Source organism: Platalea leucorodia, assembly GCF_965183815.1.
Source record: "Platalea leucorodia genome assembly, chromosome: W".
Taxonomy (NCBI): domain Eukaryota; kingdom Metazoa; phylum Chordata; class Aves; order Pelecaniformes; family Threskiornithidae; genus Platalea; species Platalea leucorodia.
Window position 1 is genome coordinate 14,215,054 of NC_138859.1, and position 68,017 is coordinate 14,283,070.

At 41.8% G+C, this 68,017-nt stretch overlaps 1 protein-coding gene across 1 annotated transcript; it reads left to right on the forward strand.

Annotated features, from left to right (window-relative positions):
* Nucleotides 1-10,388: 10,388 nt before the first annotated feature.
* On the forward strand, nucleotides 10,389-40,107 carry LOC309601768 (angiogenic factor with G patch and FHA domains 1-like; the record flags this gene model as incomplete). Its single annotated transcript, XM_082334903.1, has 15 exons — nucleotides 10,389-10,559; nucleotides 11,371-11,467; nucleotides 11,924-12,129; nucleotides 12,985-13,131; nucleotides 16,378-16,566; nucleotides 28,786-29,131; nucleotides 30,334-30,445; nucleotides 32,786-32,837; nucleotides 35,146-35,247; nucleotides 35,617-35,782; nucleotides 36,025-36,107; nucleotides 37,123-37,250; nucleotides 38,262-38,361; nucleotides 39,200-39,416; nucleotides 40,088-40,107. 15 exons carry the CDS (start codon nucleotides 10,389-10,391, stop codon nucleotides 40,105-40,107), a joined length of 2,136 nt encoding a protein of 711 aa, XP_082191029.1.
* Between the last annotated feature and the right edge of the window lie 27,910 nt (nucleotides 40,108-68,017).

Consider the following 68,017-nt stretch of genomic DNA (forward strand, 5'->3'; position numbering starts at 1 on the left):
ACCTTCTTGGTACAAGTACTAAGAGAACCAACCAGGAAAGGTGCCTTCCTCTATTTGTTGCTTACTAACAGAGAGGGCCTCATGGGTGAAGTGGCGATTGGTGGCTGCCTTGGCCACAACGACCACAAAGCGGTCAAGTTTAAAATCTATGGTAACAGGAGGAAAACTGCCAGCAAGACCTCAACTCTGGACATGAGGAGAGCTGACTTCAGGCTGCTCAGGGAACTACTTAGTGAGGTCCCCTGGGAAAAAGCTTTTGAAGGTGCTGGAGTCCATCAGTGCTGGTCACTTTTTAAGTACCACCTCCTAAGAGCACAGGAGCAGGCAATTCCAAAATGTCGGAAGTCAAGCAGGCGAGGTAGAAGGCCGGCTTGGCTGAGTAGGGATCTTCTTCTAGAACTAAGGCGAAAAAAGAAAATGTATGGCCAGTGGAAGCAAGGTCAGGCGACATGGGAGGACTACAGAGATGCTGTTCACCACTGTAGGGAGGAAATACATGCAGCCAAAGCTCAATTAGAGCTGAAGCTGGCCAGTACTATGAAGGACAATAAAAAGGGCTTTTTAAAATATGTAAACAGCAAAAGGCAGGCGAGAAATAACATTGGCCCATTACTTGATGAGCATGGTCACCTCACAAACAGGGATATAGACAAAGCAGAGACGTTTAATGCTTTCTTTGCCTCGGTCTTCAACACTGGGCTAGAGAACCATGACTGTGAGAAGGATAAACTCCCAACCAACCCTGAACTTGTGCGGGATTTGCCGCTCCAGATGGATCCCTATAAGTCAATGGGGCCTGACAGGATTCATCTGAGGGTACTTAAAGAGCTGGCTGATGTCATAGCGAGACCTCTCTCAATGATTTTTCAATGCTCTTGGGAATCTGGGGAGGTCCCAGTTAACTGGAAGCTGGCAAACATTGTCCCAATCTTCAAGAAGGGCAACAGGGATGACCCTGGTAACTACAGGCCTGTCAGTCTCACCTCCGTGCCTGGTAAAATTATGGAGAAGATTATCCTGGGAGCTATTGAAAAACACCTGAAAGACAATGCAGTCGTTGGTCCCAGCCAGCATGGGTTCATGAGGGGAAAGTCCTGCTTGACAAACTTGATTTCCTTCTATGACAAGGTTACCCACCTAGTTGACCAAGGGAAGCCAGTCGATGTAATCTTTTTGGACTTCAGTAAAGCCTTCGATACTGTCTCTCACAGTATCCTCCTGGACAAAATGTCCAGCACACAGCTGGATAAACACATCATGCAATGGGTGAGCAATTGGCTGACGGGTCGGGCTCAAAGGGTTACAGTAAATGGGGTTACATCAGGCTGGCGACCAGTCACTAGCGGGGTTCCGCAGGGATCCATCTTGGGGCCAGTGCTCTTCAATATCTTCATAAATGACTTGGATGCAGGACTTGAAGGCTTGTTATCAAAGTTTGCCGATGACACAAAATTGGGAGGAGCCGTGGACACTCTCGAGGGCAGAGAGGCCCTGCAGAGGGATCTGGACAAATTAGAGAGCTGGGCAATCACCAACCGTATGAAGTTTAACAAGGGCGAGTGCCGGATTTTGCACCTGGGACAGGGCAACCCTGGACGTACATACAGACTGGGGAACGAGAGGCTGGAGAGCAGCCCCGCGGAGAGGGATCTGGGGGTTCTGGTCGACGGCAAGTTGAACATGAGCCAACAGTGTGCCCTGGCTGCCAGGAGGGCCAACCGTGTCCTGGGGTGCATCAAGCACTGTATTGCTAGCCGGTCGAGGGAGGCGATTGTCCCACTCTACTCTGCACTGGTGCGGCCTCATCTTGAGTACTGTGTGCAGCCTTTGATACCGTTTCCTACAGCATTCTCCTGGAGAAACTGGCTGCTCATGACTTGGACGGGCGTACTCTTCGCTGGGTAAAAATCTGGCTGGATGGTCGGGCCCAAAGAATTGTGGTGAATGCAGTTAAATCCAGTTGGTGGCCAGTCACAAGTGATGTTGCCCAGGGGCCAATTCTGTTTAATATCTTTATCAATGATCTGGACGAGGGGATCGAGTGCACCCTCAGTAAGTTTGCAGATGACAACAAGTTGGGTGGAAGTGTTGATCTGCTGGAGGGTAGGAAGGCTCTACAGAGGGATCTGGACAGGCTGGATCGATGGGCCGAGGCCAATTGTATGAGGTTCAACAAGGCTAAGTGCCAGGTCCTGCACTTGGGTCACAACAACCCCATGCAACGCTACAGGCTTGGGGAAGAGTGGCTGGAAAGCTGCCCGGCGGAAAAGGACCTGGGAGTGCTGGTCGACAGCTGGCTGAATATGAGCCAACAATGTGCCCAGGTGGCCACGAAGGCCAGTAGCATCCTGGCTTGTATCAGGAATAGTGTGGCCAGCAGGACTAGGGAAGTGATCTCCCCAGTACCAAGTGATAGGTCAAGAGGAAACAGCCTCTAGTTGCGCCAGGGGAGGTTTAGGTTAGATATTAGGAAAAATTTCTTCACTGAAAGGGTTGTCGAGCATTGGAACAGGCTGCCCAGGGAAGTGGTTGAGTCCCCATCCCTGGAGGTATTTAAAAGACGTGTTGATGTGGTGCTTAGGGACATGGTTTAGTGGTGGACTTGGCAGTGTCAGGTTAACGGTTGGACTTGATCTTAAAGGTCTTTTCCAACCTAAATGATTTTATGATGCCACACATAAAGTGACAGATACTGCAGGCAAGCAAGCTGCACCTGCATGAGTGAACAGAATGTGTGGAGGGACAGAAAGCTGAGCAAAGCAGCCGAGCTGCGAGGGAGCAGTGGAAGGTCCATGGTTCATTGGCAAAGGCAGATTGTATGAGACGTGCAGTGGCAGACAGCAAGAGAGGACCAAGCAGGTCCGTTTTTACAGCTCACTTTAGAGGAAGATGAAAAGGCCTTAATAATTCGCTGCTGTAGAAGGACTGTGGTTTGACCAGACCATGAAGACTGTGACGGCAAAGATGGCTTTAAGCACTCCTCCGCCTTGTTTGTCTCCTTGCACTGCCCCTCAGGAGAAGCAGGAACCTGGAAACAGCCGCAGATGAGGACCACATCCTCCACCGGGGTAGGGGAATGAGGAAGCAGGGAGAGCAACCCTGGAGCCATGCATGCTGCGCTGGCACATCTCCCTGCAGCTCTTGGTTGTTCCTGCATGGCATCAGCCTGGGGAAAGAGCAGGCAATGTTATAGCTCTGTGTCTTCACCCTTCCTACCCCTACAGGCCCTCCCCACAGTCTTTGGGCTCCCATATCTTGCTTGTGCAGCATGCACAATGGAGCTTTCTTTCGTGCAGGTTTGGGCTTGAGATAAACGTGTGGGGAGGAGAGCTCTCCTGAACATCTTGCCCTTAGCCAAACAGTCTGTGTTTCTGCAGCCTTGCTGTACATGCCTCCTACAAGCCATTTCACCTTCCTTACACTGTCCCCTGCCTTTTGGTGGCAAACACCCCTGCGACTGAAGTCCTCCCCTCCCTTTAATACAGAAGGTGCGGGAACCAGGCATCTGTTTTCCGTTTAGCTGGATTGAGATGCCACCTATACTTGCAAGTGTAACTACCGCATTCCAGAGGACCAAGGAGGATGGACAGGGGAAGCTGTGACAGCAGCTCATCGGTCCATATCAAGAGCCCACTGAGAACATGGGCAGCAAAGGAGCAGGCACCAATCAGCCAGACTTTAGCTTTGTCATGAGATCAAACAAGAGCAGGACTGAGACCTTATACCTGTGGCTGAACCATTCACCAAGAGGTCTGTCTGGTAGTTGGCTAGTTGTGGTGACAGCTGCCACCTCCTCCTCCTTCAAACTTAATGCCACTGCACATGGATGCAAATTACACTCTGCATATCCCGTTCCTCCACCTGGTCTGCTGCTATTCCCTTCTGCTGCTTCCTGACAGCAGGGCATGGTGGAACAACAGCTTGTGGTGACAGCCAAGGCATTCCAACACATTTCCCCCAGCTGGCAGGGATATATATCTCCTCCACTCCCTCAATCTTCACCTGCTGTAAATCTTTAGGAACACACACTGTTTTAAGTGCTGGCATAATTTTTCATCCTCTTTTCTCTCTGCTTAAACTTTATAATCCATTATTTTTTACAATGAAATATATAACTTGCAGACCAATGGCTTGTGATTAGCCCAATCTTTTAATAAGAAAATAGTGCAATTCTCTGCACTGAATACAATTTAGTACAAGAGAGTGGATGAAATCTCTGCTCTTTCAGAAAGTATCTTCCTCCAACTCAGCTCTCTTGTTTATTTACACACATTAAGTGAAACCATCTGTATACAAGAAGAAGAATTACCTGAAATGAAACAGTTTTTGATACAGACAATACACTAATTCTCAGCTGGTAAGACGCACCTTTCCAATGAGAAACTATGGAGGAGCAAAACTGAGCTCTGAAACTGTGATTTTGGTTTTCACATCTCTTAGGACCTACAGTCCACACTGGAGCATTACCTTCTCTTACAAAAATGCTTTAAAGCAAACAAACTACATATATGTTTTGCCCATTTCCTTTTGGTTAGGATATGAATAGATGCAGATTTTCCTGTTGCCTGTTCATGTAGGCCACTCTCTGGATTTCAAGCATTTGGTTCTGGCAGTTTATGGTCAGAATGGTACTTAATGAGCTGTGCATGACCCAATTGACTTTGCAGTAAAAAGTAGCGTTCATGCTAAAATAACACTGCAACACACTGATTTTCTATCATGCATGTCTTTGGGCTTATTATTTATTGGAAATGGGTCATTTTAACCACTTGCAAGAAGCAAGTGAATGAAGATACCTTTATTCACTACCTCAGCTTCTAACTCACAGACCAGAAGTGTTGTATTATCTGCTCTCCACAAGAGCTACATAAGGTTCAAGCTTGCTTGTGTTGAGTGAGGTCTAACCTGAAACCTATTGTAGTCCCATGTTGCTACCAAGCTTTAGTAAGTAGTGGCATGATGCCAAACTAAAAAAATTTCAGAAGTGCCTAGATAGATTGCAGTGGCAAAAATAATCACTATTTTGATGACAAGCCAAAAGTTTGACAGGCAATAAGCCACCCCTTTGTATACAGCAGCCAAAAAGCAGGCCACAGAAGCATGGCTACAACTTCGTGGCCTGCACCATTACACACTGCAAACTTTAAAGCCCTCATCCCTTTGGAGACTCTTTCAGCACAGCAAGAACCAGCAGTCAATGAAAGGACAAAACAAACAAACAAACAAACAAAGTTATGTCTTGTGTATATATGAAATGTATACATTACTTCAAGTAGCCAGGCAAACACTTCTTCTAAAGGTGGTGCATTATTCAGGACATAGCTGCTAGCAGGACTGGGTATCCACATATGTAATACATTCACTATTGTCAGGTCTAAAAACTATTAGGCTGTGACCTACCATGATGTACTTCTTGTTTCTGGAGCAAGGCACAAAAGTGACAAAGGATACCACGTTTACTGTTTGTTAACAACTGAGAAGCATTGTCCTCATCAAAAGCAAAGCCCAGTTAAGAAACAGAAGCCTGTGAGGTAAAGGTTTGAATATTATTGTTGTCCCAAATGCAGGGTCATTAGCCCGGTGTGCAGATGCCAGTTAACACACAGAGACGGGGTATTTTATTCCCTTCATATTTGCGCAAAGATGGGTGCTAGGTGGCAGTTCCACAAATCTAGCACACCTCCGTACAAAACTACAGCATATTTATCCTGCTACATGATTAGTATAAACCCGCTCAAATTTACGCTTATTGGTTAGTGATTAACAGTTCATACACTATTGGTTTACTGTATTTAAAGTAGCCTCGCTTGCTATGTAAATTAGCACGCATGCTCCTTTCAGGTGTGGGGGGGCAAGTCTTTTCGGTCCTGAATTGAGTCGGTGGTCCCGATCTCCCCTCGCCGCATCTACCTTTCACCCAGTTACTGCAGTTTTATCAGACTTCCTGTTTTTCTGGCCACCATCCAGTTTTTGGTGCCAAGATGTTCCCTTTTATCAGTCTGTTAGCTCTTCTTCAAGGGTATAGTCGTTAGTTTTCCACGGTTCGTTGATTAAACAAATACTTTCTTATCTTTTAGCTCCTTCCCAGATTCCTTTCTCAGAGCACAGGTGGTTCGTAGTTTTGCTCAGTGGGAAAATTCCACTTTCTGCAGGATATCATTTCCCCCCTTTGAGACTATGAGACCCTATCATGAGTCTCATATGTCTCACTTTCTTTTCATCCACAATACATAATTTCCCATGACTTGTCTTACTATCATACTCTTAATGCATCCAAGTAAAATACAAGCAATTATAACTACAATTATAACAATGATTAAATTTTGCAATAAACTCTGCAACCATCCAGTAAGGGAGAATCCAAGTCCATGTAATATTTTGTTTAACCATCCCACTTCCATTGAGGCCCTCAGGTCATGACTTGACTTTGCCACTTGTTTTATTTTGTCCAATTGATCATCTAGATTTTCAGTAATGTTTGGGATGTGAACACAGCAGTCCTTTATTATTTAAATCTAAATATCCGCAAACCCCATGTTCATGTAGCAACATTAGGTCTAACGCTAATCTATTTTGTAAAGCCATTTTGGATGTAGCTTGTAGTTGGGTATTATTCAAATCTTGTAACCCTCTTCTTGTCGCATTAGCTAATATTTCTATTTGTCCTGTTAAATTATATAGCCACATGCGATTTTGAAATGATGTAATTTGAGGACTAAAAATTGCCTCCAATATCTGTCCTACTGTTGTTCCTGTAGAGGGGTATCTCCATGGGTCTGTTTCATCTTGCTTCAATTTTCCCCATAATTGGAACCCTAACGGTCTTTTTCTCCATAGGGGGCACAAGGTTAACATACCTAAAGTATGTTAACACACCTTTCCTTTTAAAGGTAATTGATTAGTCCAAGTTCCATCACTACTAACCCAAACAGTATGGCCCATGGAAGGCATTGTCGTTTTATTACAATTAACAGAACTATTTTGAATCATGGTACCGGTCCAAGTATCATTTATGTGAGTGGTATAATTTCTACAAAGACACCCTAATTGTAAAGCTCTGGCAACTGGACCCAATCGTTGGACTTCATAATCAATCATGGAACAATTAAAAACTCGTGTACAGTTCCATCTAGGATATTGGGGTTCTCTATTATTTGTGTCCTTTGACTTCTCCTCTCCAGTCCATTCAATACACCAGGACACACCTTGCATATAATGCCACTCGCCTTCCTTGGGGTTGATCCATACTTGAGGTAAATCCATTCTCCATGGGAATCTATTACATCCCTCTCCTGGTCTTGGGTGATTTCCCTTTTTTGGAAGGTCTGAAACTTTTAGACAAGTAATATTTTGTCCTCGGCCTATTGCCAGAGCATCATGACCAAGATTTCTTGAGCCGTTGCCAATTATGGTCTCAAATGTTCAGTTTAAATCTATAGTTAGGACTCCCCATTCTAGGGGGTTTGCAGCGGATTTTGGTAGTGGAAGACATGCAGTCAAACTGCTGATATTGTGAATTCTCCCGAATGACTGGATAAGTTGTAAGACTAAATTTCCTTCACAGACAGCAAATACTAAATATACAACTATAATATTTACAATTTTCATCTTAGCAAAGTTAGATTAACAATGCTGCGGGGGATGTTCTATAACTATGGGCACTCAATTTCTACATAGGCCAGTCCTGTTTTCCAGGCGCAATTTATTGAAGGTTTCTAGTCAATCAAAGTCAGTGTGAAAGACTATTTATCTTGATCAGGCCTCGGCGCTCTTTTTACTCGTGTATAATGAATCCAGGAATTAATTCCCTCTACCTTGACTACAGTATGTTTTCAATAGCATGGTATAAGGTCCTTTCCACTTTTCTTTCAACAGTTCGTCTTTCCAGGTTCGTACATAGACCGTGTCTCCTGGCTGGAATGGGTGAACCAGTGCATCCAAGGGAAGAGAAGTCTTTTTTTGGGCTTTTCTACCCCATTTTGGATTCCATATAGAATTAGTTTTTGATACTCTTTCACACTCTCTAATCCTTTGCTTGTATTAGGGTTCCACCCTGGATCTTCCCTTGGGAGATATGTGTCAGCATTGGGTACTCCTCCTTGCTGTTGGGCCAGTCCCTCTCAAGCCCTTTCTAGGACTACCCTCCTTTCCTCATAGGTAAACAAATATTCCAAAAGGGCTTGTATATCTCCCCAATTAGGATTGTGAGTCATCATTACGGTCTTAATATACAACCCCTCAGGATTATTCTGATAAGACCCAACTGCCTGTTTCCAACTTAATAAATCAGAAGTAGTAAATGGTACATGTACATACACCGGTGTTCCTTCAGGTCCTACAGCCTGCCTAAGACGAGCCTGGATTATAGGTCTCCATCCCCTACTTTTTCCAGCTACAGGCCTAGCAGTTTCATTTTCCTCCCCACTCAATTATAATTGTTTCGGAGGGGCTACCAATAGCTGAGTATCTTCCTCCGTGTCTTCTGACCTGGGTTTTTTCATCTTACAGTTGTCACAGCACAAACCCTTCTTCTTTTTTTTTTTTTTTCCTTCAAATCCACCAGACCACATTTCTTTCTAACATCCCAGTCGTTTCTTAAAGCAAAGAACAAATCGACATATGGTACCCCATCCCATTTCTCATTTCTTCGACAAAACAATATTAATTGTAATATAGCGTTGTATTTCAAAGACCCATTTTCAGGCCATATTTCACCATCATCCAATTGATATTGTGGCCACCATTGATTACAATACCGTTTTAATTTATTCCTGCTCATGGGGTCCCCTCCAAATTTACTCCAATTATTTAGGATGCATCCTAAGGGAGAACAAAGAGGAGCCTCCGTGGAAGCAGTGGAACCCATTTCGGTACCGAAAAACCTAAACCAACATTTCATACACACCAAAATTTCAAATACAAAACAAGGGATTTCCTCCCTACGTTACAAAAACCAATGTGTAGAAAAAACCCAACATTTCATACACACCAAAATTCCAAATACAAAACAAGGGATTACCTCCCTACGTTACAAAAACCAATGTGTAGAAACAAACCAACGCTGCTGCTGCTCCTTTCAGGTGGGGGGGGCAAGTCTTTTCAGTCCTGAATTGAGTCGGTGGTCCCGATCTCCCCTCGCTGCATCTACCTTTCACCCAGTTACTGCAGTTTTATCAGACTTCCTGTTTTTCTGGCCACCATCCAGTTTTTGGTGCCAAGATGTTCCCTTTTATCAATCTGTTAGCTCTTCTTCAAGGGTATAGTCGTTAGTTTTCCACGGTTCGTTGATTAAACAAATACTTTCTTATCTTTTAGCTCCTTCCCAGATTCCTTTCTCAGAGCACAGATGGTTCGTAGTTTTGCTCAGTGGGAAAATTCCACTTTCTGTGGGATATCATTATCATACTGAGATGGGGCTGTGGGGAAAAACCCCAAGAATCCTCTACAGCTGCCTCTAGAAATCTCAGTAACATAAATTTATACAGGAGTGCAAAACTGCAATTCTCTGCACAGATTTAACACAGTAGCCTTGAATGCTGCTCAGACCACTATAATTGCAATACTCTCCACATAGTGCCATTTCTAGGCACGACATGAAGCAGTTTGCCATAGTATAAACTGAGAAATCTCAAAAAAAAAAAAAAATCAAAAACCACCCCTCCAAAAAAACAAACAAAACCCCCAAAACCACAAGAAAAAAATATACTGTACTTTTGTAGAATATTGTACATGCTAGAATTATATTTCACTCTATTATGTGTTACAGGTGATACCTTAGAATACAGCAACAAGCTCTCCCTGGCAGGACCAAGTGCAGATACTGGGTTGAGGCCATTAACAGATTTCAAGCACTTCCAGCCCTAAGACTACCCTGTACAGGCCCCGAACTTAACACCCCGGTTCTCTTTAACGGTTTCTAGGCATCCCTCAGCTTCTCTCTAACTCTGCTTCTCTGCCATGAACCACACTGACACCCCAACTAACAATTTACGATTCTTCAAGAGTTTCTCGCCCACAGCTGGTTTTATCGGACGTGGGCCCTGGCTCGCCCCAGCGCGTCGCCTGGCAACCGCAAGCTGGGGCCAGGTGCATGCGCACTCTCTCCCATGGATATCACTTTCTGCTTCTCCCGGTCCCTTCTGGGTTGCGCCGTATTTTCGCCCCGCGGGCAGGTTCTCGCGCGCTGCGGGGAAGCTTTTCCCGCAGCGGTGCCGTTGCGTGAAGCTCGCGTGCGCGCAGCGGGGGGGTGCGCAACCCCGTCGCCACTGTTGCTGTTCTCGCGCACGCCTGGGGCGCCATGACTGGGGCCGGCGGGCGGGGCCACAGCCGCTGCTTTGTCCCATGTGCCGGGTGACGACCGGCGGGCGGGCGCTGAGGAGTGGGCGGGCATGGCCTCCCCGCCCGGCAGCGCGCAGCGGGCTCTGCGGGAGCGGGTGGTGGCACTGGAGGCGGACCTGGGCGCCTGCCGCAGGCAGCTGGAGTGGGCGCAGCGCCGGCTGCGCCGCACCGAGCGCCTCTACCGCGAGGCGCGGGAGGGCAGCGAGGCGTTGAGGAAACAGGTAGGCCCCCGCCCCGGGAACCGGCTTCCCCGCCCCTCTCTTCTCCGGGCCGGGCGGCACCCGGCCCCAGCCCTGTCAGGCATCCCTGCTGCTTCGCCCCCCGATCGGGTACCCCTCGGTCCCTCCACCTAGAGTTTGCCGAGTCCCCTCGCCATGCCCTTCCACACAGGGCTGAGCTTGTGGATCCCGTGCCTCCCAGAGCCCTCCAGGCTCTCCTGTCCTGCGCGACTTCAGGGACCGGAGAAAGCGCTACTGCTGATGGCTCTAGTTTGCTTTCCTGAGTCAACGTTTAACGTTTGGCTCTAGCGGCTTGGCTCGACAGGTGGTGGTGAGAATGATAATTTCTTCTCAGCCGCAAAGTTACTTTTGCAGTCAGAAGGAAAAATTATGTTTAGCAGAAGGAAAGAAGCTTAATAAAAGAAGCGAGGTAAAGGAAGAATGGAAGAACTGTCCCACAGATGCTTATGCAAAATAGGGACGTTTCATAAACGCCACAGTTCGTCACCACGGAACAGTGGTTATTCAACTTTTCAGATTGGGTATCTTAAAAATAACCTTGGTTAAATTTTTCTTTTTCCTCCTAAGTGCTTTCCTTTATTGTTATACCCTTTGTGAGCAGAAATTATGTTTTTCATTATGACAACCATTCACGTAGATAATTGTCTCCTGCAAAATAAAGATTGATTTGAAATAGTTACAATGCAATTATGTTTTGTCTGAATTATAGAATGTAAAATAGGATGGTATTCTTTTCTGACATAGACTGCTAAAATGCAGCTTTGTGTTCTGTAACATGCTGTTTTTCTTTCAGGTTGAAGAGCTCACTAAGGAAACCCATAATAGGAAGGAGAAAGATAAGTCTAGTGTAGAAGTACAGACAGAGGACTATGCTGCATGGTCACAAGCAGGTAGAGAGCATAGAACAGTGATGTTAAATGGTATCTTATTCTGAATCTTTTTTAATATAAAATACCCTTCAAGTCCGTATCCTTAGCTGCATTAAACTCAGTAACCTGACATTGTCTTTTGGACCGTTTCCTATATTTCAAGCTATTCCTTTTAGAACAGGATAAAACGTAGTATGGACTGTAGCGGAATTCGTGCCATAGTAATCTGATACATAGTAATCTCATACGTTACACACATGCATGTTTTAACAATTTTTAAAGTACATTAAAACAAGACATAATTTATTCAGTAAGAGTAGAATAAATTCAAAGTGGAGGCACTACCTAATAATTGATACTTGTTAGACTATTTATATGCATAAATTTCCAGTTTAAGATTTAGGATCCTTAAACTGCGTTGTGTAAAATATTGCTTTGCTAATTTATGCAACTTCAATTTTCCCCCCCCCCCTGCAGATTATTACTGTTATGAAAATTATTACAATCACACTGATACTCAGGATTGTGCATCTGAACTACCAGTGCAGCACAATCATGGGACTGAAGGCACTGAGCATAATTCCACAGAGGAATTGCAGACAGGTGCTAATATTCCTTTAAGGATGGATAGCACTGACGTTGCTGAAGGTGGAGAAGAGGAAAATTTCATCCAGAATTCACAGGTTATAGAACTGTTTGGGGTTTTACCAATTTTGAAGTTAATACTCTATTAATATTTAATTTCATTTAAAATATGTGCTTTTGGTCTTGATGTCATTGTATGAAATGATTTTTTGTGATGGTCTGGTGCTGATGATAGCAGACAAACATTCTTGTGCTTTGAAACTAGTTCTTTTTGTAGTATGTTCTGAGTGTAACATAGTCCTAGATTTGTTGTTGGGTTTGTGTGGTGGGTTTTTTTGTTTGTTTGTTTTTTGTTTTTTTTAAAGTGTGCACATTCTAAAACATATGTCCAACATAGGCTGGAAGAACTGAAAACATGGCATTTTTTTATCAACAGAATGTTTAATATGGCCGTGTACTTTTTTTTCTTCTTCTTTCCCCTCCATTGATATAACATATAAGGAGAAGAAAGTTGTTGGGCTTTTTAATTTGTTTATTTTGTTGTGGTGGTTTTTTTTTTTTTCCCCCCTGCTATCCAGCCTTCTCTTAGATCATCTCACTTGCTTAACTGATTTTGTGCCTTAGCATCTAGCAACTGAAGTGGAATGGAGAGCAGAAATCTATTTTAGGAATGTACTGAAAGACATTCACTGTGTATTTTTGATGTTAACTGCTTTTGAATAAAGGTTGGGGAAAATGAAAGGCACAGGATGAAATCTTGGTCCCACTGAAATCAGCGGGAGTTTATTGGTAAATTACAGCTAGATTTTTGCCGCCTTGTCTAATAGTTCTTGAAATAATCCAAGTCCATAGAGCACTAATTTGTTTTATTTAAAATAGGGCATTGTAAAATGCCAAAGAACCAAGGAGGTTCTTTTTAGAAGAAAATTTAATTTCTTACTTTCTGGTCTCAGGAAGCAGAAGATACTTCAGTACCAGAGAGTTCTTTGGTGGAGAGCTTGAGAGCTGCCGCAGAAGCTGCTGTTTCACAAACTGGATTTATTTACGATGAAAATACAGGATTGTATTATGACCATAGCACTGGATTCTACTATAATTCGGTAAGCATCATTTTCAAAACACTTGGCATTTTTTCTCTATTGCAAAAATTTAAGTAGTAAAAGTTGATGTGATCAGAGAACTAAGATCCAAGCTGACTTTGATTTGAAAAACATGTTACTGAAGACTAATAGTAATGGAAGTTTGTTAATTAGTTATTTTTAATTTGACTGAAATAATTCAATATCAGGCTGAGAAATAAATTTAGATTTTCATTCAGTTCTTTTTGATGTCTCCTGGATCTTTAACTTGCTTGGCATTATAGAAATTTTATACTCTAAAGCTGCTCTGTAACTCTTTCAAAATTAAAAGCTTAAGTTAAAAGATTGTTCAGAACAAGACAGATTGCTGACCCTAAGTCAGTGGCTTCTCCACAGTGAAAAGTGTGTTGAGAGAAAATACAAGAAATAGGTAATTTAGATGAGTACTGCTACCAACTAGTTTGATGTTACAGGAGAGAAAATAATTCTTTAAAAAAAGATGTCAGACAGTGGATCAAAATTCCATAATGGCTAACTTCTGCTATACATTTTTCATAAGAGAGCTGTTGGGGAGTTTCTCTTTTTCCTATGAGGTGTGTGTATATGTACATGCATATATAGATAGATATATACACTGTCACAAATCCCAGTGGAACTACTGTGCTGAAAACAGAGGTTTTGTTTCAGCATTACATTCAAATCAATTTAAAAAAAAAAAAAGTGCATGTGGTGCACAAAACTACTTGTTTTATTTTCAGGGATGCTTCTGGACTTAATTTTTCAACTCTCAAATGATACCATTGCTTTTGAAATAGTTTGTGGATATAGTGTTACAGATGAGTGGTTAGGCCACTTAAAGAATCACCATCAAAGATATTTGCAAATAGTGATTTTAATAGAAATCTATAAAAGTGTGATTTAACAGAATTCAATGGCAAGGTTCACTCTATTACTTATTAAATGAATGGAATATATATATATAAATAAAGAGAAAGAAAGAGGAAATCGAGCCCAAAGAAAATACAAGGAGGAAAAGGGGGCCCTCCCGTTGAGTCACGAGGTTCAGAATGGACCCCCTTGCTTTCTAAACTCCTTCTCAGAGAGGAGCCTAGGTGTGGCTGGATCCAATCCTAGTCCCAGACTTGGTCAATGGTTTATGTCTAAGGATTATATATGTTTAGCAGCAGTTTATGGTTTGTTTGCAGCAAGGAGAAAATCACAAGAATTTAGTAGTAACTAATCATTGACTAATTTGGCATCTACAAAGTGATTAAATGAGGTTTACTACAATATTTGAATCGATTCACACACACACACAATCACACAATAGGCCTAAGTACTCACTATATGCACAGATGAAGGTACCTATTGAAATACGTGCAGATAAAGGCACCTATTGAAAAATCACTCAAGTTTAGTAAAAATGCAACATGCACAGTTAAAGGCACCTATAAAAATTCCCCTTGGGTTTAGTGAAATACTCACTTTAAATGATTGTCTCAACAGGCGAAAGTCTAACCTCAAGGAGCGAAGAGCGCTGGAGATCAGCTCAGGTCCCATTGCCAGGCCTCTGTATGCAAACTTAGAAGTTCGCAAACTCTGAGAGGTGTCCCACTCAGAGGGAGATTCTGGTGCAGCCCGCTGCGGTCCAGGAGAGCTCAAAGGGTCTCACTTGGTACTGCTGTTTATAGGATCGTGAGGTGATTGACTTTAGGCATCAGTAAATTTCCATTCTACTTTCACAGCCTGTGTTGGAAATTACTAAAGTTCTCAAAAATTCCAGTGATGCTGGTACAGATCCTCCCGAGTTACAACCCAGATAAGATAGGCCCCAAGGCTGTCAGGAGGTGACTGGTACAGACACAAAATATGTTCCAAGGTTGTCAGGGCTGCCTCCCTGGTACAGACAGTGCTGCTCCCACCTTAGTCACGTAAGAGTTTCTGATACGGTCAAGGGACGCTTAACCGTCAAACTCGTTACACAAAGGCCAAGTTTTGATGGGAGTTACTGAGATTGTAAAGCAGTCCAGGAAGGGGGGGGATGTCACCACCACAAATAGTTAGATATGTAAATGTTTGTTTAGGGCTATAGATTACAGTTTATGATACAATTACACAAAAGAATAAAGTATATTCTCTTGTTCAGTAAGTGTTCTGAATTACAGGAAACGTTCTTGTATTGGGTTTACGTGGCAAGGTTTTAGTAGTGGGGCAGGGGGCTGCAGGGGTGGCCTCTGTGAGAAGAGGTCAGAGGCTGCCTAGACATAGCTGGTTCCAGCCAGCTCCACAGCAGCTCCACTGCAGGACACAGCTGAGCCCATCAGAGAAGCTGGTGGTGCCTCTCTGAAAGCATGTTTAAGAAAGGGCAAAATGCTGCACAGTGGAGTGTGTGTGGTAGGAGGGCGTGTGAGAAACAACCCTGTGAACACCAATGTCAAAGGAGAGGGAGGAGGTACTCCAAGCACCAGAGCAGGCAGTTCCCCACAGTGTGAGGAAGAGGACCATGGTAAAGCAGGCAATTCCCTGCAGCCCATGCAAGAGGACCATGCCGGAGCAGGTATCAACATTGCAGTCTGTGGAGGACTCTGCACTGGAGCAGACCCCACACCAGAGCAGCTCATTAAGGAGCTGTGGCCTGTGGAGAGCCCATGCTGGAGCAGATTTATCCTGAAGGACTGCAGCCTGTGGAGAGGACCCATGCTGGAGCAGTTCTTGAAGGACTGCATCCCATAGGAAGGACCCATGCTGGGGCAGGGGAAAAGTGTGAGGAGGAAGGAGCAGTAGAAAGGAACTGTTATAAACTGACTGCAACCCCCCATTCCCCCTGTGCCGCTCAGGCAAGGGGGAAGATAGGTAGAGGAGTTGAGAATGAAAGAGTGAAATTGAGCTTGGGGAAAAAGGGTAGGGAGAGGTGTTTTTGTCTTTGTTTCTCACCTTCCAACTCTTTTAACTGGTAATGACTTAAATTAATTTTCACCAAGTTGAATCTGCTTTGCCCATGATGGTAATTGTAAGTGATCTCCCTGTCTTTATCTTGACCCATGAGCTTTTCATCTTATTTTCTCCCTCTGTCCCATTGAGGAGGGGGAGTGAGAGAGCAGCTGGGTGGGGTCTGGCAGCCAGCCAGGGTCAACCCACCACAGTTCTTTAGTACATTTGAGTATTTTTTTAAAAAACTTAGTATGTGGTTCTTTAACTGGGTGTGGTTTTTTTTGAACAATGTATTTATCGAAGTAATGATAGCATTGTTCTTTGTTTCTTATAAAGGAAAATCAACTGTATTATGATCCAGCAACTGGAATTTATTACTACTGTGATGTGGAAAGTGGCCGATACCAGTTTCATTCACGAGTGGATCTGCAGTCTTATCAGGCCTCTGGTACTCAGCACACCAAGGGTAAAAAAGGAAAAAAGAAGAGAAGAGAACCAGAGTGGATGACTGCAAATGAATATAAGGTAACTTTAGAACTAATAGATAGGAAATGCAAAACCTGTTTGGTTGGGTTTTTTTTTCATGATGCAACTTGAGTTGTGGGGTTTGTTTTTTATTTAGAGGATGTATGCTTATTTTCTGAAGGATTCAAACATCTTTAAACTATATACAGCAGGTTGCTAAGATGTAGTTAGTGTTAAAATAACTTTTCCATTGAGTGATTAAGGATGAAACCTTAAACTTGTATTCCCTCAGTTTTTCAGTTTTCTTTTATTACAATACAACTGTATGGATCTCTAAATTTGAGTGTCAGTGAAGCTCTCCGATTAGCAAGCACACTAGAATGAATTTAGGCTACTGTGTGGATTGGATTTACATCAGAAATTGTGTTACCTCAGTGTCTTGGTTTTGGGTTTTGTTGGTTGTTTTTTTTTGTTGTTGTTTATTTTATTTTTTTTAATTTACATGATGAATCTAAAAATGAAGGAAGGTTTTGAAAACTCACACACCACACTACCCCCCTTCTCTGTGACTCTGTATTCCAAAGTTCATTCCATTGACATTTTACTGTATCTCTACCATCATTTGGGATTGATGAAATGTCTGTGAAGTTCTAATTCTTTGCATATTATGCTCTCCTATTGATATTTTATTTGGTCAATACATTTTTGTTGTCAATAGTGTGTGAATACGCTGTACATATTAATAAATGCCTATTGTAATTAACTTGTATTTTAAGTTATAAAAAACATAACTTCCTTTCTGTTGTTTTCCGATTGCTAAGAAAGCATACCGTATAGTACATAGTGAGTGCCTTGAAAAGTGTTACTTGCTCCTAAACACTGGAAGTTCTATTGTAACATAACTATTAAACCTCAAGAAGCATTTTCTTAATGAACACTATTACTGATGTTGAATCAAATTTGTATGGTCCTATTCTGCAAATTTATTTTATTACTTAAGATTTAATTGAATGTAATGATTCCTTTAGTTTGCAGTGCTCCTTAGTTTGCATTTTTAAAGCTATTGCTTTAACCATTGCATAATTTCATTATATAGGCCTCAGCCAAGCTGAATGGTTGAAATCTAAAATACCTGTGTTAGTGTACAAGTACTCTTACCTAATAGTTACATAGCATCAATACACAGTTGAAAAATTTTGTATTGGGAGTGAGGTCTTCTGAAAGATTTAAAAATGGAAACTGAAGGTAGGTTAGATGGATAGGGGTAGTTGATTGATAATGTATTTTATACATAAATTGTGGCTAATATGGGAATTCCTACTCTTTGAGAAAATGTCACGTGAACCATTCCATTTTGAAAGCTTGAGGTGGATACTTAGCAACACTAAGTATAATAATCCTTTAGACTTAAGAGAGGGGAGCTAATACAGTTGAAGCTAGGAGTTTACCATCATCCAAGTTCTGGGCGTGCTGTGTGCAACTACTGAATTAGCATTCTGCCACTCTCAAAAGGTGTTGTTAATACAGAATTTTATTCATCATGTGTCAGGAAAGCAGCATGGAAAACTTGTAGGAATGAGCCTTTATCATATAGTGCAATTAATAAATTTCTTAAATTTAGTTCTGTTGTGAACTGTTACATATTGACCTAATTCTACAAGTGTATTTATAAAAGTTCTGTGGCATATATAGCTCTGACCTAGCATGTTGACTACTTTTTGGGATCCCATTGCCATCTGCTTCTGTCATCTGATTATACTGCAAATAGCTACTTGTCTTTAGCTTATTTTATATTGATAAAATATTTTTATGTAGATGGTCTTGTTAACAAATCTTTTGTGTGAAGCTTGCACAGTCACAAGGTAGGAGGTAAACATCCACTTTTTATGATGTGTTTTATTGTTAGTGAATTAGTTTGATTTATTTGTGAATTAATTTGTTCGACCAACAAGATAACAGGAAAAAAATTTAAAACAGATTCTATAGTGCACAGATCTCTGCATCTGCAAACAGTAAGTGAAGGGTAGTGTCATAGTACGACATGTTTTAAAACAAAAAAGGGAGAATACAAAGTTAAACTTAAAACAATTACTTTCCACTTTAAACTTCAAAAAGGATAGAAAGCCTTTTTGTCAGTGCAATTTTGTGTAAATGCACTGTTAGATTTAGGGGGAAAAAAAAAAAAAGCACCTTACTGTCATATCTTACGTAGTTGAGTTAAAATACCTTATTTTTGTTGTGTGGTTCTTATAAGAAATTCGTTCATTAGTTCAAAAAAATGTTACATTAGAATAAAAGATTATAGATTTTTCTGTTGTAAAACTGAAAAAATAGTTCATTAACTGCACAATCCAGCTCATAGATGCATGGTATTTCTTGGAAGTATTATTGTCCAGTTTTGTCTGGTATTGTTAAAGGCACTAATCAGTTCATGCTAGTTATTGTATTATACATCCTAAAACAAAACCAAAAATGTCTGGTTTTAAGTAGAACTTTGTAGTTGAAGCGTTGTCTATTGAAATGCTTTCCTGCATGCTAATGTCCAGCCTTCTCCCTTTTCCTTCTATTCCCTCTTCCACTCTTGACAAAAAAAAAAAGTTAAAATAAAAACTATCCCTAAATACTGATTAAATTATTAAAGTTGCTACAATTATTTTGAAGATTAGTATTTCATTATTGCTTTTCCCAATGGGTTACTTAAATTGTGCTGCTAGCCTGAAAAATGCCTCCAAACATTATCTAATTTCTTGACCGAAGTAGGTTTTACTCTACTTTCTTTTTCTACATCCAGTACAAGTAGCAGAATGGTTTGGGTTTGTTTTTTTTTTTGTCTGGTCTGCGGACCACTAACAGTGGTAAATAAAGCAATACCAGGGTCTAATTCTGGGAATATGTCACACCCCCAAAAACATTATTATTCCTGGATGAAGATTAGGTGGTTTATAAGAATAGGCATGTGAAGCGAGGGAAGATATTGAGCAGTAGATATAGGACCTCAAGTACATGGGTACCTGTTAAACTTGTTTTCTTTCTTTTTCAATTAAAGGATTAAATGTAAACAAGTATTGTTAGCTATTCAGTATTACTTATAAGTTGTCAAATACAAGAAATAAGGAAACTTAGTAGCTGTGTTGTAGCTATACAGTTCTTGCAAAAATTGTGTGTGATTTTCTGAATGACTTACTCCTATTTAAACCAAATTTAATCTCTTTTTTTTTTTTTTTTTAATTTAAAAATGGCTCAGTTACGGTCTATCTGTTAATTTTCTGTTTCTGGTCACTGGGGTTTTTTTTTAGTTGCAATTTAGTTTGTGGCCATTGTGAAGAATTATTTGATGTGCTCGGCTATCTTACGTATAGTATCTATTTAGAATTAGTACTTTGGGATGCTTAACACTACACAAATAGCAAGTATATTCTCCACAAATATTGCAGTGTTCTTCAAAAGGCAATATAAATCTGAGAATCTAAAGAATAAAATTAATCTGTTAAAATATTATTGTATTTCTTACAAGCTGAATTACCAAACAAGAAATTACTAGTGAGCTTCTGCTAAAATGAATGTATTTCTACTTGCAAAAAAACAATGGAAGGGAACTCGCACTTAGTATCTCTTAAGGAATGTTCCTGATTTATATAAGAATTTTCTTTAAAAACATTCTTTCTTTTCGGTCACTAAACTTCTATATTACAAATAGTTTTCTTTTAACTTATGAAATTAAGTATGCTGCCCACATGCTTGCTTTTAATAGGCGATCAGGATTTTTATTCACCAGGACAAAGTATTAGATAGCCTATGTGCAGCTTGCTTAAGGAGGATGGGTGGAATACTTTGGAACTTTCAGGCATCAGTTCAGTTCTGACTTCTTGTAGTGGTAGGCCAAAAAAAGTGGGGCAAAAAATGTCATAATTATCTCCTGCAAGAGAAAAACATTTAAATAAGTAAATTTGGAAAAGTTTAAAAACAAATGAACAAACAAACCAAAAAAAGTTACCCCAAAAACAAACAAACAAAATACCTAAAACCACCACCAACAACAAAACACCTCAAAAGGTGACATAAATGATAATGTGATCCCTGGGCCAATATCCAGATCCCGTGTTTCCATACAGGGTGGGGAGTAGACTGTGTGTAATAGTGATCGTGTAGTTCTACTTGCTGGATTGGGGCTGTTTGAAATAAAATTTATTAGACAGTAGTTTAAGAATAAACTGTAAAAATAATTTCTGGGGGGGAAAAAAAAGTCATATGTCAGAGCCTGCATCTAAATTCTGCTACGTATTTCAATGTGGTGCTCGAAATTCACTTCTTGCCATATTCTTTTCCATTATAGACACATCCTAGCTACTTCTGTAGGAAAGACAAGGCTTTTGTAGTAGTATTTCCCATAGAACTCTTGAAGCAGTGACTTTTTTTTTAGCACATGTAGTTTACTTTTTGCTGATATTCATTCCATCTTTAGGTACGTCAGTTGACAGAAACCATGGCTAATCTGAAGATTTCTTCTTTTGGATTGGCAGCTTCTGGTGAAGGTAGAGTTGAGACACCAAACACATCAGTCTGTGGATGTTTACCTTTAACCTTGATATTTTTATTAAAGGAAAAATAATATCTAGTAGTTGATTCTTAGATACCTATTTTCCTAAAGGAATTTAATAAATTTTTTGCAGCTATTTGATCAAAATCAGTTCATCTACAAAGTAAGTTTGAAATATATTTGAAACACTGTATAAGTAAAACATCTGAAGAAAACTTTGGCGTTCTAGAATATTTCAGAAAAGGCATGTTTAGCATCACTGTATTAATGTAGGGTGTTGTGACTAAACAAACTACATGTTCTTTAGATAAGACAAATTTATACTTCCTGTATTTCAGAGCTGTCTGCCAGTGTATAAAATGGCTTCTTTATGATATAGGAAGAGCTTTACTCTTTTTATGGCTTTTAATTAGATTTTTGCACTGAAAATTCGAGTATTGTGTAGGGTGGAAGACAGTAACTGGAGTACTTGTGCAATGGTGCTAGCAAGTGAAAGCTTAGTCATCTGTGTGAAAGAGCTATCTTAAACTGTTTGAAAATGTTTGTTTCTTTAGTAAAATACTGAATTTCAGATTAATATTTCAAATGGAGAGAGTCGGTGCTAAAGATTGAACATTCAGCCCTTTAGATTAGGGTAAGGACCCATGATTCCATTAAGTCACCTACTGAACTTCCAGCAAACCAAGAAGCAACAGACTATGCATTTCTGAAAAGTTGCTTATACATGTTTTGTATACAGTAAATTGATTTAGTGTTTTCTAAATTGTTTAATTTGTTTTCTAAATTGTATTGTTTTATACAGTTTAATTAGTGCATTTCTTTAAACTAGTTATGCTCATGATAACTTTTAAGTTGTAATTTGTAGGCATGGTGAAGAGTTGCGTGAACATGCATGTCAATCAAGCATAATAAAGAAAAATGAGAAGTTCTGAAAGATAAAATGTCTTGCTCTGTCACAGTAAAGCAAAAAGTATAGATAAACGCTTAAAATATTTTGATTTTTTTTTTATTAAAAACACTTCAGTTACTATGATTATTCATGTATATTGTAAGTAGGCTAGTCTGCACTTCAGAAGGTCTTTGTAATGAGTACTTTGTGACCTATTCTTCATAAAGCAAAACCATCAGTTCCTGTCATACAAACATGATTTGTAATTCTTAAAAGATCACTCCTCATGGGATACATAAAAATAACATGCTGATCCTGAACCATTTCATTTGCACCTTTGGCTGTCTTTGTCAGGGATGTAGAAATATTCTATTCTATTCTATTCTAAATATGAACCAACTCAACCCTGTAGTTAGGAAATAGTTTACTATAGATCAGATTCATAGAATCATAGAATGTCCTGAGTTGGAAGGGACCCACAAGGATCATCAAGTCCAACTCCTGTCCCTGCATAGGACAACCCCAAAAATCACACCATATGTCTGAGGGCGCTGTCCAAATGCTTCCTGAATATTGTCAGGCTTGGCACCGTGACTACCTCCTGGGGAAGCCTGTTCCAGTGCTCCACCACCCTCTGGGTGAAGAACCTTTTCCTAATATCCAACCTAAACCTCCCCTGGCATATCTTCCTGCCGTTCCCTCGGGTTCTATCATTTTGTCCAGGAGGATACTGTGAGAGACAGTATCGAAGGCTTTACTGAAGTCCAAAAAGATTACATCGACTGGCTTCCCTTGGTCAACTAGGTGGGTAACCTTGTCATAGAAGGAAATCAAGTTTGTCAAGCAGGACTTTCCCCTCATGAACCCATGCTGGCTGGGACCAACGACTGCATTGTCTTTCAGGTGTTTTTCAATAGCTCCCAGGATAATCTTCTCCATAATTTTACCAGGCACGGAGGTGAGACTGACAGGCCTGTAGTTACCAGGGTCATCCCTGTTGCCCTTCTTGAAGATTGGGACAATGTTTGCCAGCTTCCAGTTAACTGGGACCTCCCCAGATTCCCAAGAGCATTGAAAAATCATTGAGAGAGGTCTCGCTATGACATCAGCCAGCTCTTTAAGTACCCTCAGATGAATCCTGTCAGGCCCCATTGACTTATAGGGATCCATCTGGAGCGGCAAATCCCGCACAAGTTCAGGGTTGGTTGGGAGTTTATCCTTCTCACAGTCATGGTTCTCTAGCCCAGTGTTGAAGACCGAGGCAAAGAAAGCATTAAACGTCTCTGCTTTGTCTATATCCCTGTTTGTGAGGTGACCATGCTCATCAAGTAATGGGCCAATGTTATTTCTCGCCTGCCTTTTGCTGTTTACATATTTTAAAAAGCCCTTTTTATTGTCCTTCATAGTACTGGCCAGCTTCAGCTCTAATTGAGCTTTGGCTGCATGTATTTCCTCCCTACAGTGGTGAACAGCATCTCTGTAGTCCTCCCATGTCACCTGACCTTGCTTCCACTGGCCATACATTTTCTTTTTTCGCCTTAGTTCTAGAAGAAGATCCCTACTCAGCCAAGCCGGCCTTCTACCTCGCCTGCTTGACTTCCGACATTTTGGAATTGCCTGCTCCTGTGCTCTTAGGAGGTGGTACTTAAAAAGTGACCAGCACTGATGGACTCCAGCACCTTCAAAAGCTTTTTCCCAGGGGACCTCACTAAGTAGTTCCCTGAGCAGCCTGAAGTCAGCTCTCCTCATGTCCAGAGTTGAGGTCTTGCTGGCAGTTTTCCTCCTGTTACCATAGATTTTAAACTTGACCGCTTTGTGGTCGTTGTGGCCAAGGCAGCCACCAATCGCCACTTCACCCATGAGGCCCTCTCTGTTAGTAAGCAACAAATAGAGGAAGGCACCTTTCCTGGTTGGTTCTCTTAGTACTTGTACCAAGAAGGTATCATCCAGATGGTTTAGGATCCTCTCAACCTCTCACCTTTACTAGTTTTTTTCAAAGCTGAATCACATAGGCAGCCCCTATCCAACATATGACTGTAGGTCTACTGACTTAAGATATTAGGCAAAGTAACATACAAAGAAAAGTATGTGCCTAGTATTATGGTGTAACAGACATGGTTATAATGAGTACATCCTTGCATATTTTGTGTGATGTGTCATGAGTTTGGGATGAAGAGTTAAATATCCTGCCATTGAGAAATGAAGTGCATTGTTAGTATTTGTTAGGTCATTTAGGATGATATTTACTGAATGTTCTGTTTACTGCTGATTCCTTTTTTTTAAGTAGTGGCTATATGGAGGCAAGGTATTGGTGCTGTTTGCGTAGTTACACTTTCATACGTGCTACATATGTTCTGTGTTAGTACTAGTCATCATATAAAATGGAAAAGGATTTTTTCAGCACAAGTAAAGACATTCAAATGCTTTATGAATGCCTTCAGCATCCCCAGGCTTAACGTTTAGACATTGTCAAGATGTGCATTGTAATACAGATCTGTGAAATAATAAAGGGCTCAAAATCCATATTCTTTAGGAAAGCAGTTTTTAAATCCTCAATTTTGTATAAGGATTTCTAAACTTACTTATAGCTAGAACATTCCAGGAGCTTAATTAAAAGTTTAAAGTTAGTAACTTCTTCCCTCCACACCCCCCTAAGAAAACCCTTTGCTTCCAAAGTCCTGAACTTGCAAAGGAGTCTGTTATTGTAACTCTTTGCCAGAAATAAGTTTCTGTGCTTGACTTCAGCGGAACAAAGCAGATTGCTGTTTGTGGCATTAAGGCTAAGGTTCAAGGAATCTGCATGTTGCTGATTAAAGTGTTTAAACAAGAGCTACGTTATGCAGATATTCAGCTAATTTATCATGTGTTTCACCTAACTTGATTCCAGTTGATCTCTGTAAGAGAAGTAGTGGACCTGGAATGGTAGAAAATGAACTCTGACATTATTCATGTTAGTTTGAATACAAGTAGCTATGCGTTCTGTAACAACTTCAGTAAGAGCTTTGTGTCCTAATTAAATATGTAAATAGGGCTGTTACATCTCAGACTGACTTTTATTTTTTTTCACTTCCACAAATGTACTGACTCATTTTGACTTGTTTGTATGTAAGATTACAGTTTAGGCAGAAGGAGTATGTGAAGGTTACGTTTATATCGGTACGTTATAACAGAACTATTTAGTTTATTTGCTTTATTAGGAGTTGATTGTAGTAATAGTGGAAAAAATACAGAAACTGCTGAGAACAGGCTTAATGGTCATATTGGCAGAATGTATGTACAGAATCTTTGGTCTGTCTATAAGAGTGTTTTTTAAAATTCCTGTTTTCATCCCAGAATGAAGAGTCTACTCTTTAGTAGGCAGGCTTTGAAACACCTTTTTCCTTTTCTGATTTAGAATATCTGAAGTGATGCCAAAAATGAGTATCACTGGATTCACTGTGGAGAAAAAGCTGAGTGGTTGGAGCATTAGACTAATAGAATCATAGAATCGTTTAGATTGGAAAAGACCCTTAAGATCATCGAGTCCAACCGTTAACCTAGCACTGCCAAGTCCACCACTAAACCATGTCCCTAAGCGCCCCGTCTATGTGTCTTTTGAATATCTCCAGGGATGGGGATTCAACCACTTCCCTGGGCAGCCTGTTCCAGTGCCTGATTACCCTTTCGGTGAAGAAGTTTTTCCTAATATCCAGTCTAAACCTCCCCTCGCACAACTTGAGGCCATTTCCTCTCATCCTATCGCTTGATACTTGGGAGAAGAGACCGACCCCCACCTCACTACAACCTTCTTTCAGGTAGATCCTTCACCAGCCTCATTGCCCTTCTTTGGACACACTCCAGCACCTCGATGTCCTTCTTGTAGTGAGGGGCCCAAAACTGAACACAGTACTCGAGGTGCAGCCTCACCAGGGCCAAGTACGGGGGACGATCACCTCCCTAGTCCTGCTGGCCACACTATTCCTGATGCAAGCCAGGATGCTATTGGCCCTCTTGGCCACCTGAGCACACTGCCGGTTCATATTCAGCTGGCTGTCGACCAGCACTCCCAGGTCCTTTTCTGCCAGGCAGCTCTCCAGCCACTCCTCCCCAAGCCTGTAGCATTGCATGGGGTTGTTGTGACCCAAGTGCAGGACCCGGCACTTATGTTGAACCTTATACAACTGGCCTCAGTCCATCGATCCAGCCTGTCCAGATCCCTCTGTAGGGCCTTCCTACCCTCCAGCAGATCAACACTCCCGCCCAACTTGGTGTCATCTGCAAACTTACTGAGGGTGCACTCGATCCCCTTGCCCAGATCATTGATAAAGATACTGAACAGGATCGGCCCCAAAACTGAGTCCTGGGGAACACCACTTGTGACTGGCCGCCTACTGAATTTAATTCCATTCACCACAACTCTTTGGGCCTGGCCATCCAGCCAGTTTTTTACCCAGCGAAGAGTACGCCCGTCCAAGTCATGAGCAGCCAGTTTCTCCAGGAGAATGCTGTGGGGAACGGTGTCAAAGGCTTTACTAAAGTCCAGGTAGACAACATCCACAGCCTTCCCCTCATCCACTAAGCGGGTCACCTTGTCATAGAAGGAGATCAGGTTAGTCAAGCAGGACCTGCCTTTCATAAACCCATGCTGACTGGGCCCAATCCCCTGGTTGTCCTGTACGTGCCACGTGATGGCACCCAAGATGATCTGCTCCATGACCTTCCCCAGCACCGAGGTCAGACCGACAGGCCTGTAGTTCCCCAGATCCTCCTTCTGGCCCTTCTTGTAGATGGACATCACATTTGCTAACCTCCAGTCAACTGGGACCTCCCCGGTTAGCCAGGACTGCTGGTAAATGATGGAAAGTGGCTTGGTGAGCACTTCCGCCAGCTCCCTCAGTACCCTTGGGTGGATCCCATCCGTCCCCATAGACTTGTGTGTGTCTAAGTGATGTAGCAGGTCACTAACCATTTCCCCTTGGATTATGGGGGCTTCATTCTGCTCCCCGTCCCTGTCTTCCAGCTCAGGGGGCTGGGTACTCCAAGAACAACTGGTCTGACTATCAAAGACTGCGACAAAGAAGGCATTAAGTACCTCAGCCTTTTCCTTGTCCTCTGTCACTATGTTTCCCCCCCGCATCCAATAAAGGATGGAGATTCTCCTTAGCTCTCCTTTAGTTGTTAATGTATTTGTAGAAACATTTTTTGTTTTCTTTTTTATGGCAGTAGCCAGATTAAGTTCTAGTTGGGCTTTGGCCCTTCTAATTTTCTCCTTGCATAACCTCACGACATCCTTGTACTCCTCCTGAGTTGCCTCGGGCAACATCGATACTTGGGCATCAACATGTCTCAGTCATCCATTGCTTTGCCTCAGTTGTAATTTGAGCAGAGCATTTAGTTTCTCTGTTTTCATGCTAGCTTAGCAAAACTTTGGTAGCTCACAGTATTATGGGTTAGAAATACATTTATGATTGCAGAGCACCTTGGTATGAATGGTATTGATCTAATATCCATGCCAAATATAAACATAGACAAAGATAAATATACTCGAAAAGATCACTGGTAAAAGCCAGAATTAGATTTGCCAAAAAGGCTTCTAATGGAGTTACATGTCTGGTATATATGAACTGTGTAGTCTTATTTTTGGCTAGATTATTACATCTCTTATTTAAAATAAACAGTATAGGCGGTGGCCTTGCGATCCTGTTCCTTCCTAGTTAAAATACTTAAAGGATTCAGGGTGGAAAACTAGTGCATTGTAGAGAAATCCTAAACAAACCAATAGTCCTTCAGTTAAAGCATGAAGTCTTTTAAAATTTGCTCATTATTCCTGAGAATCTGCTGTCTTATCGAAAGTGTTTCAAAAATACACTGTAAAGTCCTATCCAATAGCTTGACTACTGGGCTGAGAGGAATTCTTGTGTTTGTCTTACAGCTGTGCCACTGATGAGTTTTTACAATTTTGAAAAGTGAAAGTGCTTTAATTTCCATGGTGTTAACATTCACATTAATTCATGTATCTTGAAATGTAAAATGCTCTATATGAAAACTTACTGGAAAAAAGTCAAGCATGTTTTTTGTTTTAACTGCTGTGTTGCAATATTTGGTACAGTTCAGGGCAATTGAACACATTTATTCTGAATCTAAGATGGCAAATAATTTTATTATAAAATCTGAGATTTTTTTTTTTATTTATCTTTTAAAGCCATTTGTGTTCATTCCTTTTTTTTTTGTTTAAGATGGTCATCAGGGTTAATAGATTGAGAATTAAATTTTCAAGGTACTCTGCCAGAATTGATGTGAAACTTTAGATTTCTCATTTAAAAAAATGTTGAAAGGCTTTGTTAAAGTTGCAGTTTTAGAAGGATGAAGAGCAGGTAGGTAGGTGAGCATGGGTGGGCATTCCAGATATTCAGGACCATTGTGGAAAAAAATGAGAAGACAAAAACAGGAGTAAGATATGATGAAGATCAATTAAAGAACTTTTAAACAAGTTGCAAGAATTGAGTAAGAGAGGGAAGGAATTAAGTGTCATAAAAGCAAAACTGGAAAATATTCAAGATGGTGTTGTACAAGTTTGAAAGTGAGGACAAGGATCTTAAGTTTTGTGTGAGAAAAGAGGAAGGAGTAAGTGAAGGTTAGGAGTGCAGTCACACTTTCCCAAATAGAAGATGGTCTCAGTCATGTCTAATAGGATGGGAAAATGTTTCTACTGAAATGTTCTGTTGACTGCATGCGCAAAACTTTCTGGAAATTTAACTATTTCTTAATAGTCCTAGTGAAGGATTTAATTCCAAGCTGATAGCAGACTTTAGAATAACTCAATCTGTAAAGAATGTAACATTCCTCAAGTCTGATTTCTGTAACTCCTCTCCAGGATTTAGACACAGAAGAGCAGAAATCATCTAACAGTCTGAATTGCTTTTCCACTACTGAGCAAGTAAGCTGTACTGAAGAAGAGGAGTCTCCAAATGTAAGAAAGAAGACTAAAATGGACACAAACCCACAAAACAGTCTAACAGCCAAAGAATCAATTTCTACAGACAATGTAAATTCACATTCACGCAAAAGTACACCAGATACTGCAGCATATACAGACACAGTAGACACAGAAAGTGAACCAGAAGAAGGTGAAATTACAGATTCTGAATGCGAAGCCTACAGCAGTGAGGATGAAGTAACAAGTGAAGAAAGTGCTGATTCAGAAAACTCAGAAAACGAAGGTGAATTATTGTAACTTTTATGTATGATATTACTGTATTTTTCTGGGAGCCCATTAAGAACAAACTACACAAAAACAGTTTGGATAATTAAAAATAAATAAATAAAAGCATCTAACTTGAGATACTTTGAATTAAAAAGTGCTATATGTTACCAGTATTTGTTTCCTTCTCTTCTCTTGCACAGTAGTCCAAAGTAAGTAGTGGTATTTTTGTAAAAGCTGTTTAAGGGATATAACTTCCTGTGCTTGTGTAGAACCCATGGTGGTAGAATAAGATTTGTTTAGATTAGGATAGTGACAGGAGAAAAACAAGTCTATTGCTAAATAGAGATTCTAGTACAGACCTCACAGTAATTCTGTGTATTAACTCTCTTCAATTAATGTATAATATTTCTGATGCTGTTCATAAACAATCATGTATAATTCAATGTAAGATAAATCCACTGTGGTGAAAAGGATGAATGTGGAGTACTAAGTACTATTCTAAATCGTATTTTGTGTGTATTCCAGTGGTAATATGTAAGAAATGGGTATAGAGAGGAAAGCTGTATGCTCTTTTGTACCAAAGAAAGTATTCTCTTAGGTCCTTAAGACCTACTCAAGAATTGAATGGTCTCTTGCACACAAAAAAAAAAAAACCAAAACAAAAAAAACCCCAAAAACCTCAAGGGAAAAAAAAAACCAACCAAACCTTGAAAAGCTTAATGCAACCAATTGGAACTATGTATATGCAAAGGATATTCCAAATCACAGAATGAAATACAACCTATAGGAGTCTGTACTGCAACCTCTGCTCTGCTCACAGTTAAACAATCAGTTTTTTTTCTTCTACTTTCATGTGGGGAACAAAAAGGTGCTGCCTTTTCACTAATCAGTTACAGCTAATCATCCATAAATTTATAGTATGCTTGAAAATTCTGTGAGTTCGTTTATTTTATTGCTGTAACTAAACAGTTGTGCACATGTAAATAATCAGAATTAGGAAAACATTCTTAATATTTAGTGTGCAGTCAGAAAGCCTTTGAAACAGTACTCTCATCAAAGTTTTCTCTCAGATGTGCTTATACATTTCTTTTTCTGAAAGTTGCATAGGATTCAGCTAGATAATGGCTGAATGTATATCAGTTGTTTGAAAACTATGGACTATAGGGGTAAAACTGTAACCTGTTGGTAGTAACAATATTTATTTTTTTATAATTATAGATGAAGAAAAGATCTGGCCTCCTTGTATCAGAGTAACTGTAATAAGATCACCAGTTCTACAGACTGGATCACTTTATATTATCACAGCTGTGAAACCTGCTACAATTGGAAGGTAAAGCTGAATGGAATTTATATATACATATATACACACACATATATATGAAACTGTATGTGGCTTTGAAAGCTGTGGAAGCCACTCAAGATTGTTCATCCCTACTGTCATGCTTGTCCTCCTACTGTGCAGCAGTTGTGAGTTAGATTAGCCCACAGTAAGACATTTATGTCACGTCACATAATGTCATTTTTGCTGTGATGACAGCACACACAGTTGATGTAGCTCAGCAGTCATGAACATTTGTTAGTGATAACTTGATCTCGTGTCCACGTCCTAATGGCAGCATAGCTGCAAGTCATTCTTTGAAAACTGTTGTTTTCTAGAAAGTAAGTAATTTTTTTTCTGGGCCACTAAGGTAACTTTTTCAGAAATGGAAGAATACACTTCAGAAATTCGGGATCCCAAGAAAGCATGTCCTGGACTTCATCACACATTCAAATTTCAGTAGGGTTGATCCATCATTTTGAAATGATGAGTTGGGTTTTGTGCTAGCCTGTATGCATTCTTTCAGTTCTGATATTTAAAAAATAAAAAAAAAATCTAGTTTGTTCATTGTGGATGATGAATGCATGAAGAATTTAATGTTTACTGAGAATCTCCCCCCTTTTCAGCTGCTTTTAACTAATGCTGATAGATGTGTTTTACTTTGCTCTTGCAGCTGGAGTTTTCTAGGTGCATTTATGTTAAGTTTAACTTATGACAAGTCTCCTTGCAATTTGCACATAGGTCCTTTACTAGCTGCATTGCTTCTTCATCCCCTAGCATAAGAAAGTAATACACAAATCCCTTCTTCCTCCTGCAGTGATTTTGACAAAAAAAAAAATCTATATAGATTACTCTTTCATTGCTTGTATTACCTGCCTAATGCTACCAAGAATTCTACTTCAGCATTGAAGACTAATGCCAAGATGCACTGAAGAGCTTGAAGGATTGTGGTGGGTTGACCTTGGCTGGATGCCAGGTGCCTACCAAGCTGCTCTATCACTCCCCCTCCTCAACTGGACAGGGGAAAGAAAATATGATGAAAGGCTCGTGGGTCGAGATAAGGACACGGAGAGAGCATTCACCAATTACCATCATGGGTAAAACATACTTGACTCGGGGAAATTAAATTTATTGCCAATCAAAAGTCAGAGAAGGGTAATGAGAAATAAAACCAAATCTTAAAACACCTTCCCCCCACCCCTCCCTTCTTCCCGGGATCAACTTCACTCCCGATTTCTCTGCCTTCTCCCCCTGAGCCGTGCAGGGGGACAGGGAATGGGGGTTGCGGTCAGTTCATCATGTTGTCTCTGCTGCTCCTTCCTCCTCACACTCTTCCCCTGCTCCAGCATGGGGTCCCTCCCATGGGAGACAGTCCTCCACGAACTTCTCCAATGTGGGTCCTTCCCAGGGGATGCAGTTCTTCACGAACTGTTCCAGCATGGGTCCTTTCCACGGGGTGCAGTCCTTCAGGAACAGACTGCTTCAGTGTGGGCTCCTCTCCACGGGGCCACAACTCCTGCCAGCAAACCTGCTCCAGCATGGGCTCTCCATGGGGTCACAGCCTCCTTCGAGCACATCCACCTGCTCTGGTGTGGGGTCCTCCACGGGCTGCAGAGTGGATATCTGCTCCACCATGGACCTCCATGGGCTGCAGGGGGACAGCCTGCCTCACCATGGTCTTCACCACAGGCTGCAGGGGAATCTCTGCTCCAGCGCCTGGAGCACCTCCTCCCCCTCCTTCTTCACTGACCTTGGTGTCTGCAGAGTTGTTTCTCTCACATATTCTCACTCCTCTGTCTTCCCTCTGCTGTTGTGCAGCAGTTTTTCCCCCTTCTTAAATATGTTATCACAGAGGCACTACCACTGTCGCTGATTGGCTCATCCTTGGCCAGCAGCGGGTCCGTCTTGGAGTTGGCTGGCACTGGCTCTGTTGGACATGAGGGAAGCTTCTTGCATCTTCTCACAGAAGCCACCCCTGAACCCCCCTTGCTACCAAAACCTTGCCATGCAAACCCAATACAAGGATGCAGAGTTCAGATTATTATTTACAGGACTTGTATGAGATTAAAAGTTCAGATAGAAATATCAGGTTTATTGATAAAGCTGTACCTTTAATTTTTATCTTATATTCATTGCCTGCTGTTTAGATTATGGTTTATAGATGGAAGAAGGGACGTGAAGTAAGTCTTCACCTTGTATATATTGCAACACAGTACTTTTACATCTGTAAAGCTCCATAATAACTCAGAAGAGAAACACAGTATTAATGTTCAGCTAAAATACACCTTTTGTAAGCCACTATTAGAACTATTTCTACTTTGTTGTGATTTATATATCAACTTGCCTTTCCAGAGAAAAAGATGCTGGGCACACACTTCAGATTCCTGAAGTTGGAGTCAGTAAGGTAACTCTTGTTTCTGTCTGCTGAAATGTAGATCAGCATACGGATGAAGCTTTAGATTTTATTGCTTTAAATTTTGCCAAATCTTATGTTAATTCTTTTTTAAAAAAAACAACTTTTAGAATGAGATGTGGTTTTAGCCACTTCTTTGAAGTTAGAGAAAGGAAAAGATATGATATTTTGCTGAATGGGAATTTAATACAAACAGCAGTGTGATTTCAAAGTCTAGAAAACCTAATTTTTTTTTTTCTTTTAAATTGGAGTCTTAGTAATCCACAGTGCAATATGCAGTAAAAAATTATACTTTGAATCTTGAATTTCTTATTTATTGAACTTGAGGAAAATATATTATTGTGTTAGGTATTGATCATATTATAAAATATTGATGTCAACTAGCTAGAACTTTGTCATAAAGTAATCCAATCCTTGTAGTTGAGCTTAGAGCAACAGGTTTTGTTTTATTTTTCTTCAACTGTCTAAATATGTAAGTGATGTACAGAGAGTTTGCAAATTTAACAGATTTTTTTTGTGACAGATTGTAATGGAAATTTTTTTTTTCTGATTAAGAGGGATTAAAGATAAATTATGTGCTCTGTTTTGCTAACTATTTTAACACAGACCATAAATACAGCACTCTTAAAAAAAAAGTAAATTGACAAAGACGTCATCCAAACAAAAAAAAATATTATAAAAACATCTGCAAATGCAAGTATCTGAAATACGCTTTAATGTGTCTGTTCCAGATGATAGTTCTGATTGGTCAGCCATGTACCATATTTTATACTGCACAATTTCCAGAGAAAATCTTTCCCTGCTGTTAATGACTTTTTCAGGCATGTATTTGAAATTGGGTGTATAAAGCAGCTAAAGGCTTTTTATTTTTCTGTAATGTTACCATTTTCTCCATTGCTTCTTGTATGGATAACAATATTTATTATATAATTATTCGTGAGTACCTGAGTTGCTTTGAAATACCTTTCATTAAAATAATTGACTGCATAAGAAGTTATTTTACTCTGCAGATGAGGAGTCCAAGGCAGGAAGATAAATGACATATTTGTAGAAACAAAAAGTTACCACTGATTTGTTTTCCTCACTATTCATAGTTGATAGTTGTGGACCACTTTGGCATTTGCTTTCCTTAAATATAAAGTGAGATTTAAAGAAACAAAATTACATTCTGCAGATTTAGCATCTCAAGAAGTAGTTTTGGTTCAATAAAACAGAGGTATTCCTATTCAATAAAACAGAGGTAGAAATTAAATTACATATTGAATGAGCTAGTCAATCTTTCCACCATTATGGGAGTATTCCTATTATAAATTTATGCTAGACAATCTACAATTTTTTTTTAATTAATTAATGTAGCAACTGCTCTTGCTCAAAGATAAGGGATTTGGTTTTAAATGAGCACTTTCTTCCTAGATTGACTGTTGATTTTTTCTTCTACTATAGCAAAAGGCATCTTTGCTTGTCAAATTTGAAACTGTCATTTTTTTAGACTTCTGTTTTTTTTACTGGGAGTCTTATTAGGCTTCAGAAGTTGATATTTTGGTTTGCTTAGTGGCCGTTTTTGGAGGTAGTGTATGTGTTTGTGAATTTGGCCTGGAGTTGTGTTTTCTGTGTTCTATCTGGGCTTGGGAGCAATACCTATATAGAATTGTAACAAAAAAAAAAAAAAAATTAAATTGTTAGTCTTGATATCAGAAAGGAGATAAAAGGAACAGCAAATGATGGATAATAATTGTGTCCTGGGCATTAAGATTCAGGTGAAAGTGAATTACATGAAATTTACTAAAACACAGCATTTAGTCAGTTATTTTAGATATGAAAGACCAAGTAACCTGAAACTGTAGAATGAGATCAGATTTTTTTTAATTGCATTTCTTTCAGAATTTTTTTTGATGCACTCCAGAAAGAGAAAAATTGAGAGTGCTATAACATACCTTACAAGAAAAAAGCCTTTTATTTATAAGAACAGTTAAAAATGCTTTATTATTGTATCTTGCAGTCCTTTAAGTAAAGCATACTTGCCACATTGGAGGTATATACCTTTTCAGTACTGAATCAGTTTATGGTCAAAATAGTTATATTATTAATAGAATACTTTAGCTCATGTTGTTGTGGCCCATTCATTTACATTTCAAATAGGTGAAATCATAAGGCATGGAATACTCTATTAACTTAAGAGTACCAGAGCCACTCAGTTAAAAGGCCCCAAAATACATTCTGAAATCTTACTGTAAAATAGCATATAAATTGTGAAGTATTTGTTTAATGAGAACATTTCACTTAGGCTTCTATTTATCAGTTCCATGCAGAAGTATATTTTGACCACGATTTGCAAAATTATGTTCTTGTGGATCAAGGCAGTCAGAATGGAACAGTTGTTAATGGAAATCAGATTCTCCAGGTGAGTACTTGTTGTTTATAATGCTGTGTATGTTGCAGAAAATGGTAGTCGTGGTCATTTTAAATATGTTATGGCAAATCACTAACAATGTCATTTATAGCTTCTTTCATATATTAGTCTCTTCCTTGGTTCCCTTCTGGTTTTAGGGCCACTTGTAATACTTCATGTTTGGTTTATATTAGGAAAAATCCACTATGGTTACAGTTGCTAGAGTGAAATACCCACTGTAGTTTAACTGTAGTTAAATATTTGCCTGCATTTGTGAGACCAAACTGAATCACTAAATTATGAGCAGTATTCATGAAATAGAGTTGGTGCCCTTCATTAGTAACTAATAAAAATGGCTGCCAAAACTTTCTTTTGCTGTAGCCTAAAACAAAATGTGATCCCTACATCTTGGAGCATGGAGATGAAGTGAAGATTGGTGAAACTGTACTTTCTTTTCATATACATCCTGGCAGTGATACTTGTGATGGATGTGAACCAGGACAAGTCAGAGCTCATCTTCACCTGGATAGGAAAAAGGAAACTTCTGGTTAGTCATGTTATCACTGGATATGTTTTTTATTATAGCTCTTTACTTTATAAACATAATTACTTCAGATAGTTTTCTTACAATTTTCTTTTCAACAGGAAATAGTTCTATGCTGATGTATTTTCTTCTTGGTATGTGTGTCTGTGTAATAATGTTAGAACAAAATTTCTCACAGTTGTCTTATGTTTCAAAACATTGTTACATTATTAATTAGAAATTCAATCCTGTATTCTTCCTTTTAGTTTGCCCAGCACTTAGCAAAGAAGAGAGAGAGTTAGTCAGAAGAAAAGCATTAAAACAAATACGGGTAAAATATGGTTTACAGGTGAGTTAACAGTAGAAATTGATTAAGTGTTTGAAGTCTGTGTCTATTCTGTGATTCCTATTTTAAGCCATAGACTTCAGTCAATAAGGAAAGTTTTCAAATGCACTCAAACTTGAGCCTGGTGGTTTTACTCAGGTTTGTCTTTTGTACACTAAATAATTGGTTTTTACAAACCTCTACAGAGAGAGATTATGATAACAGGGCATGGAAGTTCTGTTAAAATTTTAGGAAAAAATGTTCAGTTCCAATGTGTACAAGATTCCTCATCCTTTTGAGGTTAAGATTTCTTAAGACATAGCTATTTTTATTTCTGCAAATCAGGTTGGCACTAAATTGCAGTGCTATGTTTTATTTGGAAAGGGAAAAATAATGAGCAACTGAAAAAATGATGGAAGAAAGAGGGAAAATTTTTAAGTTTTTATTTTAAGTCTGCTTTGCCATAGAAAAATGCCAACATGAATGTACAGACTATATAGTATATAGGTATTCCAGTTACTTCTGTTTTAGAGATTATTTTAACAATGGGGTTGCATCTAGCACTTGTAATAAGTATTCATGTAGAAAACAGAATGCCATTGTTTCTCTCAAATTCTTCCACTACTGAAATAACATTGGTACAGAATCTATACAAGTGCTTAGTTGTGTCATCTATTCTGAAGAAATAGTTGCTGAAGAACAGGCTATATGTTTAAACAAAAAGTCAGTGACATGTCCATATGGTTTTCTGCTTAATATGGAGAGATTGATTCTTCATACCAAGAGAAGATTCAAGAGAATCTGTTAATTTATTTACAGCCTCTGTGAAATTAATTAATTTGGCAATATTGCATTATTATATGATGGTGGCAATAACAAACTACTGAATGAGAACTATAGTTTTTTGTTATAAGATTTAGAATTAATGAAATAGGCTGAAGCTGTTCCTTACTTTTGGAGGGAAGCAGCGAAGTTATTGAAAATAAAGAATTTAAAGCCAGCTTTCTTTGCCTTGATGGAATTTAATCTGTTTGCAAAGAACGCAGAGTATGAAGACAAAAAAGCAGTGAAGAATCCAAAGTACAAAAATAGAGCAGGAGAGCGCAGAGAGACCATTGGAAGTGAAGGAACCTTCCAGAGAGATGATACTCCAGCTTCTGTCTATATGTAAGTTTGTTGGGGGGGGAATCCTCTGTGTCCTTCTCTAGTGAATCTTAAAAAATGATGATGCAGTACGTATCAATTAGTTACTAGGATACAGTTTGTTAGATTATGAATTACCTGTATATAATGTGTTAGGAGAGCTAGAAAATACTCAAGTTATTCTCACTTCCCAGTTCATATGCTATTTTTATTAATTCCTCACATTCCATACGGAATTCAACTTGGCAGTAAGGATGTTTTGATCACTTTCTTACCAACTCAAACAATCAGGGAATTCCCCAGCGGCACTATTGACACCTTCAATAGTGTCTGTTTTTCAAGTGCCTCAGTTTCTATTTTTTCTATCCAGTCCCAGCAACAGCACATATGCAATTTTCTTACCTGCAGTTTCTTTCACTGTCAATATCCAGCCTATCAGGACATGCATTTACATACCTCTTAAATGACACTTATTTTAATCTTCCTCTTTAATTATTCCTCTGCTTCTGTAGTTGCTTTTTTGTTGTGTGTTTCTTTGGGGTTTTGGGAGGTTTTGGGGTTTTTTTGTTTTGTTGTTTTTGGAGGGGTTGTTTGTTTGTTTTTAAGAAACATGAACTTGTAAGTGCTTGTAAGTTATTAAAAGGAAGTGTGAGACAATGAAATACGTGCGTTAGGATGATTTGGTGGTGAGGTAGTGATAATGCCTTTTCCCTAGTGCAATTGATTTGCACCCACCTATGCTGTATCTTTTAACTCCTAAAGTAAGTAAGTAGTTCAGAGGGAGTTTTAAGAAAGTTGGTATTGATCGGAGGCTTGGCATAGCTTTGGTAACCAAAGATATTAATGGAAGAACTTGCAAAAGGTGGCACTAGGGTCTTCTGGATAGCTCTTGATGGAAGTAGGAACAACATAGTAGTTGAGTCCTGGTTTCTAGAGCAGCATATACCTGCACATTTCTGTCCTTCAGTATTTAAATAGAGAGCATACTCTTTGTATTAACTCTTGCTTATCAGTTATCTTAAACTTTCTTTAAAGTGAAATCAGCAACAGCAACAAAGGACATAAAATGTTGGAGAAGATGGGATGGAAAAAAGGGGAAGGCCTGGGCAAGGATGGTGGTGGTATGAAGGATCCGGTAGGTCTGTTTGGTTTTTACTTGGAGCAAAAAGAAACGTGTTTGCAGTCAAAAATGTCTAATTGTAAGCCACTATTCACTTGAAACATTTCAAAATCCTGGGTAGGAAGGAATAATCTCAGTAGGACTAATCTCAAATCACTTTTGACTTGATTAATGAAGTATTTTGAAATTTTTCAATTATTTTATCCCTTCAGTGGAAAATGCCAGTAATGTTTGTGGTTGTTGGGAAACTAAGCAAGGGATGACAGACAGCTTCTAGCTACTGAATTAATAATCTCATATTTGAATACAAAGTTTGGAGGAAGATTTAAATAATTTTAAGTGATGTGAATTCAAGATGGGCTTATGGTGGAATCCTTCGCTTTCTGTGAGGCTGATGTAGCACCAAATTCAAACTAGATGATGCACCATGAGAGAGGAAAAGCTGTCTGAAGTCACTTACTGTAGCCACCAAGTTCTAGGCCTCTGTGGCAGTCATCTTAGCCCCGTTTTTGTCACCATTGCGGTGTTGTCTTTTGGCAATAGTGCTGCTCAGAGCCACACCGTGCCTTGTGTTGTCAAACTACCCAGCACAGGGCTCATATGCTATTCATTTGGTGAGGAGTACTTCACAGTGATGTTAGTGGCAGGTGACATCAGCACTCTAGATCATAGTTCTAGAGGTGGTGATTTGACACATTGTTTTAACGGTACTTTAGATGCCCATGTATGATCTAAGTATATTAGAGCCTTAAACAAAGTGCTTGGGGAGGGGGGAATTAGTATTATAAAATATGATTTGAAGTATTTAGAATACCTAACTTGCAGTTACAACAATATTTAATGTATTCGACAGATCCACCTTCAGTTACATAAGATGCATGCAGGTTTGGGTACAAGTAGACCAGCCTCAATTGAAGATGTTCAGATCATCCAGAGCAAGAATAAAAAGAACTGGGATAAAGCAAGAGAAAGGTTTGCTGAAAACTTCCAGGAACCTAAATCACAAAAGGATACACCTAAGATTACGCCTTGGGTTAGAGGGACTGTAAAGTATCTGGTCCCACAACAGGGTAATTCTTGTGTATAAATAGTCAGGAGAGAATTTATTTTTATTCTTTTTTCTTTTGCTAAAGCACAGGTTTGGTGATATGTAAAATACAGTTGTGGAAAAAATTATGCAAGATAAACTCTATTATGTTAATTGGTTTTCTGTAGTCTTCATGCTTTTATTAAAACACATTTAATGAATGGAATTTAGAGGGATATTCAAATTTAAGTACTTGAAAGTGATTCTCATCACAAGCAGGAACTTTCTTTAATTGTGTTTTTAACACAATACTTCATGGAAAGTCAAACAAAACATCTTTTAAATATGATACCTTTACCTTTTGAACAGGTAACTTCAGCAGTATACAGTTGGAAATACGACTATGAGCAATGCCTGCGACAGTATTGCTTAATTTAATTAAAATCAGCTCACCGTTTGCCTTTGTAAGCAGTTCTCTTTTCACTGTTTTAGCGATAGTTATGAATTATTGGCTTACTTTGCTGATGCATTCCTTTATATTGGCAACTTAACATTTTCAGAGGCTACTTATTTCTAGCTGTGAAAAAAAATTGTTTTGTGTGAAACAGTTACATAGTAAGTTTTAGTTCACCTGGTATCTAAAAAGGCACTTCTGCTAATAGGAGGGGGGGAACCTGTATGCTAAAAGAAAGTTTTTGCTTTTTTTTTTTTAAGTTGACCTCTATGGTCTTTGATAGTAAATCAAACTACAAATCTTAAAATGAAGGGACAGCAAGCCATCTTGTACATGCCTTAGTAGGAACCTTAGATTTCCCTCTCCCCAGTTATTCAAGTAACAGCTCTAAGAATAGTCAATCACTGGTTTATTGTTGCCATGCAAAGAAGAAACTTGAAAGGATTTAACTGAGTTTGCATTTCATAAAGTTTTTTGAAGTAAGACATCATTCACCTTCTGTGAGAGGCATGGTCTCATGCAGCCAAGCACTGACTCTGCTTTCAGTACTGCAGCTTCCTCTTTCAAGCAGTTGTGTGCCTTTATTGAGTAGGAACACATGTATTGAACTAAATAGGGCTTTTCATCCCCTACCTTAGTGACCCCTTAGAAAGTTTTAAGTACAAATGAGTTAGGTGAAAGCCACCAATGGTGTGCAAGCCTTATGTGCAAATGCAGTACTGCTTTCCCTCATGTCAAGAGGGGAACATGAATTGCTGTTGTGCTATTATAATTTTGGAGGCTATAACCAGTAAGATACAGCATAAAGTTTTAACTGTCTTACCTTCTCAGTCCTCCAAACATCCTGTTGTCTTTTCCAACTTATGCTACTTAATATTCATCACTTAAGCAAAATTGCTTCTCTATACATCCACAGTCAAAGTTTTAGCAGTTTACTGTGTCTGTATAAATTCTGGTAATGAATATATATAATCTGTTATATATTTAACTGTTAAGAATAACATTACATTAATAAGTTTATATAAACAAATTATTTTCTGTAGTCCTAATAGTGAATTTTGCAAAGCACCAACTTACCAAACATATTTCTGAAATTTAAAATAAACTAAGAAGAATAGGTATGTATGTTCATATCTTCAGTGCTGAACAACCCAGCAGGCAAGTAAAAACACAGAGCACATTCATGATTGCGTGAAAGCCACTGGACTAAACACCTATGCCAACAGGGGCTCTGAACTATTGTATACATATGAAATATTTTTATAAAACATACCATAGATGAAACTGGAGTTTATGTTTTTGGAAGAATGGACCCTTTGCTGCTGCAACTGGCTGTATCAAATGTACCCGACATGGGCTTTCAGCCAGTAGATAACAAATCCATAGCAGCAGGAAGAGATGTCAAAAATAGCATCCTGTTATGAACAAGATGCATTTAAGAGAACATGTGCATACCAACAGATTTTGTTTTATATGGACTTTTTATAAGTGCTGCATATCTTTGTGACCAAAGAATGTGGACTTTTTTTCTCATCCAGTTGCTGCCTTATAAATGTTTTTCATCTGCATCTTATTTTAATCTGGCAATACCTCTCTGTTGATGAACATGCCTGCATACCAGTTTCTGTCACACAGCTAGCATTAATCTTGGTACAGCCCTACAGTATAGCAGGGCACCATCCACTAGCATCCGTTTGTGCTTAAGTGTCTCGGTGTTATTTCAGCACTGCAAACAGGGCACACGCCGTCTCTTCTGCTGCTCCTCAAGCTCCTTGGTTAAGGCGGGGGGGGGGGGGGGGGGGGGGCGTTAGGGCCTGCCTGGCCGTCCCACCGGCGTAGCCCTTCCTGCGCGCACACGCGGCTCTGTGCCAGGGAGGCCGGGCAGCGGGCCGAGCCCGGCAGCGCTTCCCCCGCGCCGAGCCAGCCGCCCGCCTCAGCCCCCGTCGGGTCCCTGGGAGCCGCGCGGAGCCGCGCGGCCTCCTTGCTGGGTCCGCCGCCGTCTCTTCCCGTCCCGTCCCGTCCCACCAGCGGCCGCGGCGCTGCGCTCTCACCGTTCGGTCTTAAAACACCTTCTTCCTCTCCACCTCCCCTTCCCTGCCTGCCTCCCGCCGGGGCCGCGCATGGGCTGCCCAGTTTTGCCGTGTGCTCGGGAGCTCCGGGAAAGGCAAAGAATTGGGATGTTACCCTGAGTTGGCAGCTGATGTGCTACCTTGCAGCTTGGGAGGAGCATAACGAGTAGGGAATCCATCACAGGAGGACAACATGACCAGAGGCCAAACAGCCACAAAAGAAAACGAGATCCATAGATACTACTTTAAAATTACATCTAAATGACTTTTTTGAATATTTAGGATCAGAAATGATCCTGAGAAAGAATGGGTGGAGTCTCAGGAGTGATCCTGAGAAAGAAATGCCAGGGAGGAGCCAGCATGGGAGGAACCAGCATAGAAGTAGCCTCAGCCAATTCGTGGGCCAGCAGAGTGCCTCATCTTGTGAAGATCTGACTCAATATGTTGTTCCCTGCCCTTCTGTTGTAAATGTCTTACAGCCCCTACTCCTCAGCCTCCCTCTGCTCACCCTTCATGTTTCCTTCCTTTTCTAACCAAGGACGATGGTGGATTTGCCTTGTCTTAATATGCTTAGGTCAAGCCTGATTGCTACTGCAGACAGTATGCTTTGGCCAAACCTCAACTGTTGGACTATGTGAGCCTAAAAAGTCTGCACAGGTGATCAGACTAGAATTTGTAGCAACTTGAGTCTTGCACTAAAATCTATTCATCTTCAACCTTTTACCCCTGCAGTCCTTTACTTTCTTCCCCCCCCAGCTCTTTTTTTTTCTTTTAAATCATCAGTTTTTTTCATTTAGCTACTTTCTACCCACCTGTCCTGGTTTCGGCTGGGATAGAGTTAATTTTCTTCTTAATAGCTGGTATAGTGCTGTATTTTGGATTTAGGATGAGAATAATGTTGATAACACACTGATGTTTTAGTTGTTGCTAAGTAGTGCTTACACTAGTCAAGGACTTTTCAGCTTCTCATGCCCTGCCAGGTGCACAAGAAGCTGGGAGGGAGCACAGCCAGGACAGCTGACCCAGACTGGCCAAAGGGCTATTCCATACCACATGACATCATGCTCGGTATATAATCTGGGGGGAGCTAGCCGGGAGGGGGGAGACTGCTGCTCAGAGATGTGCTGGGCATCGGTTGGTGGGTGGTGAGCAATTACATCGTGCATCACTTGCTTTGTATAGTAGTAGTAGTATTATTATTATTACTACTACTACCACTGTTTTACTTTATTTCAATTATTAAACTGTTCTTATCTCAACCCACGAGTTTTCTCACTTTTACTCTTCTGACTCTCTTCCCCATCCCACCGGGGAGGGGGGAGCGAGCAAGCGGCTGTGTGGCGCTTAGTTGCTGGCTGGGGTTAAACCACGACACCACCGAAAAAAATATCAAACAAACTGCTGATTAAATAAAACTGTGATACTTACTTGAGTTGCCACCATCACACTCATCACTGTTGTCCCAAAAACTTGGGTCTGTTACCCGGTGTGCATCGCCCAATTCACACACAGAGTCGAGGTATTTTCCTTTATTACGTAAATGCGCAGATATGGGTGCGCGGTACAAACCAGCACACTGTTGGTGTAAACTAACAGTTGTTTATACACAAGAGTTTAACATATTTAATCATCTAATACATATTCATTGTTATTCTGTTAAATGATTGGTTAAAATTCTTTGCCTACCATGTATATAACTACGCATGCCTGCTATGATTTTTGAGACCTTTACTTCCTTAACCTTTTGGGTCGATAGGTTTCTTGAGTGGGTGGTCTTTGAGTCGGTGGTCGTGATCTCCCCCTGCCGGAATTACCTTTCCCCTAGTTTCACTTAACTTTGGCAACACTAAGCAGTCCTTCACGGGCTGTTAAAGCAGCAGACTATCATTCACTTTGGGGTTCTTTGTCCTGAGACAGATATCCTGTTTCACGATGCCATAGTATTGTTAGGGAAAAATGAGCTAAGTTAATCTTTACCAATTCCCCCCTTTGAGACTTATTGAAGTTCTAATCTTCGACAAGTCTCACCTCCGTTTTGTACCACTAATACATATGATTGAGATAGTTGTCTAGTGATAAGGGTTTTTAAGCATCCAAACATGATACAGACAATTATCATAATAATCAAAAAAATAATCATAATTTTGCAACAGGCTTTACAGCCATCCTGTCAGGGAGAATCCTAGGCCATGTAAAATTTTAAGCCACCCAGTTTCCATTCCTTCTCTCAAGTCACGAGTCAATTTGGCTACTTGTTGAATAACATCAAGTTGTTTTTCTAAATTCTCAGTCACATTCAGAGTATGGATACAACATTTGTCTAAAGCTAGATTCGAGTACAATTCCCATTGCAAGCTTTAGGGATTTCTATTTTCAGTTAAATTTGAAGGTAGAATTAACTTCCTTTTCTTTCGATTGGTCTCCTGTCCAGTCAATACACCAAGGAGTTGGCTGCATATAATGCCGTTCTCCTTCTTCAGCAGTTTTCCAAACAGAGGGAAACTGCATTCCCCAAGGGACTCGGTCACACGGTTCAGCTTCTTTAATTATTCCTGGCTGATGTGTTTCATTGATATGCCAACATAAGTTTTTTTGATTTGTTTCCCAAAATTTTCCATCTGCCTAATCCAAATACTTTCTCTTTCTTTAAGTTAAATCGTAATATTCCTGTCCCATTGGTTAACATGGTATCAAAAGTTCGATTTAGGTCAATAGTCAGAATTCCCCAATCTATCTAAAGGGGAAGTAGCAGATTTTGGTAATGGTAAACATGCGGTAATCTGGCTAACATTGTGGATTCTCCCAAAAGATTGGACAAGTTGCAAAACCAAATTGCTTTGGCAAATGTTAATCAGTAATACTAATGTTATCTTCAATCTTATCATGTTTGGATTTACAAACCCAATATAAATTTTATATATATATAAATATTACAACAATTAGTAAAACTAATTCAGCCTAAGACTTTTCAATGTCCCAAATACAATTCATAACAACGCAGTATATGGTCGTTTCCACTTCTCCTTTAACGGTTTGTCCTTCCAAGTCTGAATGTAAACTAGGTCTCCCAGCTGAAAGGGATGAACAGGGGTATCCAATGGTAACGGTGTCCTCTGGTTTAAGTATCTATGTAAAGAAGATAAAATATGTGAAAGAGAGATTAAATACTCTTTGACTGTCTCTTGTCCTTTAATATGCATTTGATCCCCCCTTATTGTGATTGTATTAGTGGGATATGGTTTTCCATATAATATCTCAAAGGGGCTTACTTTTTCTTTAATTCTTGGAGTTACCCTGATCCTTAATAGGGCTAGAGGTAGGGCCTCTACCCATTTAAGATGGGCTTCCTGACATAATTTTGAAATTTGTCTTTTAAGAGTCTGATTCATTCATTCTACTTTACCACTGGACTGAGGTCTCCATGGAGTATGGAGATCCCATTTTATCTTTAGAAATTTAGATATTCCCTGTACTACTACTGCTATGAAATGAGGCCCATTATCTGAAGATATTCCCTCTGGAATACCAAATCTGGGAATAATTTCTTTTAACATTACCTTAACCACTTCTCTGGCTCTACTGGTGCGACAGTGGAAAGCTTCGGGCCAACCAGAAAAGGTATCTACTAAAACTAGCAGATATTTATATTGATTGCACCTAGATAACTCTGAGAAATCTATTTGCTAATACTCTCCGGGCGCTATTCCTTGTTTTATATTTCCTCCTGTTGTCTTCTTTTCAATTTTTGGATTATTCGCACAGCATACTGGGCATTTCTTTACCACTATATCTGTGTCCTGGTTTCAGCTGGGATAGAGTTAATTTTCTTCTTAGTGGCTGGTATAGTGCTGTGTTTTGGATTTAGGATGAGAATAATGTTGATAACACATTGATGTTTTGGTTCTTGCTGAGTAGAGTTTACACTAGTCAAGGACTTTTCAGCTTCTTGTGTTCTGCCAGGCGCATAAGAAGCTGGGAGGGAGCATAGCTAGGACAGCTGACCCAGACTGGCCAAAGGGCTATTCCATACCATATGACGTCATGCTCAGTGTATAAGCTGGGGGAAGGAAAAGGAAGGGGGGGACGTTCGGAGTGATGGCGTTTGTCTTCCCAAGTAACCGTTACACGTGATGGAGCCCTGCTTTCCTGGGGATGGCTGAACACCTGCCTGCCGATGGGAAGTAGTGAATGAATTCCTTGTTTTGCCTTGCTTGCGTGCATGGCTTTTGCTTTACCTATTAAACTGTCTTTATCTCAACCCATGAGTTCTCTCACTTTTACTTTTCTGATTCTCTCCCCCATCCCACCGGGGGGGAGTGAGCGAGCAGCTGTGTGGTGCATAGTTGCTGGCTGGGGTTAAACCACGACAATCTGCAAGGCTTTGCATTTTTGGTCCTATGACATATTTTTTTGCAACAAGAACCAATGCATCAGAGCCCATATGTGTTTCCTGGTGTAATTTCTTCAATACAAATTCCATTGTCCTTTCAGGAATTAGGAGTTGTTTTATCATAGAATCATAGAATACCAGGTTGGAAGGGACCTCAAGGATCATCTGGTCCAACCTTTCTAGGCAAGAGCACAGTCTAGACGAGATGGCCCAGCACCCTGTCCAGCTGAGTCTTAAACGTGTTCAGCGTAGCGGAGTCAACCACTTCCCTGGGGAGATTATTCCAATGATTGACTGTTCTCATTGTGAAAAATTTCCCTCTCGTGTCCAATCGGAATCTCCCTGGGAGTAACTTGTACCCGTTACCCCTTGTCCTCACCATGTGACTCCTTGTAAAAAGGGAGTCTCCATCTTCTTTGTAGCTCCCCTTTAAGTACTGGTACAAGGTGATGAGATCACCTCTAAGCCTCCTTTTCTCAAGGCTGAACAAGCCCAGCTCTCTCAGCCTATCCTCATACGGCAGGCTTCCCAGACCCTTGATCATCTTGGTGGCCCTTCTCTGGACCCCCTCCAGCCTGGCCACATCTTTTTTGTATAACGGGGACCAGAACTGTACACAGTATTCCAGGTGTGGCCTGACAAGCGCCGAGTAGAGAGGGATAATGACTTCTTTATCTCTGCTGGTGATGCCCTTGTTGATGCAACCCAGCATCCTATTGGCCTTCTTGGCCGCAGCAGCACACTGTTCACTCATGTTGAGCTTCCTTGTCCACCAGGACCCCCAGGTGCCTTTCCACGGAGCTGCTCTCCAGCCAGGTGGATCCCAGTCTGAGCTGCACTCCTGGATTATGTTTTCCCAGGTGCAGGACCTTACACTTGTCTTTTTGTTAAACTTCATAAGGTTCATGTTAGCCCACTCTTCCAGCCTATCCAGGTCTTCCTGCAGGGTGGCTCTCCCTTCCAGAGTGTCTACTTCCCCACTCAATTTGGTGTCATCTGCAAACTTCATCAGGCTACACTTGATCCCATTATCCAGATCACTTATGAAGATATTGAATAACGTTGAGCCCAATATTGATCCCTGGGGTACCTCACTTGTGACGGGAAGGTTTTAAAGATGTCCTCCACCATCCTTGTTTGATTTTGGTACAGTCTAGTTGTTCAGCCAGTTGATCTTCTCTTTCTGTGTATTGTGGAGGAGTTAAATCTAGGCAACGTTCTGGAATTAGAGCTCCTTCTATCTTTATTTTTTTTAGGGCTGCCTCTTTGGCAGCTGCATCTGTTCTCCGATTTCCTCTGATTACCTCGTTGTTTCCCTTCTGGTGTGCTTTACAATGGATTATTGCAACTTTTTCTGGCTGTAAAACAACTTGTAGCAATTTCATTATTTCAGCGCCATATTTGACAGGAGTTCCTTGTGAGTTCAGGAGGCCCCTTTCTTTCCAAATTGCCCCATGAGCATGGACAACTCTAAAGGCATATTTTGAGTCAATGTATATATTAGCTTTCTTTCCAGTACTTATTTCTAAAGCTCGAATCAGAGCAATCAGTTCAGCTTTCTGGGCTGAAGTATTATGAGGTGAAGACTCAGCTTCCAGGATACGGTTTCTAGTCACTGTTGCATGTCCAGCACACTGCTTTCCTTCAGACATAAAACTACTCCCATCTGTATATAATTCTAAATCAGAATCTGAAAGAATAATATCTTGTAAATCTGGTCTGCTAGAATAAACTTGTTCAATTGTTGTCAAGCAATCATGCTGTAATTCGTTTTGTTCTGAAATAGGCAGTTAAAGCCACAGGATTTAAGGTAGTAGATATTGAAAGGGTGACATCGCCCTGCTCCAGCAAGACAGCCTGGTATTTACCCAATCTGCTAGGAGAAATCCAATGGTGTCCTTTATTTTCTATGAGAGAGATCACAGCATGGGGTACAAATACAGTTATATGTTGTCCCAAAGTCAGTTTCCTGGCCTCTTCAATCAAAATCACTGCTGCAGCAACAGCTCTCAGGCAAGCAGGCCATCCTTTACTGACTTCATCCAACTGTTTAGAAAAACACCCCACAGGTCTCTTCCAAGTTCCCAACATTTGGGTTAGGACTCCTAGGGCTACTTGCTGCCTCTCATATACATATAGCTGAAAGGGTTTCTTCAAATTTGGAAGTCCTAATGCAGGAGCTTCCATTAGTCTTTTCTTGATTTCATCAAACCCTTTTTGGCATTCGGCAGTCCATTCCAACAGCCCTTCTGGCCCTTTAATAGCAGCATATAATGGTTTAGCAATCAGTCCAAAATTAGGGATCCACAGCCGACACCATCCGGCCATACCCAAGAATCCTCTTAATTGTTTCTTTGAGGCGGGTATCGCAATTCTACAAATTGCTTCTTTTCATTCTGCACTTAACTCCCTCTGTCCCTGCATTATGTCAAATCCCAAATATTGAACTCTGTCTTTTACAATTTGTGCCTTTTTCTTGGAGAAACGATATCCTGCAAGTCCTAAGAAATTCAATAAACTAATTGTAGCTTCAAGGCACTCGCTGTAATTATTTGAACCAATTAATAAATCATCAACATACTGTAACAAAGTTATATGTTCATTATCACCTTGCCATTGTTCCAATTCTTTTGCCAATACGTTACCAAATAACGTGGGGCTATTCTTGAATCCTTGTGGCAGTACAGTCCAACATAATTGGGTTTTCTGTCTGGTAGTCGGGTTTTCCCATTCGAAAGCAAAAATGAGTTGACTCTCTTCATCCACTGGGATGCAAAAGAAAGCATCTTTCAAATCTAGAACTGTAAAATACATGTTATTTTCAGGAATAGAAGCGAGCAGCATATATGGGTTTGGTACCACAGGGTGGGCATCGACTGTCCAATTGTTAATTTCTCACAAGTCTTGCACTAGTCTATATTCTTGAGAATTAGGTTTTCTTACCGGTAAGATGGGGGTATTAAATTCCAATTGACATTCTCGTAACAGTCCATATTCTAAGAAGGAGTTGATAAGTGGTTCCAGTTTTCTCCTCGCTTCCAATTGTATAGGGTATTGTTTTTTCTTATCGGTTGTGCTCCAGGTTTCAATTCAATTCTAATTGGAGTCTTATTCTTTGCTCGTCCTGGTTTTCCCAATGCCCATGCCAACAGTATTACTGCATTAAATATTTCTTCAAGAATATTTGCATCTTCATCGTTCTCGCATTGAGTCAGCAAACATATCTGTGCCTTCCAAGCATTTTCTGGGGGAATACGTAACTGTACAGAATTTTCAGAGAAAGTTATTTGCGCATTTAATTTACATAACAAATCTCGCCCCAACAGTGGCAGGGGACACTCCGGCGTATAGAGAAAGGAATGAGTTACCGTAGTATTTCCAATTGTGCACTCCATATTGATTGCAGAAATGATTTTAGAGTCCTTTTCCCGGTGGCACCAATTGCACTAGTTTTGATTTTACTTAATGGTCCCTTACAGTCTGTAAGTACAGAATGTGTTGCCCTGCTATCTATTAAAAAATCTATTGTTTCATTCCCCAGCTTCACTGGAACCAGAGGATCGGCTGGGGAAACTTTAATAGATTCCTCCGGTCCCCTTCAATCTAATCCTATTTCTGCCAGTACCTCAGCGGCTGTCTCTGTCCCTTTTTCCTGACTATTCGACCGATGCTAACAATTTTTTTTTTTTTTTTCCAATGACCACCCTGCTTACAATAAGCACATTGATTAGGTCCTAAAGGGGTATCCCCCTTGAATTTCCACGGCCTCCTCCTCGGCCCCCTAAATCCACTTGGTGAATTTCCTCTGCCTCTTCCTTTACCTCTCCCTTGTCCTTCTGCCAAAGCAGCTAACAAGGAAGCCTGTAGCTTTGGGTTTTCTTTTCTTTTTCTTCCACTTCATCCTGATTATTATAAACTTTATATGCAATTGACATCAACTGTGAAATTGTCATTCCGTCTGCACCATCCACTTTTTGCAATTTCTTCCTAATATCCGACAGCGATTGGCCAATAAACAACATATTAAACAATTTCATATTACTAGCATCATCCGGATCCAAATTTGTACCCATTTTCAGAACACTTCTCACCATCTTCCAAACAATATTGTGCCCACCATTGATTACAATGTCTTTTCAAATTATCTTTTGTTATGGGGTCCCCACCAAATTTATTCCAATGTTTTAGGATGCATCCTAGAGGATAACAAAGGGGTGCCTCCTGAGAAGCAGCAGAGCCCATTTCGGCACTGAAAAGAATTTCCTAGCACAGCATTTCATACACAATTTACTAATTCAAATACAGAACAGAACGAGGGACGTCTCCCTTCGTTACCAGAACAGCGTGTAGAAATGAAAGAGTTATGCCACTGCTGCGTATCCTTTCTGATGCACCTTACAGGGCTTAAACAGATTTCCAGCAGCTTACTGCTTCCCAAGAGATTTTGTCACCGAAATTGGGAGTAAACCTCTTAACACCAATGTAGCATTAAGAAGCAGGCATTCTCTTTATTGCAGCGCTGGATGCACAGGGGATAGTTCCACCTAACATGCATGCCGTATGTTGCATCGGTCAAAGCTTATATCCCCCTGTTACATACATACGCATTGGATTTCCCGGAATTACCATACATATTCATTCTATTTCCTGGAACTAATTATCATATTTGCATAGTCTTTACACATGTGGCCTGAGTCTCCGAGGGCTTCCATGGGGGGTCTTTGATGGTCCCTGGTGGTTCCTAGTGGTTATTGAAGAGGTGTCTCTTAGTGTTCTTTTCATGAACTCTGAGTCTTTTCTTCCAGATGTGGTCTTGTCTTCTTAGGTTCCTTGTCTTGGTTTCAATGGGTTTATCTGCACTCCCCCAGGATATGTCAGTCACAGTTGGAAAGTCACGTCCTTGGGTGCATTCTTGTCTGAGGCCCCTGATAACAATTCCCCCCTTTGAGACTTCCAAAGTAAGATCTCTTTGGGAGTCCCACCTATATAGCATAATTTCGATAATATTTTCGACTCTCTGGTACACACATTTGAGTACAGCATGACGTGATTAAAGGTAGACATTGAATCATAATACAACACATTATACATATACCAACTATGGCTATAATTATTACAAACAATTCCTTTACCATTGGAAGTTGGGTAACCATGATGTGAGCCAGTTCCAAACTTCAGAAAATCCCCATGAGGTATCATCCTTTTGTATTTCGTGTAATATTTTGGTTTGCTTCCATATCTCATTTAAATCTGTAGTGATTCTTCCACCCTCATCAATATATACACAGCAGCTTGTATTAATTACTGTGCAGACCCCTCCTTTTGATGCTATAATTAAATCTAAGGCCATCCTGTTTTGGAGTGCTATTTTAGATAAACTATTAACTTCTGTTTGAATAGCTCCTATAGCATCTGCTGTTTTGTTTCCCATAGTTTCCATCACAGCAGAGATATTAACTATTGCTTTTTCAAGTTTGCTTACACCTAGCTGAGGGAAGAACCATCGGACAAAACTATGAAACCCTGTGGGCCTCTCCACTAAGGGATTATTGGTTCTCTTGCTTCTTCTTAGATAAGTTCTAATCCATACCGATTGTTGTTCTTTCCATATCTTCATGACCGTTATGTTGGGTATTACTGCTCCCAATGTACAAGCTCCTGTCCACCCCAGGAGTAAGGACTTTCTAGCCTTATTCCCACAAAACCAATACCATCCTGTCCTTGTAGGTACTGGCCATCCAGCAAATGCGTTGTTCCTTTTTCTTGTTTGGTTAAGAGAAAAGGCGTTAGCCCCTGCATATGTGTGATAATTATTACACTGAGGAAATATCCCTACTTCAATTTTGGGTCCACACCAACGGTCAGAACTGTTTCCTCCCATATTTGGGCCGGTGCTGTTTAGGATGCACCTTTGTACGCAAGTGACATTATATGTGAGGGAGGGGAGAGTTATATCCCACTCTTGCTCAGTACCACCAGTGTTAAAGGATGTATTGACCCGTAAAGTGATGTTATTTGGTTTTGAGTCATCGTGAGGTGCAGATTTTCATCCCAAGGGGTTTTCATTGTCTGGACTTGGCTCACATATAGGATTAATAAAATTATTATCATCGGTAGTTGTTTAGTCCTTTATCAGCTTTATTTGTAGATCTCCTACCGATTCCACCTTCCACTGAGGTTTCTTCGGCTCTAACGCCGGCTTTACTCGAGTGTAATGGATCCAAGGTTCTATTTCTCCTTCCTTGATTGCAGTGTAGGTTGTTAGGAGTACCTGAAAGGGTCCTTTCCACTTTTCTTGCAGAGGTTTGGAGTTCCACGTTTTTATGTATACAAAGTTTCCTGATTGATGCTGATGGACAGGAGTGTCCAATGTGAGTGGTCCTGTCAAAACAATGTGTCGTCGGAGAGCCGCAAGGATTTTCCCTAGAGAAATCAGAGATAACTTTAAATCTGTTTTCCCCTTTACATGTATTTCCCCTGGAATCAGTGGCGCTTGGTATGGTTTTCCATATAATACCTCATAAGGACTAATTTTACTCCTAGACCTCGGTTGTATTCTGATTCTCAAAAGAGCTAGTGGAAGGGTCTGTGGCCACTTTAAAGAAGTTTCTTGACATATTTTACTAATCTGCCGCTTCAAGGTTTGATTCATTCTTTCTACCTTCCCACTCGATTGAGGCCTCCATGGGGTATGTAAATCCCACTTGATACCGAGGATCTTACTTAACTGTTGGACCATATCTTCCATGAAATGCGGGCCCCGATCAGAGGACATTCCTATCGGTACCCCAAACCTTGGTATTATTTCTTTGGGTAATAGCTTAGTTGCTTCCCTAGCTTTGTTGGTGCGACAGGGGAAAGCTTCCGGCCATCCTGAGAAGGTGTCAACCAATACCAGGAGATATCAATTTGCCAATAATCCCCGAGGGAATTTCCTTGCCTAGTGGTCCCTGGGGGAGGTCTTTTCCTGTTCATGGGATTATTTTTTTAAACAAATGGGGCATTTTGCTATTACAGACTTTACTATCCCAGTCATCCCTACACATATAATTGAATTTTGAAGGCTAGAAAGTATAGCCTCACTACCCCAGTGTGTCTCCTCGTGTCTCTTTTCTACAATCATCTCAGTCATTACCTGCGGTGGAACTATGACTTGTTTCGTGGGAGTTATTAACCAACCCTCTCCGTTTGTGGTTGCTTTCAACAGTGATGCCAATTGGCAATCTGCCTCCCTATAATTAGGTTTCAGAATTGGGAGTTTCACCTGTTTTACTGGTATCAGTGCAAGGATGCCTTGTTCTGCCACCTCCTTAGCAGTTTAATCAGCCTGTAGAAGTTGGAGAATTTCTTCCTTGTATTTAATAGGTGACCCTTGAGCCGACAACAATCCTCTTTCTTTCCAGGTAGCCCCATGTGCATGGACTTATTCCAAATGCATACTTTGAATCAGTCCATATATTTACCTTTTTCCTTTCAGCTATCTTCAAGGCTCGTCTCAATGCTACCAATTCCGCCTTCTGGGCTGACGTGTTAATGGGTAGCACCCCAGCCTCTATTACCTGTGTAGTTGTAACCACTGCAGATCCGGCCATCTGTTTCCCATATCGTACAAAGCTGCTACCATCTGTAAACAGCTCCAAATCGGGATTTGTTAATGGTTCATCTCTTAGATCCTGTCTGCTCGAATATACGTGCTCGATGGCTTGCAGACAGTCATGGTGCAAGGGTTCGGAGTCCCTTACTTCTGAGTTCAAAAACATTGCTGGGTTGGTTGCTGTGGTGGTTTTAAGTTCCACATCATCCTGTTCCAACAAGATAACTTGATATTTGAGCATGCGGCTTGGAGACAGTCAATGCCCCCCCTTTTGTTCTAAGACAGAAATCACCATATGTGGAACATACACCATGATTCTTTGTCCTATTGTTAACTTTCTAGCTTCTTCGATTAAAAGAACAGTTGCGGCTACAGCACACAAACATCCTGGCCATCCTCTACTCACATTGTTCAATTGTTTGGAGAAATATCCCACGGCTCTTCTCCATGCTCCTGTTTTTTGAGTCAGCATGCCCAGGGCAAGATGTTGTCGTTCCTGTATGTCCTGGTTTCAGCTAGGATAGAGTTAATTTTCTTCCTAGTAGCTGGTATGGTGCTGTGTTTTGGATTTAGGATGAGAATAATGTTGATAACACACTGATGTTTTAGTTGTTGCTAAGTAGTGCTTACACTAGTCAAGGACTTTTCAGCTTCCCATGCTCTGCCAGGTGCACAAGAAGCTGGGAGGGGGCACAGCCAGGACAGCTGACCCAGACTGGCCAAAGGGCTATTCCATACCACATGACATCATGCTCAGTATATAAACTGGGGGAGTTGGCCGGGGGGCAGCAATCGCTGCTTGGGGACATGCTGGGCATCGTCAGTGGGTGGTGAGCAATTGTATCGTGTATCACTTGCTTTGCATATTATTATTGTATTATTGTTTGTTATTATTATTATCACTACTGCTACTACTATTACTACTATTCTATTTTATTTTACTTCAATTATTAAACTGTTCTTATCTAAACCCACGAGTTTTCTCCCTTTTACCCTTCCGATTCTCTCCCCCATCCCACCGGTGGGGGGAGTGAGCAAGCAGCTGTGTGGTGCTTAGTTGCTGGCTGGGGTTAAACCACAACAGTCCTTTTTGGCGCCCAACGTGGGGCCTGAAGGGTTTGAGATAATAACAGATTAACCAGAGTGTACTAAGGAATTTATTAACAGTTGCTGGTCATAATTTTGATTCATCTGTTCTCAGTATTAGTCTACTTGATCTGCACCATGCCCTTGTTTTTGCTGTACATGTTGAAGATGATTGGTGTTGGGTTTTGCAGTTTGCTGTGCTCTGCAGTGATTAGTGATGTTTTGCCTGGGAGATTTGTTATTAAAACACTGGCTTTGAGCGATATCTGGTATTTGGATTCTGTAGTGAAGCCATTACTGTACTTTGGGTACCACCTCATGGAGACAATTAGCAATTATACCTCTTCCTCTGAGAGGTTTTTTTATGGAGGAAATATAGAATGGCACCTCTGTTGCTTTCTTCTATGATGTTTCCTCCTTCATTACAAAAACTTCTCAGTATCTTGAACATCCTTGGGTAGTTAAGATACGTCTGTTGGTATGTCTTGGGAATATTGTTTTGGTTTTGTCTAAGGTTAATAAAAAGAATAAGAATATCATCCAGACATCTGCTCCAAGGCTGGATAGTTATGAGGGGCAGGGTATGTGGGATAGTATGGACAAATACCTAGGACAGTGGGCACCTCCAATGTTTTGGAACTTCACCCCTGAACAAGTGCAGAATCCTGAAAAACTAGTAAAGTATTTGGAAAAAGTATGCTGTCACCCAGGAAATTCTAGGGAGACAGAAATCACCGCAATGTGCTGGGGCCTGGCCCATGCCTACTGAGCCCTATTAAACACTGTTCAGAACCCTCAAGGGGAAGAGAAGGTCTCTGGATCTGACGACAAAATGACAGCCCCCGCGGCTGCGCCAGCCCCCACGACAGGCGCTGCGGCTGCACCAGCCCCCGCGACAGGCGCTGCGGCTACACCAGTCCCCGCCACAGGCTCTGCGGCTGCACCAGCCCCCGCGACAGGCACTGCGGCTGAACCCGAGAACCAACCCGTGCCGGTATCGCTTGCCCCTATACAGAAGAAAAAATACATGAGAAAATCAGCTCATTTAGTAAGGGATGAAGATGAACCAGGGCCATCATGAGAACAGGAGGAGGAAGAGGCAGAACCCATAAATGAGATGGTAACCGCCCGATCCCTGTCCCTGAGCGAGCTGCGAGATATGCGAAAAGATTTCAGTCGTCGTCCAGGTGAGCGCATCGTCACCTGGCTGCTCCAATGCTGGGATAATGGGGCCAGTAGCCTGGAATTAGAGGGTAGGGAAGCCAAGCAGCTGGGATCCCTTTCTAGGGAAGGGGGCATTGACAAAGCGATTGGAAAAGGGGCACAAGCCCTCAGCCTCTGGAGGCGACTCCTGTCAGGCGTGAAGGAAAGGTATCCCTTCAAGGAAGATGTTATATGTCACCCAGGCAAGTGGACCGCCATCCAGTACCTGAGGGAATTAGCCGTGCTGGAGGTGATTTATGGTGACCTGGACAACGAGCAGTTATCCAAAGATCCAGATGAAGTCCAGTGCACACGACCCATGTGGCACAAGTTTGTACAGAGCGCACCATCATCGTATGCAAACTCTTTGGCAATAATGACCTGGAAAGATGAAGAGGGACCAACGGTGGATGAAATGGCTAGCCAACTCCGACAGTACAAAGAAAGTTTCTCTTCCTCCCTACGGGCCTGCATCTCAGCTGTGGAGAAACTGTCCCAGAAGGTCCAGCAACTCGAAGAGGATATATCCTACTCCTCACCTGTACGGACCAGTATCTCAGCCATTAGGAGTAAGAGTCCCTCTGCTCAAGAGAGAAGATATAGTGGATACACACCATGGGGCACCCTGTGGTTTTATCTGCGTGACCATGGAGAGGACATGAGGAAGTGGGATAGAAAATCTACCTCGACCCTAGAGGCGTGGGTATGTGAGTTGCAAGGAAAAACAGTCACAAAAGGGGGTTCTTCCAGGAAAATTGCTGCTCCAGTTTCCAGTGAGCAGTTCCCCAGACAGAGTAGAAGGGCTGATTTTGCTTCCGATCTTAATAAAGGGATTTTTGATTTGCATTTACAAGAAGTGAGTAACGAATGCTATGACCAGGACTAGAGGGGCCCTGCCTCCAGCCAGGTGGAGGAAAGGGACAACCGGGTCTACTGGACTGTGTGGCTTCAATGGCCTGGCACATCAGCCCCACAGGAGTAGAAGGCTTTAGTGGACACCGGTGCACAGTGTACCCTAACACCATCAAGCTATAAAGGGGCAGAACCCATCTGTATTTCTGGAGTGACAGGGGGATCCCAAGAGCTGACTGTATTGGAGGCTGAAGTGAGCCTAACCGGGAACGAATGGCAGAAGCACCCCATTGTGACTGGCCCAGAGGCTCCATGGCATATCCTTGGCATAGACTACCTCAGGAGAGGGTATTTCCTGGACCCAAAAGGGTACCAGTGGGCTTTTGGCATAGCTGCCTTGGAGATGGAGGAAATTAAACAGCTGTCTACCCTGCCCGGTCTCTCGAGGGACCCTTCTGTTGTGGGGTTGCTGAGGGTCAAAGAACAACAGGTACCAATCACTACCACAACAGTGCATCAGCGACAATATTGCACCAACCGAGACTCCCTGATTCCCATCCATAAGTTGATTCGTCGACTGGAGAGCCAAGGAGTGATCAGCAAGACTTGCTCACCTTTTAACAGTCCCACATGGCCAGTGCAAAAGCCTAATGGAGAGTGGAGACTAACAGTAGACTATCGGGGCCTGAACGAAGTCATGCCGCAGCTGAGCGCTGCCGTGCCGGACATGCTAGAACTTCAATATGAATTGGAGTCAAAGGCAGCCAAGTGGTATGCCACCATTGACATCGCTAATGCGTTTTTCTCAATCCCTTTGGCAGCAGAGTGCAGGCCACAGTTTGCTTTCACTTGGAGGGGCGTCCAGTACACCTGGCATCGACTGCCCCAGGGGTGGAAACACAGCCCCACCATTTGCCATGGACTGATCCAGACTGCACTGGAACAGTGGGGGACCTGCACAGGATGTCCAGCTTTTAGGAATAAAATGGCAAGATGGATGTCGTCAGATCCCAATGGATATGATCAACAAAATAACAGCCATGTCTCCACCAACCAGCAAAAAGGAAACACAAGCTTTCTTGGGCATTGTAGGTTTTTGGAGAATGCATATTCCAAATTACAGTCTGATCGTAAGCCCTCTCTATTAGTCAACTGACCCGGAAGAAGAACGATTTCAAATGGGGCCCTGAGCAATGACAAGCCTTTGAACAAGAAGTTAAACGGGACATAGTTCACACAGTAGCCCTTGGGCCAGTCTGGGCAGGGCAAGATGTAAAAAACATGCTCTACACTGCAGCCGGGGAGAATGGCCCTGCCTGGAGCCTCTGGCAGAAAGCACCAGGGGAGACTCGAGGTTGACCCCTAGGGTTTTGGAGTCGGGGATACAGAGAATCTGAGGCTGGCTATACTCCAACTGAAAAAGAGATATTGGCAGCAGATGAAGGGATTCGAACCGCTTCAGAAGCGATTGGTACTGAAGCACAGCTCCTCCTGGCACCCCGACTGCTGGTGCTGGGCTGGATGTTCAAAGGGAGGATCCCCCTGTACACATCATGCAACTGATGCTACGTGGAGTAAGTGGGTCGCACTCATCACACGACAGACTCGAATAGGAGACCCCAGTCGCCCAGGAATCTTGGAAGTGATCATGGACTGGCCAGAAGGCAAAGATTTCGGAATATCGCCAGAGGAGGAGGTGACGCGTGCTGAAGAGGCCCCACTGTATAATAAACTACCAGAAAATGAGAAGCAATATGCCCTGTTCACTGATGGGTCCTGTCATCTTGTGGGAAAGCATCGGAGGTGGAAGGCTGCTGTGTGGAGTCCTATACGACAAGTCGCAGAAACTGCTGAAGGAGAAGGTGAATCGAGTCAGTTTGCAGAGGTGAAAGCCATCCAGCTGACTTTAGATATTGCTGAACGAGAAAAGTGGCCAATGCTCTATCTCTATACTGACTCATGGATGGTGGCAAAGGCCCTGTAGGGGTGGTTATAGCAATGGAAGCAGAGCAACTGGCAGCACAGAGGCAAACCCATCTGGGCTGCCACACTGTGGCAAGATATTGCTGCCCGGATAGAGAACCTGGCTGTAAAAGTACGTCACGGAGATGCTCACGTACCCAAGAGTCGGGCCACTGAAGAACATCAAAACAACCAGCAGGTGGATCAGGCTGCTAAGATTCAAGTGGCTCAGGTGGACCTGGACTGGCAACAGAAGGGTGAATTATTTCTAGCTTGGTGGGCCCATGACACCTGAGGCCATCAGGGAAGAGATGCAACATATAGATGGGCTTGTGATCGAGGGGTGGACTTGACCATGGGCGCTATTGCACAGGTTATCCATGAATGCGAAACGTGCTGCAATCAAGCGAGCCAAGCAGTTCAAGCCTCTCTGGTATGGAGGACGATGGCTGAAATATCAATATGGGGAGGCCTGGCAGATTGATTATATCACACTCCCACAAACCCGCCAAGGCAAGCGCCATGTGCTTACAATGGTGGAAGCAACCACCGGATGGCTGGAAACATATCTCGTGCTCCATGTCACTGCCCGGAACACTATCCTGGGCCTTGAAAAGCAAGTCCTATGGTGACATGGCAACCCAGAAAGAATTGAGTCAGATAATGGGACTCATTTCTGAAACAACCTCACAGACACCTGGGCCAAAGAGCATGGCATTGAGTGGGTATATCACATCCCCTATCATGCACCAGCCTCCGGGAAAATCGAACGATACAATGGACTGTTAAAGACTGAGAGCAATGGGTGCTGGGACATTCAAACATTGGGATACACATTTAGCAAAAGCCACCTGGTTAGTCAACACTAGGGGATCTGCCAATCGAGCTGGCCCTGCCCAATCAGAATTTTTACATACTGTAGAGGGGGATAAAGTCCCTGTAGTGCACCTAAAAAATATGCTGGGGAAGACAGTCTGGGTTACTCCTGCCTCAGGCAGAGGTAAACCCATTCGTGGGCTTGCTTTTGCTCAAGGACGTGGGTGCACTTGGTGGGTGATGTGGGAGGATGGGGAAATCTGATGTGTACCTCAAGGGGATTTGATTTTGGGTGAAAATAGCCAATGAACTGAATTATATAATGTTAATTGCTATATAATACTGGATGTCATCACTTCTGTGATTACTACATGCCATATCAACAGCATACAGTAAGAATCACCCAAATTAATGAAGAATGAACTGTTAGGAAACTGAGCAAAGTGCAGCGGTGATAGAACCAGAACTGGCTCCAGCATGCAACAATACAACACCACACACCATCTCTCCTGCCCTGAAAGACTGTTATGATGGATGAAGCCCAGTGTCATAAACTAAATGAACTCAACAAATGTTCTAGAGGGACAGCCCATAGACTAAGGAAATGATATGTATGTATGTGTGTGTGTGTATATATCTATCTGTCTCAAAAGTGGTGATTAATTGGTGGTGATTAATTGGAATGTATTGGAAGGTGTAAGACCTGGGCATGACATAGATGGTATGGAATAAGGGGTGGATACTGTCCTGGTTTCAGCTGGGATAGAGCTAATTTTCTTCCTAGTAGCTGGTATAGTGCTGTGTTTTGGATTTAGGATGAGAATAATGTTGATAACACACTGATGTTTTAGTTGTTGCTAAGGAATGCTTACACTAGTCAAGGACTTTTCAGCTTCCCATGCTCTGCCAGGTGCACAAGAAGCTGGGAGGGGGCACAGCCAGGACAGCTGACCCAGACTGGCCAAAGGGCTATTCCATACCATATGACATCATGCTCAGTATATAAACTGGGGGAGTTGGCTGGGGGGCAGCGATCGCTGCTTGGGGACGTGCTGGGCATCGGTCGGCGGGTGGTGAGCAATTATAGAGTGTATCACTTGCTTTGTGTATTATTATTGTATTATTATTGTATTATTATTGGTTGTTATTATTATTACTACTGTTCTATTTTATTTTACTTCAATTATTAAACTGTTCTTATCTAAACCCATGAGTTTTCTCCCTTTCACCCTTCCAATTCTCTCCCCCATCCCACCAGGGTGGGGGGAGTGAGCAAGCGGCTGTGTGGTGCTTAGTTGCTGGCTCGGGTTAAACCACGACAATGTACAAATAGCTCAAAAGGTTTAGACAAATCAGGCAGTCGCAATGTAGGTACTGACATCGAAGCCTTCTTCAAGTCCTTAAGGGCTACTTGGCATTCAGGGGTCCATAGTAGGTTGTTCTCCTTTGACCCCTTCAAAGTTTCATAAAGGGGTTTTACCAATAGTCCATAGTTGAGAATCCACAGTCTGCACCATCTGACCATACCCAGAAATGCTCTCAGCTCTTGTACAGTTCTTGGTTCTGGGGTTTGGCAGATTGCTTCTTTTCTGTTGGCTCCCAACCTCCGTTGACCTTGTGAAATCTCAAAACCTAAATAAATCACAGTTTCTTTTCCTGCCCGACCTTTGCTCTTTGATACATGATATCCTCCTTGTCCTAAGAAATTCAACGGGCTTATAGTCATCTGTAAACACTTTCCCAGAGTCTCTGCAGCCAGCAGGATGTCATCTACATATTGCAGTATTGTTCCTTCTGGGTTTTCCTTTTTCCATAATTCCAGTCCCTTTGCCAGCCAGTTGCAAATATTGTGGAACTATTTTTGAACCCTTGAGGTAGCACCATCCAGGTAAGTTGTGTTTTGCGTCCAGTGGTGGGACTTTCCCATTCAAAGGCGAATATCGTCTGCCTGTCTTTGTCTAGAGGTATGCAGAAGAAAGCATCCTTGAGATCAAGTACAGTATGTCAGCAAGGTATATGGGTTAGCCACTACTGGGTGAATATCTTGAACAATCTGATTCACGACTCTTAAATCCTGAACTAATCTATATTCCTTGCCATTTTGTTTCTTCACTGGCAATATCGGGGTGTTATATTCTGATTCACACTCTATTAATAATCCATAATTCAAAAATTTCGTTATTAATTCTTCCAACCCCATTCTAGCCTCCCACTTAATAGGGTACTGTTTTGTCTTACCGGATTAGTTCCAGATTTTAGAACAACTTTTACTGGTTCCGCCAATTTAGACCGACCTGGGATTCCACTAGCCCATACTAAGGGTGTTACTGCATCCTCTACTTCTGCAGGAATTTCTTCCTCCGGTCTTGCCCCTTTTCTTTGCAGATCGCGCACTGATCTACCGTAAGATGGGGTTGCACAAAAGGAAGTGATTTTCCCCTTCCCCTACTTCTCTATGGCCAAAACCATAGGGTCCTGTGGGATCATTCCACATTCCTTCTGCCATTCTGAATGGTTTCTTAGTGTGAAAAATAGGTCAACATATGGTACTGAAAGGGTTAAAGCCAAGATAGACAAAGCCACTGCATCAAAATGCCTCCTGAAAGCCTAGGGGCAAGGAGTATATTTAAATATCTTAGTCACTTAACTATACAAAAGAAAGGCCTTTGTGATTTAGGGAGTAGTTAGAATGGTTGTAAGATAAGGGGGCTCCAGTATAATCCCATCTCAGACAACTGGGCCTTGGGAGAACAAATACATGGAAGATAGGAGGTCACAAAAGAATGACAACAGCCTTGAAGGACACCGTTTATGTGATCCTAGGACTGAGTTTGCGCAGAAGCAGAGGTCAATCAGCGAACACAGTGAAGAAGACTACGAGCCTTCATCTGAAGACCCCCAAAGACCACTTCAAGACCGCCACGGGAGACGACTGCGCATGCGGATCGGACATTTGCATATGTTAATAAGTTCCAGGAAATCTCATGTTTATGTAAATGAATTCTCGAAATCCTGTGAATATGTAGGATTTTATAGTATATAATCTCTGAAAGTCTACCAGATCGGTGGAGCACTTATGGTGGAGAATCCCCAGTGCTGCCCAGCGCTGCAATAAAGAATACCTGCTTAATAGTAACTTCGTTGCTATTGAGTTTCATTTCAGGGACTCTCTGAATACTCCGTTTCTCCCTTGGGGGGGATTCAGACTGTGAGGAGAAGCATCCGTGAATTTTTGTATCAGTACCTCATCCCATTTACCCTCCCGCCTACAAAATAACATAAATTGTAATATAGTGTTATATCTTAGAGTTCCATTCCTTGGCCACTTTTCCTGATCTTCAAGGGTATACAGTGGCCACCAATTATTACAATACTCTATAAGCTGTTTTCGAGTGAGAGGGTCCCCCCCACGCTTTTCTCCAATGTTTCAATATACTAGGGGACATTTTTTCAGAATCCCCCCTTCTGCCGAGGGTTTATTACCCATCACAAAAACACAAAAGGCAACACAAAAACACAAAGGCAATGACTTCAATGACTTAACACAAAGACACAAAGGCAATGACTTAACACAAAATAACAAGGCCTTGGGGACTCGAACCCCTTGTACCACTTTCAGTGGGACTCCAACCCACCAAACCCGGGTGTCCTACAGACTTTTGTCCGATAGGATCAAACCCTTCCCTTAGGTGCCTTTATAGCCCAACCCTGTGAGGCTTTCGCTGTGCCTTACAGGCAGGCAACCACCCCCGTTTTTTTTTTTCTTTTGTTTTTTTTTGTTTGGTTGGTTGTTTTTTTTGTTGTTTTTTTGTTGTTTGTTTGTTTTGGTTTTGTTTTTTTTTTCTTTTTTTCTTTTTTAGAGAAAGGAATGCCTTTACCTTCCCAGGGGTCTTGCTCAGAGCTCTTCGGTTCGGGGATCGGAGGTTCTCCCCGAGAATCCCTCAGTGCCGGCTGGAGGTCCTGCGATCCCACGGATCCATTGAGATTCAGAAGCAGTGTCCCATCTGGGTCACCAAAACTGTCACCGAAATTGGGAGTAAACCTCTTAACACCAATGTAGCATTAAGAAGCAGGCATTCTCTTTATTGCAGCGCTGGATGCACAGGGGATAGTTCCACCTAACATGCATGCCGTATGTTGCATCGGTCAAAGCTTATATCCCCCTGTTACATACATACGCATTGGATTTCCCGGAATTACCATACATATTCATTCTATTTCCTGGAACTAATTATCATATTTGCATAGTCTTTACACATGTGGCCTGAGTCTCCGAGGGCTTCCATGGGGGGTCTTTGATGGTCCCTGGTGGTTCCTAGTGGTTATTGAAGAGGTGTCTCTTAGTGTTCTTTTCATGAACTCTGAGTCTTTTCTTCCAGATGTGGTCTTGTCTTCTTAGGTTCCTTGTCTTGGTTTCAATGGGTTTATCTGCACTCCCCCAGGATATGTCAGTCACAGTTGGAAAGTCACGTCCTTGGGTGCATTCTTGTCTGAGGCCCCTGATAACAATTTCACCTGTCCCCCCTTTTCCCAATCTTTGAAAATACCTCTTCTCAGTAGCGTTGCACCGTTGTGTCGCTTACCGCCCAACTGCAGGAGAGGAGCTGATGGAGTCCCCGATCAACAGGTCGGTGAGTGCTGGAATCCACTCAGTTCCCTTCTCCCCGTCGGGTGCAGCAAGACGAACCAGGCAAGGCTGTCAGCGCTGTCCCATCTGGGTCGCCAGAAAACTGTTGTCCCAAAAACTTGGGTCTGTTACCTGGTGTGCGTCGCCCAATTCACACACAGAGTCGAGGTATTTTCCTTTATTACGTAAATGTGCAGATACGTGTGCATGGTACAAACCAGCACACCGTTGGTGTAAACTAACAGTTATTTATACACAAGATATTAACAGTGTGACACAAAAGAACGAGAGCTATACGAAATAAAGTGGATTGGCAGATGCATGACCCGCAGACAGGACTTAGTATTGCAAGAGTGACAGAACAGAGACAAGGTTTTGTTTTATTCTATTTTTGAAGACATAATCAATCTAAATGGGTGATTTCAGACACCAAGTCTTACTTTTATGCTGACTTTAAGTAGTTCCAGCCTCAAAAGTTCTGACTGCAGACACCGGGCAGCTTTTGCTAGCCCAACTGGAGACAGTTCAGTATCCTGTTTTTCTCTGCAGTTAACACTCCCTCACAGAGCAACCGATCCTTTGTTAGGTATGTGCATTTTCGATGTCCTTTTCTTACTCTTTCTGCGATTGCAGTTTTCCATAACAATTGAGTTCTTTTACAAGCAGAGTTTCACCCTGCCTGACTCGCATACAAAGAATGCAGTTGACTTGCTAATCCGCCCACGGGAAAAGCTTCCTCGGCGTCATGGGGACAAATGCACTCTCCTCCCACAACAAAAGACTGTTTCAACACCTTTGCCATTTGTCCAGAAGATATAACCCACTGCACACAAAACGAAGGATTATTCCTACCCTGCGGACACAAAAGTGATAGTGGCACAGAATATCCAAATTAACTAGTTTAGGTCATAGTAGTAATACCCACACAGGACTACAGTTAGGATTAACCTGGTTCTTGGATCTGCAGCCCAGATTCAGCACAACTCCATAATGGCATTAGCTGTTTGAAAACAGCCACAATCACATCCCCAGAATTATAGTGCATCTCCCTTGGTTGGGATAGGATCACACTTCCAGCTCATCTCATTTCCCTACACCAGAAGACCAAGCATCTAGCTAAAACTTTTAAGCAGACTACTTTTCCCCCCACTAAGATGATTCCAAATTGGCACCCTTCTCCCTCCCCACCCCCCCAGGTCAGATAACTAGAATATTAAGAGGCAGTCTAATATCAGAAGCTCCACTCTGAACAACAAAATTTGTACCTAATGGCTCACTGATTTTACCTCCTTTATCATTTTAAGAATACTATCCTTTTGCTAAAACCTACAACAGTTCTAGATGGCACAAACAACCATGACAGTTCTCAAAAAGATAGTGAGAAGACTAATGACCTTTCTAGACATACACAGTTGTACTAGTTCAACTATAGACATTTTACACCGATTTAATTAAATATAAACGAGCTGTTAGATGGACTTCTTTTTTTTAACTTCAGATCAGTTTAACCACCATTTAGCTTTGAGCCACATCTGCACTGGTTTGACCACTCGTGTAATGACCACATATTAAAAAATCCAATATCTATTTGTTGATAAAATAGGACCTACCATAAGCTTGGCTTCAATATTTACACAATCTTTATGCATACTTTTATTATGTAAATAAGCCCAGGATGAACAAATACAGGACACAGTGCAAAGTACATGCATACATATGGCAATGGGATTTACTATAAAAGGTAGTGAAACATGAACCTTAAGGCAATGAAATATGAATGACTGTGGGTTTTTTTCCAAACAGCACTTATGTTCAATAAGCAATAATATAAACTAGCAAAGATAAGAATTAGGATTAAAAAAAAATCCTAGCTTTTCAGAGTTGGAAAAAAAGTGAGAACATGGTTTTTAAGGTGATTTTTTAAATATATTTATATACAGTTTTTAGGCAGGTTGCTAGCTGAGAACCAGATTAGGTACAGCACCAATGTGGGTGAAGCAGGTTACGTGTGTCACAGGCAGCTCCCGCGGAGAGCCCCCCGCAGGACCTGCAGTCACGCAGCCCTCCCCGCCGGCTCCATGCGCCCCAGAAGTCCAAAGGGGGCTGGAAGCCGAGCCCGGCTGCCTGTCCGATGAGCTGCTTTCCCCCACTTAGCGGAGAGGCAGGCCGGCCGGCCGACAGCGCCCTCCCCGCGGGTCCCACAGCCACTGGCCCGAGTTTTCCGAACCAATTCGACTCTACGGGAAAAGCCAGCGCAGTGCCCTGACCTCATCTAGTCTGCTCCGGGCTCCCCCCACCCCGGTCGGGGGCCAGAAATCTGCTCTTCAGCGCAGTTTAGGCCCGTCGTCACCTCGCTTCGCCCCCCGCCCCGGGCCGGCGGCACCACCTGCAAGCGCCACCCGCCCCGCTCTCAAGCGCTACCGCCCGCAGCCAGGGGGCGCTGAGCCGCAGCCCCAGCGGAGTCCTGGGAGGACTCAGCTGCCTCCAGCTGATCCCGGCCGAGCTGGGGGCTCTGATGGCTCGCACACCACCTCAGCACGATCTCAGGCCGCCTCCCTTACCTACGGGAGTGGCGGCTCCTAACAGCGCGCAGAGCAGGAGGAAGAGGAGGAGCAACAGCAGGCACAACCCACGACACCCAGCCATACTCCCACCACGCTCCGGCCACCACTGCCTCTCCCGCATGCCTGATCAGTTTCACCTGGTACCTGAGCTAGGAAGGGGCAAAGGACGCGGCCTGACCCAATATGAGGGTTGCGGAGCTGTGCCTGAAGTGGCGCGGTGAGGCTTGCTGGTGGGTCCACTGCGCCTGCCTCAAAACGGCAGGGGCACCCCCTCTCCCTTCCCCCCTTGAGAGGGTGGCTGGTCTTGTGCCGCGCCTCACGCCCTGTGTCACCGCTCCGTGACTGCTAGGGCTGAGCAGGTGCGATGGGGCTCGGCCCTCCCTCCTTCCCTTCTAAGCTGGCCCTCTGGTGGTCTCCTGGTCCTAAGCCTGCGGGTAGGAACCCAGCCGCAAGGCGGGGGTGGCTCTTGCCCATGACAGGTGCTCGATGAGAAGGCCCAGGGTGGCCATGCTGCCCTCCTGGTGCCTGCAGCAGGCCATCCCCTGTGTCCAGGGCCTGCTTTTGAGTCTTTATTTTAATGTTTGAGTAGGGAATCTTCTGCAGTGCCAGGAACCAAGTTGGAGTCACTCTGGTTAGTCCATCACACACAAAATACCCAGTGAAGTAATAGGCCATGTGTGCAGTGTGATGGCATTAGGGTATGGCCTCCTACTGTGAGAGTGTCCAAGGGAGGGAAAAATTCTAGAAACTGCCTGTGTTCAGTGCTCCAAAAATCATCTTTATTGTGTTCCATTAATGCTGTTCATTAACTGAGTTTGTATGAGAAAAATAGCAAAGCCTGCATTTAAATAACGCTGTTTTCAGGTTGGAGTTGGGTAAAGCTGAGGTGTACTGTTTGAGCAGCCATGTATTTGGACATTGTCATGGTTCACGCCAAACTTCTGCTCCAACAGAGCAGGCTTGTTCTGGGACACACAGCCTGGGGCCGGAGGTAAGCTGGCAAGGAAGTGGGCCAGAGGGGTGTTTC